The following is a 69822-nucleotide window of genomic DNA, read 5'->3' on the forward strand; positions in this document are numbered from 1 at the left end:
TGGAGACAATGTGGAAAATATAATGCCAATCACAGTCATATTTTCTGGTCATGTGCCAAACTACAATCTTTCTGGAATGACAGACATCTTAAAATATAAGGTACCCAGGGACCCACAGGTTCTGTATCTGGGATTGATCCCAGAAGGAGTTATTATGAAAGAAGACAGGTACCTCTTCAAAATAATGATTGTTGCCGATAAGAAGGCCACTACTAGGAGCTGTGAAATGTTTAGTTTGCTCATGTTGTTCACTGATGATGCTCTTAAAGGGTTTCATGTGTTTTCAGGCAGCGCTTCATTTTTTTATCCAAATGTTTGAATTAAACGTGAGAAAAATCAAACTGTGTTCTGACTGTTTGGACGTTTTCTGTTGATTTCCCTCCTGTTGTACAGAATGAATGTTGTGTTTTAATAAACTGATTGTAGGACAGTTTTTACCTCCAAACAAAGAGACGCGTGAAATGAAACCTGGTCAGTTCATTTAGAGGAAATCTTCACCAACACGTCGAAAGAACGAGAGTCTGAATGAGACATTTCCCTGCATTTTAAGTGTGTTTGGAAAATGAATCTGCTGAACGTGTTTTTTTTATGTAAATACTGTTTATTCGTGTTTTTTGGAAAGACTCGTAAAAAAGGTTTTTTAAGATACAAACTGTCGATTTTACCAAAAAACGACACAGCTGTAGTTCAAAAGTCCACTTTTTTTCTGACGTATTCAAACGAACTCGTCGATTCTTCGATTATTCCGTTTTTGTATTTCAGGAAAACAAAATTCACCGGAAACAATTCAACACTTTCGGTTTTGACACCTGCCTTCAAAATAAAAGCTTTTAAATAGTTTAAACCATTAAAACGGACTCAGTTTGGTCTTTAATCATCACAACAGATGACTGAAATCTCAGATTGGGACTGCAATTTAATATTTATTTTCATAATCGGTTAACCTGCTGATTATTTTCAAGGTTGATAATTTAATCACGCGTCATTTAGGAAAAGACATAATTTCCCAGCATACACGGCAACGTTTTTAGATGCTTTTCTTTGATCAACGGTCCAAAACCCAAACATATTACATTTATCATCCTAGTAATTGTAATTGTACATGGAAAGTCTGCATGTTGTGTCTTCGTGAACTGATGACTCTGCAGGTCTGTTTCTCCCTCTCAGAGCAGCAGGATGCTGGAGTCAGTCTCAACAGGCTTTATTTAAGAGGACGCATTCACGGACTGTTTGGACATCAGTGACAAATAACAACAATCAGCAGCTGGAGATAAAAGCCTGAAGCCATTTTCTGCGCAGTGAAGTCAGTCTGAAGTTGGACAGCCTGTCGGGACCATCCAGAGGTCTGATCTACTGAGCCGTCATTACATCACTGTTTAATCAATTAACACATTATTTCAGGATTATTTAATCATTTCAATTCCTCTGTGCTGACATGTCGGACCTACTGAGGATCAATGTTAAAAACGCGAAACACTTATTTTAATTATCCATTTTTCTCTTGGATATTTTTGATAAATATTGAAGAGAAATGTAAGAAGATTTCAGATGAAAGCGCACATCTTCACGCAGCACGTGCGTGTTTTAGGCTGAGGTGATCAACACCTCCTCTATGTCATGAAGATATTTTAAGATAAAATAAAGTGTGTGATTACATGAGCACACGCATTTATATTAGATATTAGTTCTTCCTCTGTTTCATACAAATGTGTTTTTAATAAAATTAAATATTTTTCCCAGTATCCTCCATGCTGTAATTACACGACCTACAGCGGGAACATCCCTTTGTATTATATATGAGTTATCCTACATGAACTTATAATATTTTAATTATGAAATTATGTTTTTAATTGTTTCAGCGTTGTGTGACCCAACGTCTCCAAACCAAGACTTCAGTGTGATTACATGGGCCAAAGAGGGCACAGCTCTTTCTCTTCTTCATTATTTTTTCCTTTATTAAATAAATACTTGTTCGTAGGACCGTGTTTTGTCTTTGAGCTTCCACGTTGTGTTCTTCTTTCAGGGCCCAGCTGTTCTGTGCGGGTCTGCTTCCTGTTCCCCGCAGAGGCCAACATAAACCTGACTTCACCGCCGTGTTTCATAGTTGTTGTTTTGGATAGTTTCGACTTCACAGGAAGCGTTTCTGGTCCAAACTTACGGTTATGAGCGTTAAATACTCACTTCTCTAAGTGTACGATTGTACGGTCGTGTACGGCTTTTTGACAGCTGTCCACTGTCAGTTTATTTGGGACGTTTTAACATCTCAGCCAACTTTAGCTGCCGTGAAGTTCGTGAGCTAACAGGAGTGTAGCACCGGGGGCTAACTGTGAGGCCGTCGTCGTTAATTTGGAACATGTCAAGAGAAAGAAACAGAGTTTTTGATCTTCTGTACCTGTCACATTATTTTTTCCTCGTGATTTTATCCGAAATAGTAACTGGACTTGAACACGGTGAGAAAGGTAAGTCTACTAACGTCAGGCTAAAGTTAGCTCATTAGTGACGCTAGCTAGCGTTAGCATCTGCCACAGTCACAACAGGAAGTTGAGTTAACGTTCAATGTTTAGCTTCGAAAGTTTGGATAAAGACGATCTGTTTTTATAAATCCAGATTAATCAGAGAGCACACCTGACCCTCCACCTGCAGCCCCCCTGACTCAGGTCGTGTTTACAGGGACCGTGATGCGGGCTGTTGTTGTCACAGCACCGTGGACAGGTAGCTCACCTGGTTTCGGGTTGTTTGTCACTGGTTTGGTGTTTTTATCTACAGATGGTCTGGAAAAATGTCCATCAAAGACGTTTTTATGAACAGAAAGTGAAATTATTTCTGATTGTTTTATTTGGTGACGTCACGGACGCTGCGTCAGCTGTCCGGTCACTGCTGGTGCGACACAGTCGGTGTTTCTTTGCTGTGTTTTTTATTGATCAGTGACTAAAAACTGAAGCAGAACTCACTGATCACTGAATGTCCTCACGTATCGATATGCAGACTCACTGCTGCAGAGACGAGTGGTTTCATTTTTGATGAATCTGCCTTTTATTATTTTTATTATTAATCTTTTCGTGAATTAAATGTCTTGAAATAGTAAGAAAAACACATTCACAGTGTGTCCGAGCCCAGTGTGATGACTTTAGTCTGTTTCTTTAACAACACAAACTTGAAATCCTCACATTGAAAAGCTAAAATGAAATAAATGTTCAGCATTTTGCATGAAAAATGAGTGAAAGGATTAATCAGTGATCAAAATAGCTGCAGATTAATTGTCTTTGTGTTGATTGATTGATTGATTGATTGATTGATTGCCTCAGATGCCTTTTCTTAACCTTTAATAGTTGCTGGTTCTTTCCACACAACCGTCACACAGAACCTGGTTTGTGCTGCTTGCAGGCTTGTAAATATATAGTTGGAATGTGTCCTTTTAACTTTTCACCAACAGTGACTGTCCGTCCACCTGTTTCCAGCAGGTGGCGCTCTGTTCAGTCCACACTGTCCAAAGAACACAGAGCTCAGCCGTCTCCTCTCTCAGCTTGTTGATCGTTTGCATTTTCCCGCCTGGGATTCGTCTGCGTCCAGCTTCATGATGTGAACTCAAAACTGGGCTTTTGTTTCCAACAATGCAGCAAAGCAGTGGAGCAAAAACCCCAATATGAATATTTCTTCATTTCTGCAGTGATTTTTTTTTATCATTTGTAAAATTCTGAAACAAACTGAGCCTTCAGTCTAAAATTTGAGTTGTCAAAAACTGAAAACAACTTTCCCAAAGTGTATTTTTCATATATGTAATCTTAAATTATGCCAGCATGAAAATATCCATAAATAACCCGACTGAGCTGTAGATGTGTTGCCTGTTTTCTGCTTTAACCTGGTTTTCGTCCATTGATTATGATTGAATTGTGCTTTGTCTTTCAGGGTCAAATGTCCAACAGGTGGTTGTGAAAGAGGACAGCGATGTCCTTCTGCCCTGTTCCCTCGGCACCGAGGAGAACATCGTTCAAGAGCTCTTTGACTGGATGAAGGACGGTCAGAAGGAGGTCTTCCTGTACGAGGCAGGCATTCATTACAACAACGGGCGAGCAGGTCAGGATGTGCAGTTCAAAGGTCGCGTCTCTCATTTTAAAGATGAGCTGAAACACGGCAACGCCTCCATCATCATCAGGGCTGCAAAGGTGCCCGACAGCGGAAACTACACCTGTGCTTTCCCACGTCTTCAGCCACCCAGACAGACAGCCATCACGCTTGTTGTTGGTGAGTGCTTTCACTGAACAGTTCATCCTAACATGATGTGTGTTCCAGCGTCTTCATGGGTCACGTTTAACTGCAGCCGTCCCTCCCTTTTGTCTTTTAGTCCATTTAGTCTCCCAAGTAAAACTTTGACAGCGGGACTGTAGTCACAATCAGCAATTTAATGTGCAAACTGAGAATCACATGTCTTCATCCTGCATACAGGGATGAATTATTTTATTTCACATTGAAAACCAGCAATAACCAGCAGCTGTAGCAACGATCTGACGTCCTCATGCACATTCACTGTCATTTTAATCCTCCGAACTTAAAGATTTAGATGTGAAGGATACGAGGCTGCTGATCAGTGAGTCTCATCAGTGTCCCTCCATCACCAGCAACACACACACACACACACACACACACACACACTGTAGTTCATTCTGACTCAGTCACACACACACCGTCCTGCTGCCACCAATGACTCACTACAGCACCAAATGAGGATTAATCCGCCGCTGAAAATAGTCCCAGCAGATGAAACTACAGCGAGCAGCTTTTCTTTTTTTAATGAGACCGTTTTGAAGATGCACATCAGAGGCTGAGAGCCACAGACAGTCAGTACTTTCTGACTTTCCACCTTAACACATTGTTGGTTCTGGTCTTTGTGTGAGATCTGTTGTCAGAAATGACACCAGCCTTATTTTGAAGGTCTCCTCGAAGCAGTCTCAGATTTTGAGCACCTCCTGCTCCAGTTTTTAAGAAATACCTTCAAACATGGAACCAAACAGATCACACAGTTGTTCACAGGAGTCAACATCTGCCTTAGTGATGAAGACAGACAGTCAGCAGGGAGCACCAGCAGTGCTGAGACAGTGATTGGTTAGAATTAGATGAAGACGTCGGTGGACTGAGACAAAACCCTTTCTGGGACTTTTGAATCAAATGAGAAGAGATTTTTTCTTCTTGACTCAAAGCACCACAAGCAACAGTTTGGAAAAGGGCGGGCATTAAAAAAAAACAGCTGGTGATTGGATGAACCATCTGTCTACTGCCGCCCATCAAAGGCCAACTTCCACCAATCAGATCAACCAATCATATGAGGTAACAGGAGGTCGGAGAAGTTACTGTTCAATGAAGCCGTCGGTACACGAGCGGCTCGGCGCCAAACAGCCGACTGACGGTTCCCAACAGCTGGTGACCACAGAGCAGCGTCAAGCAGCGAAGAGATGATCACGGTTTTTGTTGGTGGAGACCAAAGCAGAGCTAAAAGAGAGGGAATATCGCATGTTTGTGTGTTACCCAGAATCACTGATGAATGAGGAGCTGTGCTACAAACTGCGGCCTCACCGACGACCATCACGACAACACGGCGGTGACCAACATGTGAAGATCAAAGTCAGCATTTATTACACGTTAAAGACAGTTAACACAAACCTGATGTGTTGATTTCAAACTCGTCCAGTCGACATTGCAACAAATGATGATAATCCAGATTATTTTATTCAGCCTAAAGGAAAGTTGTCTGATAATCTGAGTCCACAGCGACGTGCTGCAGCTGCTGCGATGCCCGCTGAGCTCAGGCAGACAGATCAGTCACAGGATGAACTCAGCTTATCGATGACGGCCTAAACGTTTATGTCAGAGCGTATTTCCCAAAGTGTCACATTATTCCTGTGATGATGATGATGATGATGATGATGATGATGTTTGTTTTCAGGTGGAGGAAATGCTCATTACCAGACGAAGGTCATGTGACCTGTGCTGTGTGCAAACATTAATGTTCTCTTTTGTCTTTCAGAACCCATCTTAAAAGACCGATCACATGAAATCACAGGTGAGTGATGATGCTGCTGAACAAAGAGCTGCAGAACTGAAGATGAACCAAAACACAAACATGTTCCCTGTTTGAGAGAGAAAGGCAGAAAAGCCTCACAGTGAACCTGAACGTCTGGAAGCAGCCGATGTTTGTGACCAACGAATGACCATCAAACAGTTTTCAGTTCTTTTCAAATCCATCAGTCATTCAGTCTGTCTTCTGCGTGCTTTGGTGCAGAGGAGAACGCTGCGTTTCATCCATTTAAAACAAAAACATGTCGAGATTTGATTTATTGCATCATGAGTCTGAGTGTCATGATAATGGACAGAATATCAGAGCAACAGTTTCCAGTGACGAACAGGCACAGAAGGTCTGAAAGAAGGTGAAAGTGTTCCAGGTGTCACTTCTCTCACGTCCTCTCACGTCCGTCCTCTCATGTCCTCTCTTGTCCTCTCTTGTCCTCTCTTGTCCTCTCATGTCCTCTCTTGTCCTTTCATGTCCTCTCATGTCCTCTCATGTCCTCTCACGTCCTCTCTTGTCCTCTCTTGTCCTCTCACGTCCTTTCACGTCCTCTCTTGTCCTCTCACGTACTCTCTTGTCCTCTCACGTCCTCTCTTGTCCTCTCACGTACTCTCTTCTCCTCTCATGTCCTCTCACGTCCTCTCTCGTCCTCTCTTGTCCTCTCTCGTCCTCTCTCGTCCTCTCACGTCCTCTCTCGTCCTCTCACGTCCTCTCTCGTCCTCTCTCGTCCTCTCTTGTCCTCTCTTGTCCTCTCTCATCCTCTCACGTCCTCTCTCGTCCTCTCTTGTCCTCTCACGTACTCTCTCGTCCTCTCTTGTCCTCTCTCGTCCTCTCACGTCCTCTCTCGTCCTCTCTCGTCCTCTCACACCACCTGAAGCGTCCTCCCTCTTACGCTTGTTGCGCTGCACATTCACTCAGAGGGACGGGCTGAAGATGACGTTCCTCCTGCTCAGACTGTTGTTCTGACCTCACAGATGCGGCTCCAAAACCGTTCATCACCGTCGCTGATGTCACAGAGCTCAGCGTGCAGCTGCGGTGTGACATTCGAGGCGGCTTTCCTCAGCCGGAGCTGATCTGGATGGACGGCGACCAACGCGTCCTTCCTGCCGACGAACCACAGGTCTCAGAAAGAGAAGGCCGCTATGACGTCACCCTCCAGACAACCGTGACCGCGAGCACGACCAACCGCTTCCGCTGTGTCGCCACTCAGTTAATGATCGGTCACATGACAGACGCTGAGATCGCTGTGTCGGGTGAGATTCTCTCTCGTGGTGTTTTAATGCAAATGATTTCAGTTTTCATGGTTTTGGTCTTGTGTGGTCATGACCGGAGTTCTGCGTCACAGCAGTGTTTGTGATGTGTTTCAGAGAAGCTGTTTGGACACAGGGACACGTGCAGCAGACAGCTCGTCGTGGGATGGATCTGTGGTGTCTCTATTGGAGTTTTAATGTCCTTAGCAGCTCTCCTGTTGCTTCGAGCGCTAAAACGCGCCAGATGTCTGCATTATCAAAGTAAGTTTGTGCATCAACAGAACAGGCACTTTGTCACCATCTCATGTCGAGAATTCCTCCTTTTCTCTCGAGGTCAGATGTCCACTGAGACCTAATTCATTAACAAGGCCTCTGGTTCTCCTTCTGAAACATCATAACACACCATTAAATCAATCTTTCAACACTTTGATTTCCCAGAATGTCAGATTACTGCCTTCAAACGGAGCTTTGACTGTCGTTCACTTGTCTTTTCTCAGTGGACACGTTCTACCTGTCTGCTGATACGCTTCATTAAAATACAACAAAACCCAAAATGTAACCTGTCAAGCCAGTTTATCGTCCCTCTAATGTTTTCTTACCTCTAACGGTGAGTAACTAAAACCCTTCAGACCAACTTCTCACTCAGTCTCCACTTGTTTTGTCTTCTGCAGCGTCTGTTCAGCGTGAACACTGTCCATTCGAGAAGAAGCGTCCACACGAGAATATGGATTTGACAGAAAAGTGGCCTCGTCCAGAGACAAAAAACAAGGCAGAAGTTCCAACTCTTCTTCTTTAATTATAGTAAAAGTGGTTTCTATGCGCCTGTTGGATTTAAGCTGCTGATACGAGGCCTGGCTGAACCATCTTAAGGTAAAGAGGTCTTTCAGTTTCTTCAGAGGGGACCAGAGTGGAATGAGCAGAATTGAGACGCCATTCTTCTGTCCTCGACTTGTCCTCAGTTTTCTGTCCACAGAATCTTCTCACCTTTTCGTCTTTGCATTCCTGCACTGAGTTCACAACCTGTTTGATAGCTTTACACCTGGTATGTCTCTGTGTGTATATACATGTATATAGATATATATATACTCTGTACAGTGTAAATCTGCAGTCTGTGGCCTTCTGCGAGACCTTTGTGGAACTGAATGTGATCAGATGTTGGTTAGACTTCAACCTGCAGCCTCCTAGATGACCGACAAGTCAAGGCTGGTTTATTTTAACTTGCTCTCTGATCCTGTTTCCTCGTCTCTTTATGTGTCTCATTTGTAATTTTCACTCTCTCTGTTGTCCAAGAAGACTCAGGCCTGAGTTGTCCTCTGGTTTGTTCTTATGGTCTTTTTAGCACCATAATGAATAAGATGAAGCCACACACGACCAAACAGGTAAACTGATAAATAACGAGATAACAAAGCTTAAAAAAGGATGTGATGAAACTAAAGTGGCTGACAAGAAGTTTATTAAAAGATCGTGTTGATCAAATCCAAGTGTTTAGTTCCAAAAGCTCAGGGGCTCAAAAAGCACAGATCCTCTGAATGATCATGTGACCTGTCGGGCTGCAGACTCCTGGTTCTCAGGCTTCCATCAAAACCTATTGTGTATATACGTAGAGCTCCCATTCCAACAGAGTTGGGATGCAAATGTAAATAAAAACCTTGCAATAATATGAAAATCCGTCTGCACCCACACTGACTGACTGAGTGAAGAGCAGCCAATGGAGCTCAGAGGTGGACAGGCAGTGGAAAAGGATTTACAAATCAGCGTCCTGAGGTTGTTCAATGTGGTGCCTCAAACCTCCAGACGAGGACAAACATGACATCTGGATCAGAAGAGAAGGAAACAAACTGCTGCTTCACGTCTCTGAAGGCTCTAAACTGAAGGAGAAATGACACTGAGACGTGAGATGTGCCTGTGCTTCATCTTCACTTTGATTCTGATGTTTGTGTGAACGCTAACTCTGTCACTTTTGATTTGAAGTGATGCTAAACGATGCAGATGATTCATTCATGCTGGGACTGTAAAGCTGCACAGTGAAGATGATCAGGATGTAATTAAAAAGCCTAAGCAGAGTCACAGGTGACGGATTTCACGAGTGTGTCAATGTGTGTGAATATTAAACGAGCTCAGGCTTCTGTGGATGTCCTCGTGTTTCATGCGTGTCTGCTGTTTTTCTGTGCTGTCGGGGCGAACGTGTGTGAAGTGTCCACGGTGAAGAAGCTCTGGATCATCGTCAGCTGTCGGTTCACGGTGGTTAGACCTGTAAGTAGGTGGCTGTCAGATCAGGAAGGGGAAGACTGCCTCCATTGTTTTCGTCTAAAATAGAGTTAGTAAAGTCTCCACCAAGTCTTAAGGTTTTAACCCGGTTTTCTTCAGGTGAAAATGTGGCTTTAAACACTCTCACCAAGTCAAAGAAAAGCCTCAGACAGCACAGCTCCTCACACACCAGCCGGAGCTCCAGGGAAAGTCATTTTGATTGCGCTGCCGTCTCCTGGTACAGCAGATTATTACAACACCTTCACAGCAAATGGCTCAAAATAAAGGGATAAGAGGTCATTAAAAGTTCCTCCGTGAACACACCTTGATTCTGCACATTTTAGAAGATTAACTGGTTGAAGGTGGAATCAAAGAAACATTTACATAAAGAAACAAACCTGTTAAAAGTATGATACCAGAGTACTTCTTATTTATTTCTCACAGCACATGTTATAAGCACATTAAATCAGTTCAGTGAATTAATTTGAAAACGCGTCTGAAACTGGGTTACACTGAAAAAGAAAGTTGAGTGTATTTTGTCATTGAAAAGGCAGATGATTCTCTGTGGAAATGACTGTCACTCATTAAGTAAAATGAGTGATGGGAGGAGGTGTGATTGGATAACGGACTTTTCAACACGCAGCACATTTAAAATGAGGGTCGGAGCAGATTTAAGGATCATGAAATAGAAAATGGTGTTCTTCAAGGAAGTCATGTATTGACATGAGGCAGTCATGAGGTCAATAATCGATTGTGGTTGTTCGTACGTGGAGCAGCAGCAAAGACTTTGATGGATTGCAGTAAAGAGCACGTTAATTATAGAAGCTAATAAATGAACCGCCATTGAATCAGCATCAGAAGAAGCAGGCGAGCTGCGGAGTTAAAGAAAACGAACATACCCTTTAGTATTACACGATGTGCGGAGCGGAAAGAGACGCGCAGAACTTCAGAAACACGGCGAAATGACGTGCAGTTGCACTGTTGTACTGTAGGTGGCGGCACTGAAGAGAGCGAAGAAGAAAATCGTAGAAGAAGAAGTAGGAAGCGTCGCAGCGGGAATCGAGGCACGAATTTGAAAATGAAGACGCGAGAGGATTTGAAAATAAAACGCGAAGGACGAGGAAGAGGAGCTGAGACGATTCCAGTCCATCAACGAGCAGAAGGGTTTGTCTGGTGAGGAAGATGGCAGCGACACGAACGGACGGAAGGTCGAAGGTGTTCGCGACGTTTAAGACGGACGAGACTCCGAGAAGAAGAGACGGAGCACGGTACGTTACAGCGGGTTTGACTTTTGAAGTAGAATTACCACACAGTGTGTATTTGTACTGTATTTGTACTGCGTGTGCTACAGAGTGAGGCCGTGTGAGAGAACTCAGATGTTTCTGGACATGTTGCTGCAGTTTGTAGAGCAGTCAGATGTGGGAAGGACGGTTTGCTGCAGAGAGGATGAAGAGCACAGTCTGTACTGTGGGACATCATCGTACGGGTCAGCAGAGAGCCCAAAAAGGAGGAAGGAAGTAAAAGTGAAGAAGATCAGAGCAGAAAAGCGTTTTTTCATTCACTGAAAGCTGCTAAGAGAGCGGAGAGAAATGGGGGGGAATGGTGGCAGTTCAAAAGGAACCGAAGAAGAAGAATCAGAATAGAGCTGAGCAGAATATCCGCATGAACAGCGTTGGTATTTATTTCCATGGTTATTAAGTTAAGATAACACTTTATCACACTTTAGTGAGTGTTACAGGCAGCAGCATCAGTATCAGTATCAAAAAGTATAAAAAGACATAGAAAGGAATAAAATACAAAATAGAAATTTAAAAAACTATACATTCTGTACAAGGAGTACAGCGTTTTTCAGCATTACACATTAGATGAAAAAGTATATAGCAGTGTATCGGCCATCGAACCACAGAAAAGGCCACTGGTGGGAAGTAGAAATCATTTCCAACGCGTCGTGTAGCCAAAAACGAGGTCTGCCATGACGTACCGTTCAATACTTTATTTGGTTTTACAATTATTAAAAACACCTACAAAAGACCAGGTGTACTCGTTTAAAAGACAAGCTCGTGTTAAACATACAAATTAATTATATTGCACATACAGACGAACACGCACGGTTGAAAAACTGTATGGCTTCCCCTGACCCAATTTCCATCCGTAGATCACCTGTGACTCCCATATATAGGTCAAGTGACTGTTTACCTGCCAATCACCAGTTGAGATGACGACATTCACACAACCTATCCCACTGCCACACACACACACACACACACACACACACACACCATGCACAACATGTAACACAATTAGCCACAACAAGCAGTATATAAAATATTATTGCTGATGGAAAAAAATGTAAAGTAATTGTACAGGGAATGGAGACTTGCACGTGGTTAAAGTCCAGTGTTTTTCACTTTTGCATTGGTTAAAAAATATGACCCCCCCCGTACTCCTGCTCATTCTCCTCCGACACACAGCAAACAATTTCTGCAGATGACAGAGGGTGGAGTTGTACATGAAGTCCGAGGTGTAGAGGGCGAAAAGGTAGTCCAGAGCTGTAGGTGGTGGTGGTGGGGAGACCTTGATGACAACGGGGGTTGGAGCAGAGTGGTCTGAGGGGAGCTGAGGTGTTCAGGACTGCAGCTGAGGGGAGACGACTGACCTGGAGAGGTGTGAAGAAGTGGGGCCCCAGTGAGAGGGGGCTGGAGTGGGGGCAGAGTCAAATCTGTTAAAAAAACAAGTTTAACTCATTTGCCCAGGCCTGATCTCCAGTGGTGGCTTGTCCATCCACACTTTTGCCATGGCCCGAGATGTGTTTAAGACCTCTCCACACATCTTGGACATTGTTCTTCTCCAGGCGCTGCTCCAGTTTCTCTGTAGTTTTTCTTACACCTCCTGATGTTATACTTCAGCTCCCGCTGTACTCTCAGCAGCTCCTCCTTGTCCCCTGAGATGAAGGCCCTCTTCTTCTCATTTAGCAGAGCCTTCAGTTCAGGGGTCACCCAGGACTTGTTGTTGGGAAAACGCCGTACTCTCTTGGATGGCACAGTGTTTTCCACACAGAAGTTGATATAGTCCATGATGCAGTGAGTCAGACTGTCAATGTCCTCCCCATGAGAGCTGCACAGTATGTCCCAGTCAGCGGTGTTAAAACAGTCCCTCAGTTGCTCACATGCCTCCTCAGTCCAGGTCTTCACAGCCTTCTTCTGTGGATGTTATACTGTCTTTTCAGCGCCGATGCATATTCTTTCTGCAGATGGACAAGGTTGTGATCAGAGCGACCGAGAGGGGGGGGGAGGGGGTGGAGGTGTATGCGTCCCTGACATTAGCATACAGAGGGTCCAGAGTTTTATTGTCCCTTGTGTGGCAGTTTACACACTGTGAAGTTGGGGAGAGGGACAGAGAGAGAGGAAATACACAGACAGTCTGGATTCAGGTGGTGCTGGACGCTGTCAGGTGATTCTGTGGTGGTGTTGTGATTCTTGTTCTGCTAAATTGTCTTGTGGACAAACCTCAAAGAGCTGGATCTGTGTTAAAGGATGAAACATATCGTGTGGGATCTCTTTCTATGGCACCTGTAGTGTAATGTAATGTAGTGTTATATATTGTGCTCTTATTTTTAATATATGTGTCATACACCAATTGCACCACAACAAATTCTTCGTATGTGTACAATCATACTTGGCAATAAAGCTTTTTCTGATTCTGATAACTGAGGCTGCCGCCTTCCGGTAGGTGGCGGTAAGGAAGCTCAGGTGTATGGTTGGGGAAAAGGAGAACAAGTAACAAGGAGAAAGTTGTGGGTTTAACAGTAAGGTTGAATACACAATTCAGGTCGCAGTTATCCGTAAAACGTTCTGTAGCTTCTCAAGGCCAAAGTGAAGTTCCTGTGTTGTTGTCTCAACAGTGACGGTTGTTCGTCCTGAAGCCAAAATTAACTTCATCCCGAGAGGAAAACGAATATCGAGAGTGCAGCCGTTCTAGCTTTTTCGTCTGGAAGCTAACCGGAAAAGGCTAGCTTTAGCTTTCAGCTACCTGACGCTAAGTTTGCAAACATTAGCTAAGTTAGAATTAGCGAGCTGTTAGCTTAGCTGCACACACGATGTTTAGTCGTAGAGTTTCGCTTCTGGTGCTTCTTTCAATGTATGTCTTTCTACTGGCGGAAAGAGTCACCGGACAAGAACACGGTAAGTGAGCTACTGGCGTTAGCTAACAGCTAACAGGGTTAGCTGCCTAGCTTGTTAGCACTCGTCAAACTGTTGGTAGTAGCTAAGTCTCCTCAGAAATATCAGCACAGAACCTTCAGGACCTAATAATGAGTACTGATGCACGGTTTCACCTGATCCCTCAGGACACAGGTGATTATTGATAAACTCTGTTATCCGTCTGTTGATGTCTGTCGTCGTATTTTGGGAACTGCCGTACAGTAACGTTTAAAAAGGTCGCCCAGGTGTTCATTTAGATTTGTTTTCATGCCTGCTGGAGAGTTCTGGAGTCATTAAGAAATGCTTTTTGTTTATTTTGTTTTGTTTTGCGGGTGTCTGTCCGTCATTTTAAGCAGCTGCGTGTGAATGTTGTTGGAGGAAGGGGGTCAGCCCTGCGACCTCACAGCCATATTTTCCCAAATCTCTAGGACATTTTTTAAATTAGGTCTTGTGTTCCTACATTTCCCTTCAATTTAAGTCCTATCCTCCCACAATGTTTTTTGGAAGCGCTTTATAGTAAATTGTTTAATGAATGAGTCATTTTATTTTGATCATCATCAGCAGAAATCATCACAGTCACAGTCATTACAAGAGAAAATTAATAGGCTGATTGAAAAGGGTTTCGGCTGAAGCAGAGCTTATAGATGCCGAACCTTTGTTTTCGTTTCCTTAAGTCAGACAAACAAAATCAGATAAGTACAAATACACATATGGCATATACATGCTACATACATATACATATACATATACATATACATACATACATACACACACATGCACATGTACCTGCATACACATATAAGTACATACGCACATGTACCCACGAACATAAATATGTACATGCATAATGTAGCTACGTAACTTATGTGTCTACGCACAAACAAATATCAACCAAAACAGAAAAAATAGAAATCTTATAATATTCTATAATATATCTACATATTCAATAATATTCTACAATTCACCGTTATGGACAAACAGAGAAAATGTGTAAACGTTTGGTGTGAAGGTTTGGATGGTGGCCTGTATGCAGCATCAGTGACGAGACAGTCGCACACCTGCAGAAGTGATGAACTGCACTGCTTGTGGTGATTTGTAGAGATGGTAACAGACGTTTTATACTCACTCTGCGGGTTTATGACCTGTGCTGCAAAACGCTGAGCCTCTGTAGCACCAGCGCTGTGTGCTTAAAGAGTTAGCGTGCAGCCCTGCACTGATGCAGTGCTCACAGCTTTAAACGCCTTCAGTGAAGGCTCAGTGATTTCTGTTTGTTTCACACAACCAAAACAAAGACAACTTGGCTTTGGTTGTGTGAAACAACCCCCCAAAAAATAAAATAAATAAAAACTAAAAGAAAAGTTTGTAAATGAAAAGCCGGTTTCCTGCCACTTGCACTGAACCTTCAGTCTAAAGATCTGTCAAACGGCAAAACCAATCAGCTCTCCTAAAGTGGGCTGTGTCATGTGACTCATCAGGTAATTTAGCAGAAATACACTTAAATTATGGCGGTGTGAAAATGTCTGTGAATAATCTGCCTATGAACCAGTGCACTTGTGCTCTGCTGTTTCAGAGTAACTGAGGTGTAATCTGACTTTCTGTCGTAACCTGACTGTTCTCTTATTTAAAGTGTTCTTCATCTTTCAGGGCCACGTGTCAAAGTGTTCGCAGCAGAGGGAGGTGATGCCGTTCTGCCATGTTCCCTCAGCACCAAGCAGAACATCCAACCAGAGCTCTTTGACTGGAAGGACTACGCTCAGAAGGAGGTCTTCATGTATGATGCAGGAGTCCATTATAACAACGGCCGACCAGGTCAGGATGAGCACTTCCGAGGTCGCGTCTTTCATTTTGAGGAAGACCTGAAGTACGGCAACGCCTCCATCATCATCAGACCTGCAAAGATCACCGACAGCGGAAACTACACCTGTATTTTTCCACACCTTCAGCCGTCTGCACAAAAGTTCCACGTCGAGCTTGTTGTTGGTGAGTGCCTTCTTCAAACGGTCAGTCTTAATGTGGGTGAAGGTCTCCAGCCGTCACTGTGGGTCAGGTGCATTTAGTGGCCTGCTTTTAGGGAAGGGCTTTCAATGACACATCACAAAATCAGTATCTGAACTCATCCAAGGTGTTGATGAAAGACTTGAACAGCTGCTTCATCAGTAGAGCTGCACAGTATTTTGTGTGTGTACCTGACACGTATCTCCGACAGGTGTGGACAAAGTAACAGACACCTGAGAAGATCACAGCGCAGAGACTCTCTGAACTCACGTTAAACTCATACTGAGACTCAGAATTGGTTTTGTTCTCTTGTTGGACACGAGTCGCTGTGAGTGTGGAGACTTCTCTCTTGGCCCTTCATACTTTCACAGTGTTCGACTGTTTATTCAGGAGCAGCAGTGTGAGCTCTATGCAGGCCTGGGTTTCATTATCTTTAGGGAAATCCCACTTTGGCTTTCGATGAATACAAATTCACTGGGGCCAAAGCCAGTGGTTCAGCACCAGGCTAACGACGTACGACAGGTTCGTGTTGTCTCTCGTGTGCTGTGCAGAAAATAATGTTCCTGTTTGTCTTTCAGATCGTACCTTAAAGGACCGATCAGGAGAAATCTCAGGTGAGTGATGGTGTGTTCGATGTCTACGTCTGCAACGTGTGCTACAAGCCAGGCCTTCACAGTAACTCTACCGTTTGAGGTGTTGTGGTCACACAGTGTTCAGGCAGGCAGGGAGGAGGGTGACGGGAAGAGAGCTGCCATCTACAGGTCAGTTTAGCAAACGACACGTTAGTTTATCACTGACCTCCGTCTGAACGCTTCAGTCAAGCTTTGAGTTGGTTTTCAGGAGCCATGAGGTGTTCGCTATTTAATTTAATTTTGTATTGAATCAGGCAGTCTGAGTGAGATTAAGATGTGTTTTCCAAGAGAGACCAGAGGACAAGAAACATTCACAAGAACACAATCAGCAAACAGAAACGACACAACGGACGAGGATTCGTTAACGCCTGAGACGCGCGTTAATGTCGGGTGTGAATCATCACAGCAGGAGTTAAACTCAGTGAATATTAAGACATCTGATCTCTGACTTTTAGATTCAGTATGTGTGTTTGCAGACATGCGGTCGATCTGCAGCGCTCTCCATGTAAAGACCGATCAGGAGAAACAGGTGCTGAATCCTGATTCTGACGATCTCTGAACTCCACATCTGCAGCGTTCGTTAGCAAAGTTCACTCTGATCTCCTTCATGTTGTTGTGAGTCCACCGGCCCAGCTTCAATCTGTGTTCCACACATGGCTCCAGATTCTCTTCACTGACCCCTCTGCTGTTTCACGGAGGCTGTCGTTACGAAACCGCCACCGGTGGCATCATTTGACCGATCGCTCGACGCCGACGCAGCGTCAGAGCTTCAGGTGTCGCCATGTTTCCTCTCTGAGATGCAGGTTTTGTGTCTGAAGTGAGAAGGGATGACAGAGCTGTAGCACACACTGCAGATGTAGAAATCAGTGACATCATCAGTCAGACTGGCCTCTGATCTCTCCTGATTGGTCTTCAGGTACGACTCTGTGGGTCACAGCGTAAACACCACATCAGCCAACGACCGCCATTTAAAATGACCTTCAACCAAAAGATGCTTTTCATGTGATTCCAGAAACTTTTCTGTGATTCAGATTTGAATTCAGTTTGTGAGAAAAGAACAGACATTATTATTATTATTATTATTATTATTATTATTATTATTATTATTATTATTATTATCATTAGTATTAGTATTATTAATGTTCCAGAAACTGGAAACATTTTGGAAATTTTGATTGATAAGTGACAGAAAAGAGGAGGAGGATAGTTGATGGACAGGAAGTTGTTTATTATTTTAGAATTTGTTTAGATTGAAATCAAAGACATATTTTCAGAAACTCTCTGTGTTCAGACTGTTTTCACTGGTCATTAATTACCAAATGACGTTTCACTATAGAAAGAAAGAAACAGCCAAACGTTCTGTCTGAAGTCTCATCGATCTTTTGTTTGCATCGTGCTCACAGGTGCGTCTCCGAAGCCGTACATCTCAATACTGAATGAAACAAAGGACTGGTCGCGGCTGCAGTGTGAAGTTCCAGGTGCGTCTCCTAAACCTAACGTCGAGTGGAAGGACAGCGCTGGAAACCTCCTTCCTGCTGAGGAGCTGCAGGTCTCCTCCAGAGGAGACCATCACTACGTCACCGTCCTCACCACCGTCACCAAGACCGACCGTGTCCGCTGCGTCGTCACGCAGGAGGAAATTCTCCATCAGACTGAAGCTGAGACCTTCGTGTTCATCAGTGGTGAGATTCTGTGAATCGTCTGATTTGTTCACTTGTTGATCCTTTTGTTTAGTGTCGTCTGTGACACGCAGAGACGTTCTGACTGTTATATTCAGCTTTTTGTCTTATTTTCAGGGAGTCTGTGTGAGGACCCGTCCAACAAAGTGGACATAGTTGGATGGTTGTTGATTGGAGGCGTTTTGGGAGCTGCAATTCTTGTTGTAGTTCTGTTTGTTCTTGTGGCCACAAAGTTCATCACAATACGTCGTAATAAAGGTAAGTTTGTACGATGGATTCTGTCATCTCTTCCATAAAGTACACACATCAACGTCCACCGTCACCATCTCATGTCCAGACGTGACAGTTGTTTGTGTTTTGTTGGTGTTTACATGAAGCTTCTGCTTCTAAAACTGATCCATTAAATCAAAAGTAAACACAGTCATCCGTCTGTGATCAGAACTGATGATCATGGTTCATTTTCTCACTGATTTACTTCATTGAAAGAAACAAAAAGGCTCTTCTCGATGTAAATTTGTGCCTTTTAAACCAGTTTCTGGTTCTGCAGTGTGTGAGTGGACCACCACAGAAATCACAAGTTTCTTCATCACCTGAAAGTTGCTTTATTTAAAAAATGCTTTTCCTTTGTTTTCTGCAGGTTCTGGTCAGCAGAGAGAAGATTCTGCTTCTTCAAAGGATCCTGTGAAGTTACAGATACTGTGATGGAAGTGTGTGTGTGTGTGTGTGTGTGTGTTGCGGGGGAGTCGGCTGGAATGTACTTGTACTTGCTGCATAGTGAGGACACGTTGGCTGATTGTCATGTCAGAGGCTGTTTGAAGGTCTAGACTTGGTTTTAAGAGTTAGGTTCGAATGAGATTTCGGGTGAGGGGGAGGGACTGCATTATGTCTGAGTGTCCTCACAAAGATGGAGGTACAAGCACACACCCCAGTCCACGTGTTGAAGTGTTGTTGGGGGCTGAACACCAAGGTGTTCCTGTGCCTTCAGGTGTGTCTGTGGATGGTTGTTTCTGTAAAGCAGCAGAGGTCAGTACGATGAGAGAAGCCATGTTCAATCATGGTCCATTTCCAGCCTTCCAGGACATCTCTGTGAAACTTGATCCATTGTTAGTTAAACTTACAGAAAAATTCCTCCTAAACGACAAACAGCTGAGACAGTCAACAAGCATTAAGTTTCACAAAGATGGTTTTTATTATTATTATTTTACAGGTTTTTAAATGGATGAACTGTGTACAGTTTTTAATGTCATTGTTTTTGTAATTTAACTTGTATTATTCTGTTTCATTGTCTCATTATGTGCCATTTCTATTTTTCACTCTGTCGACCTTCAGGGTTCAGAACTGAACTGTGTTGTTGTTGTTGTTGTTGTTCAGGATTTTATAACAGCGTAACGATTGAGATGCAGCTTCATAGACAAAGCAACAAAACCGGTAAACAGTATGATAAATAATGAGAAAACAGAACGTCCACGGTGAACAGATAACACTGAAGTCATTTACAAGAAGTTGTTTCAATGATCATGTTGATCGTATCAAATCTGAATGTTGAGCTCCAAAAGCTCCTGGAGCCAAAAAGGACAGATGTCCTGAATCATCAGGTCCCCCGTCAGAGCAGCAGACACCTGGTCCTCCCATCAGCATCTACAGTGCAGTTACAGCAGATCAGAAAGCTTGAAGCTGAACCACACTGTGCCTTAAAACAGCGCCAAAAAGCTAAATGCTGCAGCTCAAAGGACACCTGTGAACAGAAGCAATAAAGGAAGAAAATACTTCTTCAGATCAGACGATGAGAAACATTCAGGCAGCTAAGATTCCCAAGTGAAGACAGAAGACGTCTGTCCTTTGTCACGTCGACTCCAAAGAAAAGCCGAAGATAATCACACTGCCTTTAGTCGTTAAAGAACGTCATTACTCACAGATTCCTCGCTGAACTTTTATCTAAGACTTAACTTTATTGATCCCAATTTGGGGAATTCTTTTGTTGCAGCAGCAGGTTAAACATACATATAAACATAGAATATATACACTAAAGAGGAATAAGGATGAGAATAAACATAAGAGATAATAATGTTTAGAACGAGCAGTTCTATCTGAAAATATGTAAATATGTTCAACGGTTTGTGTTACTTTTTTTTTTTTTTTTTTTTTACTGAAATGCTGAATAATATATTTGTGAAATAAAACATGAAAAGCAGTGTGACTGGATGCTTTTATTTTGAAGGAGATGATTATTGGCCTGATGCATCACTTGTTTTTCTAGACTTCAAATCTGACTGAAAGCTTGAAGACAAACAGATTTCAGTTGAATAAAATGCACCAACTCAATAGAAACAAGTTCTTAAAGTCACTTCATGTGTATTTTATGAGTAATAGGACAAAAAAAATACAAATAAATCGCCTGAAACTGAAAGAATCCTCCAATCACTGGACTCAAAAAGACACCGATATTTGAGAAGTAATAAATAATTAAGTGTGTCACTGAATATGAAGCCTGTGTCACGTCTTCTCTGAGTGTCTTTATGTCAAACTGAAGACGTTTTGACTGCAACGTTCACTTCTCCCACTGAAATCAACAGAATCAGGAACCGCTGCAGCATCAGCAGCGACACCCACCTGACATACAGGAAATGACTCTCTGGAGGTGTTTCATCATCAGTTGCCTTAACTTATCACTTCTACGTAATAATGTTATTTTTATTTGTACTCCTTCATATTAACACACATACTGACACTCATACTGATATTGACTCTATCTCCAGTCCTCGTCTTACTGTCCACAGCTGTCATGAGATCATCAGGACTGATCAGCACATGGCGATCAATGTAGTGTTGTAGTGACTCAGTGTGACCACTGGAGGGCAGTACATGCTCTGATCATTCCAGAGTCCACATCAGTTAGTTCACAAAGAACAAAATCACTTGTGAAATCAGTTTTTATGACAGTGAAATGAATACTCTGTTCACACATAGCGTCACTATCAGACTGATGAGCAGTACTGTTAAAATAATGTTTGAGTGTCAGGATGAATGTCAGTGTTGTAGTTACTGACAGTGACCACTGGGGGGCACATTAACAGCTCAGTTCCATGCAGATGAACATGAAGCCTGAATGTGTTGAAGACGTCACTGCTGGTATCAGTGTGAATAACTGCAGTCATTCATGCAGTTCTGTCATTTAAAAGAACCAACAACAACATGTCATCTGTTAACAAGATGACGTCACACAGTTTATCATTTCACCATCAGATGGCGCCAAACATGTTATTGAAGGAGCAGTTCAACAAGTACTAATACACACTGCAAAAATACTCAACAACTACAGTAAAATTTATCAGCGGTTATTATTTTATCCTACATGTTATATTACACACTACAGCATGAAGTATCAGAGGAAACCTTTCCTAAAGCCTGAGGTGGAGGTTTGTTTTCTTCAGCTGTCAAACTGATTTAAATAACTTTTCACATGTTGTTTAGTGTTTTCTGTACTTTAATGAAATGTTACAGCAGCCTCTGTGCAGCTGAACATGGAGTAAACAAAAAAAAACAAGGTAATTATTTTATTCTATGGGTCTGAAATTGTTAATTTTCTCAAGTTTCCTGGAAAGAACAATATAACTTGATCCAAATTAAATAGAGAATGTATTTGAGTGAAAAGCTCCGTTTAATCTCAAGTTAATATTCATTCACCACTGGAAACATTTTATACAGATGTTGAACTGTGTTTGCATGGAGAGTTTTTTTTGTCCACGTCTGTTGAGCACCATTTAAACGACTCTCCAGGTTACTCCAGCACCTAATTTGAATTAATTCATTAGAAATGTGCCAATCAAACTCTCTGAATTCCCTTCATCAGTCCCAAACTGCAGAGTTCATTTGCAGAAATGTCACTGAAATGATTTAATTTGATTTATGTGGGAAAACTATTGACCCATCAAAGCAAATGTTAGATATAAAACACTGGACTGGATTTGGTTGGCAGACACTCAGTATTACAACAGTCTGATCAAGAGGACAAGAAGAAGAGGAGCCAGCTCCTGACCCCGTGGGCCCCGGGGCCCCTGGGCCTGTGACTGGGAGGCCCGCTCAGTAATCCATCCATGACCACAAAGCACAGTCAGAGAACACTGAGTTCACAGTGTTTTATTTGCTCAGAAAAACCTTAAAATAAACACTTTGGTGCCTTTTTACTGCTCACTTGAGGGTCTTCAAACCAGCGGTTGTCTATAAAATGTGAGGGATATTTGGACTGTGAAGTATTACCAGGAAAATCTCATCTTTTATTCCATCAATACTCCTGAACGAAGTCCACAGAATCTACAGTACAGGAGGACGAAACACACTGTTGGCTGCTTGTGTCTCTAACACGGTGTGCCTATGAGAGAAGGGCTGAAGCTTCTCTGCTTTTGGAGAAAAGTTAGTGTGTGATGAACCGTGTTGAACTGAAAACATTTTGACTTTGTCAGGCTGATGATCATCACTGAACGCTGGCGATGCCTCCTGATGACCCTGATGTTCTCTGTGGGTCAACAGTACGTGTGGTTGTTGAAAGGGAAAGCAGACGTGCAGGTGAGCGAAGCCTGAACGGAACAAAGCTAATTCCCGCTGGACTGCCATCAGCTGTGTTTAAAGAGCAGCTCCACGGGGATCAGTTCCCGCTTCCCAACAAAGACGTCATTACTCACATTGACCTTCTGAGCATTTTCTCAGTAGACTGACGCAAGTTGTGTTTGTTCCAGATGTTTCTTTCATTCTTTCTTTATAAGAATATTTTCACTGCAAGTGAAAGGATTTTTGGTGTTCCACACCAAATGCAGTTTCTTTATCGATGTCACTGTAAAAATTCAGCATTCAGTTAGATCCATTGAGCAGCCCACAGAAACCTCTGACTTTGTTATCTCACATAAGAATGACTGCAATGAGTCCCACACAGTGAAGAATACATACTTAAAACTTGGGGAAAAGAGTACTGCTACAGTACTGGATCAGTACTCTGTTATTGACGACAGGCTGGGACTGTCAACCTGGCAACTCTGGCAAATTCCACATGGCACGTCCACTGACTGGGCAATAAAACTGACCTGCCGGCTGCTGCCCACTTGATGTTGGAACAGTCCATCTGATTAGGGATTAAAATGATCATACGCTGCCCACACTGTGAGGGAGGTGCTGTGTTCACCTCCCCCTGCAGCTGCTCTATCGGCACCAGAAACCCACTTTGTTCTACACATGCGGCCTCAGAACATAAGTGGTTGGTGAACAGTTACAGTGGCTTGCAAAGGTTTTCATACCCTTTGAACTTTTCCACATTTTGTCACGTTACGACCACAAACATAAATAGATTTTATTGGAATTTTACGTGAAAGACCAACACAAAGTGGCACACAACCGTGAAGTACAAAGGAAATTATACATGATTTACTTTTTTTTTTTTTTACAAATAAAAACTGAAAAGTGTTGTGTGTGAAAGTATTCAGCCCCCCTGAGTCAATACGTTGTGGAACCACCTTTTGCTGCAAGTCTTTTGGGGTGTGTCTCTACCAGCTTTGCACATCTAGAGACTGAAATTTTTGTCCATTCTTCTTTGCAAAGCAGCCCAAGCTCAGTCAGATTAGGTGGAGAGCGTTTGTGAACAGCAGTTTTCAGATCTTGCCACAGATTCTCGATTGGATTTTGGTCTGGACTTTGACTGGGCCTGTCTAACACATGAATATGTTTTGTACCTTCCATTGTAGCCCTGGCTTTAAGTTCAGGGTCGTTGTCCTGCTGGAAGGTGAACCTCCGTCCCAGTCTCAAGTCTTTTGCAAACTCCAACAGGTTTTCTTCCAAGATTGTCCTGTATTTGGCTCCATCCATCTTCCCATCAACTCTGACCATCTTCCCTGTCCATGCTGAAGAGAAGCTCCCCCAGAGTATGATGCTGCCACCACCATGTTTGACAGGGATGGCGTGTTCAGACTGATGTGCAGTGTTAGTTTTCCACCACACATAGCGTTTTGCATTTAGGCCAAAAAGTTCAATGTTGGTCGCATCCGACCAGAGCACTTCTTCCACGTTTGCTGTCCCCCCCACATGGCTTCTGGCAAACTGCAAACGGGACTTCTTGTGGTTTTAACAATGGCTTTCTTCTTGCCACTCTTCCATAAAGGCCAAATTTGTGCAGCTGTTGATCTCTGCAGTTCGTCCAGAGTCACCGCGGGCCTCTTGGCTGCATCTCTGATCAGTGCTCTCCTTGATCAGCCTGTAAGTTTAGGCGGGCGGCTGTGTGTTGGTAGGTTTGCAGTTGTCCCATACTCTTTCCACTTCTGGATGATGGATTGAACAGTGCTCAGTGAGATGTTCAAATCTTGGGAAATCTTTTTATAGTCTAACACTGCTTTAAACATCTCCACAACTTTATCCCTGACCTGTCTGGTGTGTTCCTTGGACTTCATGATGCTGTTTGCTCCCCAGTATTCTCTTAATAAACATCTGAGGCCGTCACAGAACAGCTGTATTTGTACTGAAATCAGATTACACACAGGTGGATTCAATCATTCAGCAACCATCAGGCAACCTCTGAAGGCAACTGGTTGCACTCAGAGAAAAGGGGGCTGAATACTTTTGCACACAACACTTTACATTTGTAAAAAAAAAAAAAAAAAAAAAATGTAAATCATGTATAATTTCCTTTGTACTTCACAATTGTGTGCCACTTTGTGTTGGTCTTTCACATAAAATTCCAATAAAATATATTTATGTTTGTGGCTGTAATGTGACAAAATGTGGAAAAGTTCAAGGGGTATGAATGCTTTTGCAAGGCACTGTGTAGTTAGAATAACCACTGGTTCAGCATTAGGACCTGAACTATGACATCCCAGTGACACCCCCACTCCTTGAAATGGATCCATCCATCCATCCATGTAATGTCAGAGGTCAAACAGAAAATAATCAAATGAAATCAAGACAGAAAGAGCAGAGGAGGAAAGAGTCTGGCCAGAGGAGCAACTGGCTGATTCCAGGAGAGCAAAGGCAAGAAGAGGAGGCCGAGTCACATGACGACCTCCCAGCAGGTGAGACTGCTAATGCTAGCTCATGTGGTGTTAACAGAGCTAATACAACTGAGGGGGCTAAGCCTCCTTAAGACCCCTCATGGAGCTGAGAGATCCCCTCCACTGCCAACTTGATGTCTATTGTTTGGCTTACATGTTGGAAACAGCCTGAGTTGAGGTATTGGGATTTTTTTCTAAGCTGAACACAGAGACCTGAAGTTGCTATAAATGTTTCAGAGACACACATTTTTCCCCGTGGCTTTAATAATATGAACTGATGCAACAACGTCATGGCAAAGTTGAGATCATCACAAACAAACTCTGAAGCCTTCTAAACAGTTTTCATAGTAAAGTTCATAAAAGAGCAAACAAGTCAAAGTTCTTCTCTTTGAGGATTCCCAGCTGATACCTTCACAGAGGACATTTTTTTTAACACTTGTTAATGTCAGCGAACGTCTCCACAGAATATGCTGCAACTTGTTTGTCATTGACTAAAAAGGCTATTTGAAGTGAATTATCTTAACTATCACAGCTAATGAACTCCTAATTGCAGATTCCTTGGATGACAATGATGAGAAACTCTCAGAAGACATCTCTAATAAATCCCTTTGATACTGTATGTGTGCACTGCATGCTGGATGCTACATAACAAGACACCCCAGTGTGTGTGACCTTTACTGATGGAGCCTAATGAGGGTTGAGGAGATGGTTGCTCGTTGTGTGTCCTGCAGCATGACTCCCTTCCTGAATACACCGAGGATTTCTGAAAATGTCAGGAGGTCCCAAAAGTCCTTCCTGTGGAAAGTGCAACAAAGTCCTGCTTACAGCACGTTTCCTCAGTCTTGTAGGAAGTTTGGGGTTAAGCTGCTAAACAGAAGTTTTTCTTCTCAACAGAAAAAGTTGGAGGAATCAAAGCACTGAGTGATGTCATGACAAAATATCTGAACAGAGTCAAGTCCAGAGGGATCACCTTCTCGATATTAGTAGGTTGAGAACCTGAGTAGTAAATGACACAATTTCAGCTGTTAAATCAAATCAGATTTTGTTTGGATGTGACCTGTTACAGTGTAACAGAGCCAATGTTGGATTTTTAACATACACTACTCACAAAAAGTTAGGGATATTCGGCTTTCGGGTGAAATTTCAGGATGAACCTAAAATGAACTATAACCTTTCCAGGTGAAGTTAATTTGACCTTCTCTAAACTTTTGAATGCACGTGTCCAGCTGTTCAATGTTTCAGTGCTTTTAGCACAACTTGCTGTTCTCTAACAAGGAGCTGAACGGCAAAATTCACAGCAGGTGTTTGATCCATGAATTCACCAATAAATTTCCCGACAATTGATCAACAGTACCTCGCCATTGCGAGGCTTCAAACAGGATGGGCCTCAGGATGCCTCAGAGGGAAGTGGCCACTGAGCTTAGAGTGTCACAGAGTGTCATCAGCAGGTTGCAACAGAGATTCAGCGAGACTGGAAGAGTCACAGAAAGGCATAGAAGTGGACGCCCTTTGGCCACATCCCACACCGCTTCATTGTGAACAGTGCCCTGCCGAACCGGATGATGAATGCCACTCAACTCCAGGCACATTTAAGGGAGGTGAGAGGTACCCAAGTGTCACGTCAGACCATTGGAAACCGTTTACATCAGCGTGGTCTGCGTGCTAGACGACCTGCAAGGGTACCTGACCACACCGCCAGGCATAGGCATCATCGTCTTGCATGGGCCAGGGAGCATTTATGCTGGACGAGGGACCAGTGGGCCTCAGTGCTGTTCTGTGATGAAAGTCGATCCACGTTGAGCAGAAATGATGGCTGCCAACGATGTCGGAGACGTCAAGGAGAGCGCTATGTATCAGTCACTGTTGTTACCAGATGAGCCTTTGGTGGTGGTGTTGCAGTGTGGGCAGGTGTGTCTAGTCAATCAACTGCCCTACACTTGGTGAATGGTACAGTGACAAGCCCATACTACCTGAATAACATCATTAATCCAGTCATTGTGCCCCTGCATGAACAACACAGGCCTGAGATTCAAAGTTGTAAGTTTGTTTTTGCAATTTTCTACAATTACATTCATACTTGTAAAAGCGCGCACGCGCGCGCACACGCACACACAGTACAAAAGTTAAATAAGAGCAGAAACAAAATGATGGAAAGAAACAGAAACAGGAACATGTCTGACTGCGAAACAAAACAACAACAACAACAATACTTCAACTGCATAATGACACCAGCACGCACGCGCACACACACACACACACACACACACACACACACACACACACACACACACACACACACACACACACACACACACACACACACACACACACACAGTTGTTAGTCAAACCATATATAAAGTCATCGCTCTGTGGTCTCAGTGCATTAATAAGGTAAGTACTGTGCAGTCGTGGTTTGAAACATGTCAGGAAAGTTAATGAAGCATTGAATTAACAGTGATGTCGTCTGTTTATCACTTCATTCATGCTGCATCGATGGCTTTGAGCTGTACTGCACTGTAAACTGTCTGTAACCGTGTTGGAACCAGGCTGCTCAGTTGTGTATCTTCGGTGTCTACAGAATGCAATGACAATGTTTTACTGGTCTATCTTATTGGTAAAAGTTTAATGTGTTTTTCTGTTGCAGGACATTTTACACCAGAACACAATCTTCAGTCTGCGAGACGAAGCAATAAGAAAATACAAGTTTGGTTCAAAACTCAAACATGAACAACTGGACAAAACACGACATTAAGGCCAAATCTGAAAAAATGATTTGAATGAAAAACGTGATAATGTTCAAGTGTGTCAAGGACCCTGAATTTCACAACTACATCCAACTAGATTTAAATCACAGCCATGAAAGGATGCAGACAACATGGAGTGAAAGTGATTAAATGAGCACACATCATGTTCTTTTCCTACAGGCTTGATTTAACATGCATTCACTTCCACTTCAAATGACCAAACGCCGATTTTGATCTTTTACGTTGAGGCCCTGATCCTGAACCCGAGGTGAATGTTTCTTTCTCTTACTGCTGGAAAGAAATTAATGTTCACAGCTTTGAACTCACACCACTGTCCAACAGCTGCTTCAGATGTTTCAGCAGGATATCTTAGACTCACTGCCACGTCAGACGGTGCAGGAATGAGAAGTGATGCTCTCATGGAATATAATACTTAGACAAGTGTGCTGTGAAGTTTGTACTTTTAAACATATTTTAACAAATAACGTTTAAAAAAAAAAAAAAAAGTATAACGCTTCCCTATTTAGAAGACATTCAAATAAAAGTTGTCCTCAGTTGAACAAACAGTGCTTTTTATGACAAAATTGTTTCTAATAATAAAACGTTCAAAATGTATAATAATGGTTTAAATAACATCAAATAGGCGTTTCAGTTCAGGGAATTTCTGGTCTTGAATTTGAGAACCGTCTGTGGTCTTCCACAGTTTGTGGGTCAATAATGCAGTTCCTTCTAATCTTTAATTACTATCAATATTCCCGATCATGTTTTCTCCTTTGTTTGATCTTCAGCCTTCAAGAGATGAACGTGTCATCGGCCAATGTGACCGTGGTTAAAGAGTATCGAGACTCTTTCACCAAAGCTGTGACCAAGAATGTGGTTGTTGTGGTTCTCAGCATCTCCATCAACTACATCAATGCAGGCCTCATTCAAACCTTTCGCAAACACCAGGTGAGACATTCCTTTAATTACGCGCAAAGACTAATAAAATATGCTAGATATTCAACAAGATGTCAGTGTTGATTAAATGTATATCTGATGTATTAAAAATGCTAAATGTATTTTTTTTTTTATTCTGTCCAAATACTGGTGGTCCTGGTTTACAAGCATTAAAACGATAAACGTTCAATCATATCAGTCATTTAAGGTTCACAGGGAGAATAGCACTTGTGAAACTGACGCGATGTGATCAGTGATGGTGTTTAAACTCCAGAAGCTGTTTCACGCATCATTTTTTAAGGATACAAGCATTCAGCCCATTTACAAACATGCGTTGGTGTTACAGAGGGCAGGTTCTTCTCTTACAAACAACCCCACGAGTACAGACACCGGCTGGCAGAGAGCGTCTGAACCAGACAACAAACAAGTTTCATTTCAGCCAATTATTAAGTTAGAATTAATGCTAGATAATGCTAATGATAAAATGCTACCCAAACATGAATTATTGCTGATAACAGCAAGTACAAATTCTACAGCAAAGCATCCGTTCTTTTCTTCCCACCCTCCAGATCTTCTACACGAATCCTCGGTACATCCTGTTTTTTCACTTGGTGGTCAACGACATGATCCAAGTGACCCTGACCGTCGTCCTGTTCATCATCAGCTACATCCTCTACAAAATAAACGTCTCCATCTGTGGCGCCTTCATCCTCCTCGCTCTTTTCACCACTGAAAACACTCCTCTGAACCTGGCTTGCATGGCGGTGGAGTGCTACATCGCCATCTGCTTCCCCCTTCGCCATGTGCACATCTGTACCATCAAGAGAACTTTAATGCTGATTGGTTTAATCTGGGCGACTAGCATGGTGTCTGTTCTCCCTGATCTCTTCATCACTTTGGCCACACAGCCTCTGGACTTCTTTCAGTCCAGAGTGTTCTGCCTCAGGGAAACCGTCTTCCCAAATCCCCTCATCATCAAGAAGAGAGATATCACCTATATTGTGTATCTGGTTATAGTTTGGTTTGTTATCTTTTATACTTACTTCAGAATTCTGTTCACTGCAAAAACTGCAAGCACAGATGCTAAAAAAGCCAGAAACACAATCCTCCTCCACGGTTTTCAGGTGCTGTTGTGCATGACCATATATGCAGAACCACTGCTAAAATCTGCTCTCCAGCAATGGTTTCCTAAGAATTTCTCAGACTCCCTGTTCGCTTGTTACATTATTGTACAGATCCTGCCACGATCCATCAGTCCCATCATTTATGGCATACGAGACAAGACGTTCAGGAGATACCTGAAAAGGTATCTGTTCTGTAAAGTGAGCCTGCAGTCAACAGCAGGTCATGGATTATAATACGGAGTTTTCCAAAACTTTCCAAAGCTTTCCATGTAGTCAGATCTTAAGACTGAGCCACAGATTCCTTTACTCTGTTCAGATGTTCACAACTTCACAAACTGACTTTGTTCATCCTTCTTTTGTTTTAGGGCTGTGATCAAAGCTCCATACTTCTTTGGTACAGACCCAAATGTGTTTTACCGATGACACTGGATGCTTGTTCATGTTCTTAATCTCTCTTACTCATTCTTATTGAAACAGATTCTTGTTTCAGTCATTTTATTTCACTGACAGTGTCCACATGTTTTTTATGGTAGTTCAATGTTTGTCCTGCTGAACATTTATATTTCTTTCTGCACTCAAAACTATGTTTAATGAGTTCAGTAAAATAAGTTAACTCAGACTTTGTGCTGTCGTTCAGCATCAGATCAGAACTTTTCAAACAACACAGAATTAAAACATCAACCCACCTCAACAGAGATGTGAAAGTTCTTTAGTCGCTCCGTGTTCTTGTCATATGTTCAAATAATGCTTTCAGTTGACTGTGCACTGAACCTTTTGTATTTCTAAATCAAGTCATTAAACTTTCTAATTTGATCATTAAAACTCAATCACAAAAGGTGTCCATGTGTGGATTTTTAAACAAGTCAAATGTTTCTGGACACTGAAGAATATGATTTTTAGTTTACTTTTTAAAAATGTACATTTGTGCTTGTAAAAAGAAAAAAAAGACAAAAATTCATACATTACAATCTATTCGCATGTGCGCGCATGCGCGCGCATGCGCACACACACACACGCACGCACGAACACACACACACACACCATCAAAACATGCTTATGCAAATTAGTGAATTGTGGGCCGTTGGTCACCACACGACACATAAAGTCTGAGATTCTCTGGAGCCAAACTGTTGGTGACTTGGACTAAATGCGTGAACTCAGGTAAGTACCACCTGCTGGGAAGTAAGTGATACCTTCTTCCTCCGCTTTGACTTTGACTCAGCGATGGTAGAAACTCAATTCAAATCTTTTTTTACCTGCTAACCTTTTAGATTTTCCTTTTCCTGATACGCAGAGCATCGTTCAACATCTGTTCAATGTAAGAAACTTGTTCTAAAGTGAAACTTGGGCAGAAAGACACGACTTTTAGGCTGATCATACAACAATATTGATAACAAAAGAGATATTGTATTGAGGATGTTTAAAAAACATCTTACTTTTGAATTTGTGCTCAGTTTTAACACGAAGATTCTCTGAGAATCTGGAAAGTGAACAGACTTGAAAGTTACTGACTATGTTTACATGCAGTCAAAAACCCTTTCATAACCGGAATATCAGCAATAACCCGGTTGCGCACGGCCATGTAAACACCTTGAATAACCGGAATATGTTCATATTCCGGCTTTTAAAAACCCGAATATGACCCCTGGGTTACTCCTTCTCTAACCCGAATATCCCCATCAAACGGAACATTAATTTGTGTTCTGCGCATGTTCTATTCACAAGGAATCTTGGTCTATTGAGTGCAGCAACTACTTGTTGAAAACATGGCGAAACGGAGGACATCACACTTTTGGAGCGAGGAGGAGACAAGTCACCTCGTAAGTGTGGTGAAAGACATGAATATCATGTCTTTTGTAGACAGTAGAAAGTACCGCGATAGCAAGATATACAAGAAGGTGAGCAAAAAGTTACGCAAAGTAGGGTTTGTACAAACGCCAGACCAGATCAAGCACGTCATGACGCAATGCGTGTCATGACGTGCTTGACACGTTGTCCATGCGTCGCCGTTTTGATCGGGATATCCCAATTGATTACAATTACCATGTATACAGGAATAACCCTGTTTGCTCACGCATGTAAACAGGTTATTCCGAATGTTTCAGAAACCCGAATATTGACCATAACCCGAATATTGACTGCATATAAAACAGTCAGTGAATGAGAAAACCTGTTGTTGCCTCTTTAATTTATGATTTTAACACAGTCAAATTAATTACAAGACTGGTGTACTGATTTTGCTGTTTTCTAAGCTGATGCTCTGATCTTCTGGCTGAGGTCAGGATTCTTTCTTCACTTGCTGTAACTGAGAGGCCTTTTGCAGGATTATCGATAAAAGCTTTTCGCTCACAGCACCGGTTCAGTTATCGAGTTCCTTCAAACAATCTGGAAAAACTATTCTAAATATTATCCACCATAACAGTTATATACCAGATGTACAAGTCTATTCTCTCTTTTCTCCTCGAGCTGCTCCACTGGAGGAGGGTTAAAGGCCTTGCTTGAGGGCACCTCAGTGGTGGGAATGAGGAAGGGGCTCGCATCGCTTTTTTCATTTTCCCATCCAGATTCATTCTGCTCATGTCTCTGACCTTTCAGCCACCACTGCCCAGCTGCCCCTGTTGACGTTAAATTATGAAGCACAAATGAATGATGAGCAGAAAAACAAGTTTTCAGGGGCTCTGAGAACTAGATGGAAATCCAATCATGGATTCATTACCCATCCTGTCTTTGTCTGTCTCCCTGTCCTTACTGTAGGTAAAAGTATGATATGTAGATGAATAAATTGATCACTGCTGGTTAAAACACTAACTCACCTGTTAGTGCTGATAGAATTTAATAATGTAAAGCTGATTGAGAAATATGAGGATGCTACAGGTTCTCATGTTGTGAACGAGCCTTTCATGATGCCATCACCTGATACAATGAACCTGTTTACCTGTGGAACGTGAAAAAACAGGTGTTGTTGGAGCGTTCCACAACTTCCCCAGTCTTTTGTTGCTCCTGTTCCAACGTGTTTGAAACATGTTGCTGAATCGGATTCAGAATAAGCAGCAAAAATCACTGAAGTGATGAGGTCAAACATTAAATATATTGTCTTTGTGCTGTTTTCAGTTGAGTTCATGTCAGAAAGGATTTGCAAATGATCACATTCTGTTTTATTTGTTTTACACAGCGTCCAAACTTTTCAGGAATCGGGTTTCACTTTTAATAGTATTCTACACTGTGATTTTACTTAAGTACAAGATCTGAGTACTTCTTCCACCACTGATTATCAAATGGTACCAATACACATGGTTTAACTGTAGAAGAACATTTTGTCTTAAGTATTCAAAGCTCTGAGTGTTCTACTACTATAGTTATAATTCTAATCTGAAAAAGTAGCTCAACCAGCAGAGGGCCGAGATTTTGCAACTCATAAGAATTGGAATGATAATTAATTACAATGTATTTTGATGATGTTCTGCTGTCATTTCCTCTGACACAAATCCACCGTTGTGAATTAATTTTGCTGGTCTTTAAATCTGACGGTCCATCTAAAAACATTAGATGTGTTACTCGACTTTCGTTTGCTCAAAATGTTTCTGATCTTCAGAAAGTTTCCCACAAAAGGTGTTGTAAGAAGGGGTCGTCTTAAAAGTCAGTGATGTCTTTAAGGTCATTTGTTGGAGTCTATAATCTTTGTAAACATCCACTTAGAAATGAAGAACATTCATTGTTTCTTGTTCTTTTCAGCTTTCAAGAGATGAACACATCATCTGCCAACGTGACGGTGGTTTTACAGTATCGAGACTCCTTCACTAAAGCTGTGAGCAAGAATGTGATTGTTGTGGTTCTCGGGATCTCAATCAACTACATCAATGCAGGCCTCATTCACACCTTCTGCAAACACCAGGTCTAGTATACCTTTGACATGTAAGCACTAATGAATTTAGTGAAGAAATGATCAGCAGCTCTGCAGGAAGCTGCAGACAAATGTGAGAGTACTTTAAATCACACATTGGTTTCAAAAGAGACATTTGTAGGTCTTAAGTTTGGGTTACTTTGGAATTTCTTAGCTGATCTCTTGTTGTGTGGGGGCTGTGGGAATATTATGTTTTTTGTTGTCTTGATGAGGAGAAAGTGATATACAAGGTGCTAACACTTGCAAGGAGAAGTTCCCGTAATGCTTTTCATGACTATAGAAGACATGTTGAAGCTTTAAGAGTTCTTTCTGTAAGTTGCCTAACCTCTACAGCTTGTTTCAACATTTGTGGCCATTTACTGTCTATTTTTCATTGCTCTGATTGGTCAATTATTTGTCCAACTGGCCACTGATGGGCAAAAGCCCAATTTTTCTGGACCACTGCAAAAAACTGAGATGTGGTTGGATATTCAGAGGTCTGTAACCAGGCAAGGAGCTGAGCTGGGGGAGAGAAGCAGCAAACGAGCTGAACCATTAATAAACCTTTACATCAAAATCATGATCCAAATAAATTAAAGGTACAACTCTGATTTAAAAAAAAGTTAGGAATTAAAAATAGAATTAAATCATTTGTAAACAAACTGTGACAGTTTTATGAAGTGTTTCTTTGTAATAAGTAGTAATACCCTTTCCACAATCATCTGTTCACAAAGTGGTGAACCTCACTCACGACGGAGCCGGATGCCCTCTTCACACCCAATCATGATACTATCACCTGTCACCAGTGAACCATGGTTTGGTTTGATTTACAATTTACACAGACTTTTTTGAATTGGGGTTGTATTTGGCAGCAAGCTCAGTTTGACTGATCAGCAACTGGCAAATGCCGGGTGGTTGAAACCCCCCATTTATAGTTAATTTTGAGCATATGATATCCCTGTTTCATGTGTAAAGCTCTGATCTGAAACCTTTTCTCATATCCTTTGTGCTTTTCTTCCCACCTTTCAGATCTTCTACATGAATCCTCGGTATATACTTTTCAGTCACTTGGTGGTCAATGATATGATCCAAGTTACCTTGACCCTCATCCTGTTCATCATCAGCTACATCCTCTACAAAATAAATGTCTCCATCTGTTGCGCCTTCATCCTGCTTGTTGTTTCCACCACTGAAAACACTCCTCTGAACCTGGCTTGCATGGCGGTGGAGTGCTACATCGCCATCTGCTTCCCCCTTCGCCATGTGCACATCTGTACCATCAAGAGAACTTTAATGCTGATTGGTTTAATCTGGACAACAAGCATGTTTTCTGTTCTGTCTGATCTCTTCATCACTTTGGCCACACAGCCTCTGGACTTCTTTCATTCTCGTGTGTTCTGCCTCAGGGAAACTGTCTTCCCAAATCCCCTCATCATCAAGAAGAGGGATATCACGTATTCAGTGTTTCTGGTTATAGTTTGGTTTGTTATCTTTTACATTTACTTTAAGATCCTTCTCACTGCAAAAACAGCTAGCAAAGATGCTAAGAAAGCGAGAAACACAATCCTCCTCCATGGGTTTCAGCTGCTGCTTTGTATGGCTTCATATGCAGCCCCCCAGTTGAAAGATGCTCTGCAGCAATTGTCCCCTAAAAATTATACAGACTTCCTATTTGCTTCCTATATTATTGTACAGATCCTGCCACGATCCATTAGTCCAATCATCTATGGCTTACGAGACAATACTTTCAGGAAGTACTTGAAAAGGTATCTGTTGTGTACACCATACTGTAAGCAACAATTCAAAAACTTGACTTAAAAGCCATTCCACTAAAAGGAAACAAAAAGGAAAGCTTTGCACAACACCTGGCTTCACTCAGCTTCATGCAGACAGTGTAAAGGTCAAACACACAGCTGTGACACCTTTGTGGAATTCCAAACTCATATCTGCATATCCGAAACAGCACATCACACTCAGATTCAAGTCGTTAGGCTTAGTGTTCATTCAGGGTTGGTTATTCAACGAACAAAACACAAAGATATCAACAAGTTTGGAATAATACAATAGAATAGACTAGAATATATCCTGTTTGTTTTTATTCATGAAATTGTAGCAAATAAGTCCAGTTCGTACTGATGAGTTCGGAGGCTTTGCTGCTTTGTTATACATTACTAAAAATGTACATGATGGTAAAAAAAATAATTGTTAGTTTGAGACCCAATCACATTAAAAAGTGTTTCTTAATTAACATATTGTCTGCTGTTGTTTGACACATATTTGATTGGAGAGATTAATCATCCAGATCTCTTATTATCACTTGTGGAAAGTAAAACAATATGTAATAATCAATATGTAAAACACACCTACAACACACATGAGTAAAAGATAGCTGACTGTCACAGTGTTACTACATCGGTTGCAGTGCAAACAGTTCTGTTCAGAGTTTGGACTGACAGGCCACCGTCCAGTTACCTAAAGACAACTGATGAAACCCGGATAGACATCATCTGACATTCTGCAAGACTCATGCATCATCCTGCTTAATATAAAATCCATGAAACTCATTTCAGACTCATTGTGTGAATGTGAAGTGGTGATGGAAGTGTACTACCTGAGGTAGGAGACTCTTTAACTCTTTGATGCTATCACACTGTGTTACTGCAGTATTTTATTAAGATGGTGTTCACAGTATTGCAGTCCTTTTAAACTCTAGTTGATCTCTAATCCAATTCAACAACAAGATGGAAAACCATGTGTTTTATGAAGTGGAAGACTGAAAAGAAAAAAACCCAAACATGCTGCCATTTCTATAGATTTAAAAAAAAAAAAAACATGATTCAAAATAACACACTAAACCTTAACCTTAATGTGACTCCTGGTATTAAAGTATGAAAATATAACAGTTGTGTTTTTGGATGGATACATTGAGGGTTGAATGCACTTCCTGCAAAACAGTTTCAATTTGCAGTACAAATCTAAACTGAGGGTCGTAGATATGAAGGTATATTTCATTTTGTGTGGCATTGCCTCATGTACAAAGACTTCAGGAATAATTGTTTATAAAAATTCAGCTGATTTGCTTTGGTGATTGACAGAGATGGGAGTGAAGTTTTTTGTAGGGATAATTTGTCGAAGGTGCACAACAATGAAGACCAAATAAGACATTTCTGTCAAGGAAATGTAATGTTTTCAAATGTCCTTCTTAAATTTGTGGAACTGTTTAATGATTCGTCATGTTGCCATCCTGTTGGTCACTGCTGTGACCATATGGGCTGGATGCCTTGTGGTGCAGGACACTCAAAGAAATCAATCAATCATGTCTCTCTTTTCTTTTCCTCTCCTTCAGATATTTCATGTGAATCCTCGGTACATCCTATTCATCCACCTGGTGGTGAACGATATGATACAGCTGACTACAACAATAAGTCTGCTCCTCTTCAGTTATATCTTCTACAAAATTAATGTTGCTCTTTGCTGCCTCATTCTTACCTTTTCTGTCTTCACCACCCTCAACACTCCATTAAATTTAGCTGTCATGGCAGTGGAGTGCTACATTGCTGTTTGTTTACCACTGCGACATGCTGAGTTGTGTACAATCAAAAGAACATATATTCTGATTGGCTCGATTTGGGCCATGAGTGCTGTCTCAACCCTGCCAGATGTGTTTATTATTCTAGCAACAGAGCCTGTACAGTTCTTTCATTTGGCTTTGATTTTGTTTTTACATGAGATTACATGAATGTGTTGCTGTGCTACAACCCAGCACATAGATTCATAGATGATGAATAAAACATGAAATACAAAAGTAATAAACCACAGAGTCCACTGATGTTTTTCTTTGAGGTGATGTATTTTCATTTAGTTGTCTATCAAACTGAGGCTTCAGTCTAAATGACTACTCGTATTTAATCTTTAAACTTTTGTGTTGTAATGATGTCTTTTTACGCAATTAAGTCTTCAGTTACTTCCAAAATTATAACCAAATGAGATCATGGCAGCCAGTTTATATGCTGTGAGATAAAATAATGTACATAGAAATTAACAATGTATTATACAATTATTACTGTTACCATCTACATAAGATACATTTTTTCAGCATGAAAACATGCATTTCATATTTAAGCAAGTGCTCAGTGTCATAAATACATGTCTGGCTTCATAACAAAACAAACTGCTTGAAAATTGGTTAAAAATTCAGGGAGTTACGATGATTTTAACTGCATACAGACCTCCCTTCCCTGTACCAATATGGCGGACGTTCCATAGGTACTGTGGGAATTAGTATTGGACATATGGGCTCCAGTCCAGTACAGTCAGGGACATGATTTTAAACACACAACAGACTACAACTACAAGTAGAACAGCAAGTCCACACAAAAATTCCTCTCCAACATATTTTTTTCATATTCCTTGACATTTCCTTAATTTTCAATTTCAAAAATGCTTTAGAAGCTCCAGAAAGGTCCGTGCATACTGCAGATCTGACTGAGAAGCAGTATGAGGTGAAAGATGCATCCTGTGTGTCCCAGCAGCGTTTGCCCACTGATCTGCCCTCTTGATCCATAGCCACCTTGTGGCTTTCTCTGCGGCTTCATTTGCAGACCTGATGGCCTTCCTCTACGCCTCCCTGGTGAGGTCCAGCACTGTGAATACTTTGCAATGGGACCACCCTGCAAATCCTCGACAGCCCACCTCCAGAGGTTCTCAGCAAGTTTTTTTACAGCCTTGCCTCCTGCTCTCGTACACCAGCTCCTGGTACTTGGCACGTTTCCTCTCATTGGCCTCATCCATACACTCTTCCCAGGGCACTGTGAGCTCCCGAGTGATCAACTGCTTGATAGATTCTGACACGATGATCATGCCTGGTCGGAACCACAAAGATGTTATCCTGGCTGGGAACTCCAGCTGTTTACCAAGATCTACTTCCAGTTGCCAGTCAGTGGCAAAGGTGAGGAGGCCAGATTTCACCCGTGGTTGAGTGTTGGGCTTCTCTCCGGCTCCGTGGAACCTGATGGTCTTTGGCTTGTGGTGACCCATGATGGTGTTGATGGTCATGACTATGCTGTCAGCAACTGCCCTAAGCACCTGGCCGTGGCGCCAGCGATTGCCCCCGTCTCCAAGGGTTTTTGGGCAGCTGCTGAGGAGGGGTTCCAGGGAACCTGTCCTGGACACTGGATGGACGGGACAGGATGGTGTTTCTGTTTTGCCCCAGATGTGAAGGTTGGCTGGACTTGGTAGGACGTCATAAACAGCCTGGACTAAAAACCTGATGCGCTGGAAGTCTGCTTTCCAGATATTGGACCAGGTGATCCTTCGTTGCAGAACATTCTCTCATTTAGTCCATGCTCCTTGTTGCCCCATTCCCACCATCCTACTAGCTCATTCTTCCTCCACGCCTGCCCGCACTTCCTCCTGAACGAGTTGTTGTCGTTCCTTGCCCTTGGCCTTGTTCACCCTGGTTGCCGGGAAGTAGCCAATTCCTGCAGACCTGTGGCTATAGACCCCACCAGTGCCTTCTGCATCAGCTGTGACTCCAGAGCTTTGTCTGCCCTCCATTTCCTGCCTGTTTGCACCTGGATGCCAGCCAATGCCACCTTTGGATCCCAAGATTCCCTGTACTGCAAGACTTCCCATGTTCTGGACACCATGAACTCTTCGGCGAGGCCCCTGAATGGGAGCTGAAGGATGTTAGCGGTACCAGACAGGCCGGAGCTGCTGAGACTGCGCAGTAGACCAAGCCATCTATGCAGGTAGCTGCTGATGTTTCTCTCCATGGTCTCAACTGTTGTTATGGGTACTGTGTACACCAGCAGGCCAAAGGATCCGGGGCAAGATGGAATGTTGCCAAATGCAGGCCTTGAACCTTGTTGGCAGACCTGATTTGTCAACCCGAATCAGCCAGTCTTCACATTCTTTGCTAGTTTTCTGGATGGACGCAGAATCTTTGAGGCTGCAGTCAAAGTACTTCCCGAGGCTCTTAAATGGCTGCTCTGTGATGGATGGGATGGCGGCTCCAGACAGTGAGAAGCGGAACTTGTCCACTACTTTTCCCCTCTTGAGCACTAGAGACCTTGATTTTGCTGGCTTGAAGCTCATCCTTGCCCAGGTGATGAGCTTCTCTAGGCCTTGGAGATCCATCTACTGCCCGAGACAGATGTGGTGGTGACAATCAGGTTGTCCACAAAGGCTCTTATTGGGGGCTGGCATACTCCTGATTTTGTCAAGGGTCCCCTGCACTCCACCTCTGCTGACTTGACTATCATGTTCATGGCAAGGGCAAACAGTATGACTGAGATGGTACAGCCTTTTATTATGCCTTTCTCAAGTCGGTGCCAGTCTGATGTACCTGACCCAGCAGTGACTCTCAGCCTGAAATTATTGTAGTAATCCAAAATAAGGTTTGCGACTTTGCTGGGAACATGATGTTGTTGAAGAGCGAGCTCAACAAGCTTCTGCGGTATGAAGCCGTACATATTGGCAAGGTCCAGCCAGAGTACGGTGAGATCTTCTTTCCCTTCACGGGCCTCCCTGATGAGTTGTGTCACCACGCCAGTGTGCTCCAAACAGCCGGCCACAACAGGGATCCCACCCTTCTGAACAGAGGTATTGATGTAGCTGTTCTTCAGAAAGAACTCCATTAGTCGTCGTGACAAGATGCTGAAGATAATCTTGCTTTCGATGCTTAGCAGCGAGATGGTTCTAAACTAAAAGAACAATTTTTTCTCGTCTGCTGTCAGCCTTATCAACAAGGCCCGGAACCCCCCCGACACTCTCCACACTCCGCCTCTGCCTCATCTTGCCACATTGACACACACAACTCTATGCATTACATTAATGCTCAGTTTGGACTTTTTTCTGAAAAAAAAACAAAAAAAAAAACAAAAACAGACTGTGTTTCCGAAAAAGAGAAACAAAAAACAGACTTGTGTATATATATTTATATTGTTATATTTTGTACTTTCATTTTTAGTAGATGTGTCTGCACCAACTTCACCACAACAAATTCCTTGTGTGTGTAAAAATCATACCTAGCAATAAAGCAATTTCTGATTCTGATTCTGAACTGACTGATGTTTTTGGAAACACGAGGAAGAATGACAGACATTACACCAACAAACAACTCTGTCTTGTTGTCTCGAGTGTGAGATGGCAAGAAAGAGTCCGGAGCAGGAGAAGTTGTTAATTACATACAATATATTATCTTTGTAGACAAGATGACTTTGTTCTATCATCAGAACAATGTCAACACAATAGGCACATCATAATGCGTTGTACAATCAGGACAAAAGGTTCACTTAATCAGTGCATAATAACATACAGTACATGGTGTCATCAGCAGGTTATGGCACACGCACACACCTAATCATATGATATGGTTATACATTTGGTTTTAAGATCATGAATGCTTATGATTGAGTAAAAGAGAAGATGAATAATAACAATTCCCATTACAGTACACACACACACACACACACACACACACACACACACACACACACGCACACGCACACACACACACACAGTGACTTCTCTTGATCCCATGACATTTAAAGTTAACTAGTATATATCAAGTAGTTTCACAGACGTCTGGCTTATTGTATGTATCACTGCAATACACTGACTGTTGCCGAGGTGAGTACATATTCTTTCTGTATTATTCTCTGTGTATAAAGACACAATACATTGACTTGTGGTCATTTTTATTTTGTTTTCTTATTATGTAAAATAGATTTTTAGACTGATGTTTTGGACTCCAGAATTACATATTAAAACAACAAAAGCTTTATGTTTCTCAGTAACATGGTTTGGGCCTTAGTCCTCTGATTGTATCAAAATGTGAATTCCAGTTGCGCTCAGAATATATAGTAATAAATAATACCTTTTTTAATAACTTTGACATGGTCAAGAACAGCAAAATCTCCAGAGAACTGTGCTTTTTCACAGCTTGGATTTTTGTAAAAACAGGAAAAGGGCAGGTGTAATTGATAACTGGTTCACTGAGATGACTTACTGTGACACTCAACGCAACAGATGTTGTTATTAGCCACATGTGTGCTTTCCTGCTAAAACAAGCCAAAACCCATAACTTGATAAACCCATTTGTTCATCTGTCAAAGGTCTGATGGCATGTGCCTTCTTCACAGCAGACCTTTTCACTTTTCCTTGAGCTCGTAGGTAATGTACAGGTGTTATGAATAACATTCATGATGGTTTGTTCTATTCAAGTGTCCCACTAAGTCATGACAGTGAGCCGGCATGGACAATATCAGGACCCTGAAACTGAAGCAGCTAAACGGAATTCAGCCATCATTCATTTTATTATTTACACCTGTGATTTTCATACTTTTCTTTTTATCTCTATGAGACATGCTTCTGTCAAGTTGATTTTTTTCCTTACCTGCTGATCAGTCATATTCTATTGCATTCTCTAATCTAGTAATGTAAGCAGCAGTTGTCTCCGGTCAAACAGGTGTGAAGGACGCCGTCAGTGGACTCATGAGTTCTTCAAACACTGGCAGCAATGTCACAACAGATGTCGTCCGGGACAACTTAAACAGAGCTATAATCAAGAATGTGATAACTGTGGTTCTCTGCATCGCCATCAACTATGTCAACAGTATTCTGGTATACACATTCAGCAGACATCAGGTCTGAATCTCATATGAGAATCCATTTTGCATGTATACATAAGTGTAAAATCATTTCAACATATGTGGTATATTCTCATATAATCTATTCTTTTTCTCTCATTTCCTAATCAGTTCTGTCCTTCCCTGCAGGTTTTCAATATGAACCCTCGATACATCCTGTACATCCACCTGGTTATCAATGATATTATCCTGTTGACCATGTTCACGCTTCTTCAGGTCCTGAGTTACATCATGTTGACTCTTTATGTCTCTTTATGTATAGTTGTGCTAATGATTGCGATATTTGCAAGTCAAAACAATCCTCTAACACTAGCTGTGATGGCAGTGGAGTGTTACATCGCCATATGCTTCCCTCTGCGCCACGCCCAGATCTGTTCAATCAAGAAAACGTACATTGTGATCGGCTTGATATGGGCGATAAATACACTTTCAGTCCTTCCTGAATTATTTGTCGCAATGGCAACAGAATCCCTGGAATTCTTTCATTCCAGAGTTTTTTGTCTGAGGGAAAATGTTTTCAGACAGCCCTACTTCAAAACAAAGAGAGATGCATCCAACATAGTGTTTCTGGTTATTGTTTGGCTCACTCTTTTCTACACATACTTGCAAATCCTTTTCACTGCAAAGGCGGCTGCTGCAGACGCCAGGAAAGCAAGGAACACTATCCTCCTCCATGGCTTCCAGCTACTGTTGTGTATGCTCACCTACGTTTTTTATGCCATGATAGAAGGTCTGACATACTTGTTCCCAAAAGGGGTACTGGACATTCGTTATACTGTCGCAATACTTGTTCATGTTCTGCCTCGACTCATCAGTCCAGTTATTTATGGGCTACGAGACAAGATGTTCAGGCAGTACCTGAAAAGATACAGGATCTGTTCTGTACAAGTTAAAACTCATCCACATAAAACTCTGAAGAGGCCATTATAAGGCCTGGTTTTGAGCTGCTCATGTTGTGCTCACACAGTTTCATAGCTAAGGAGAAAAAATGTTAAACACTAGCAAAGAGGTGGAGACAGTGACTGTTGCAGTGATTTTGTCTGTATGTGTAGTTCGCTTGTATAACCTCCATGTTTATTTTCTTTAATCAAATAAAGCATGAATCAGCTCTTACTGGTTATTCAAACTGCAACAGAAGAATCTGAAAACAGTGCCATGGAAAACCCACCCAAAACTGACCTCCATAAAACAAAATAAGACTCCATTCAAACTGTGCTCAACTTGAACAGAACACCAACAATGGGAGAGGTACCAATCTAAAGGCAGCAGCAACTGTAAAAAAGCAGAAATACACATAATTTTTCCTGCAGTTCATTCTCCATCTGGTTTAAAAACATATCGTCTCCTGATACGTTTGTTTATTGGCCACACTGACACACAGACTTCTTCCACACAGCATTCAGCCTTCTTTGACTTCAATTCAGTCATCATTAATCACTGTGATCTCTTATGATATATACACAGAATATACACAAACACATTTTGAAATGTGATGTGAAATAAGATGTAATTTGCAAGACTTAAAAAAAAAAAAAAAAAAAAAAAAAGTTACAACAAAAGAGGTTTTGTGGAACTGGGAGAACTAACATTCATGTTCACTCATGTGCAAATGATCCATCCTTCAATCTGTCCTGACCTAACTGGTGTGAAACATTAACCCTTGCATGCTTTGTGTTGAGGAACTGAGGCAGATGGAGGTCCAGCTGATTCATATGTACACCAGATAAGAGTCAGTTTGTTTGGTGGCTCGAAGCATGTGTTGTATTTTATGCTACTCATTCATGCTTAACTAGCAGACAGAGAGACACTCAGCCAATGGCCCTTTATGGTAGGCAAGTCGAAAATGCCGAACAATAGTGTTACAACAAATCAGAGTGAATCAAAACCAAACAGCAGCGCTCTAGACACTGGTTCCTTTCACCGTGACCAAAATACATCACTCATATCAGTCCTGCTCAAGAAAGATAAACCACCCCTGAAATGCGGCAGTTACAGGCGGATATCACTTATTACAACAGAACTGAAGCTTTTTGCCAAGGTACTAGTCAAAAGACTGGAGTCATGTGTAGGCAAATTAATTCATTGCAACCAAACAGGCTTTTTAAAGGGGATACTTGCATCAGACAACGTCCAACGCCTTTTTCATATATTACATGCATCAGAATCGGACACACATCCTGCAGCTGTATTCAGCTTGGATGCGTTAAAAGCCTTCAATCGAGTGAGCTGGATATATCCTTGGCAGGTCCTGGAGACCTTCGGATTTGGCAAAAAATTCATAACAATAATCAAAACACTATACACCAATCCTTCTGCAGTTGTGCAAACAAATAATATTCTGTCTAAAACATTCCCACTGTGGCGTGGAACTCGACAAGGCTGCCCACTGTCCCTGCTTCTTTTCGCCCTGTCACTTGAACCGCTAGCCCTAACAATCAGGTTAGACGCGCACATCTCACCCATCAGTATACAAGGTACACAACATAAAATTTCGCTTTATGCAGATGATGTATTACTTTTTTTTTTACTAATATCTCCAAATCTCTGCCTCAAATACTCAAAGTTTTTACACAGTTCAGTCTATTTTCTGGCTACAAAATTAATTGGGATAAATCCCTTCTCATTCCTTTAAATGCCTCTGCAAAACTCCTCACCTTACCACCCATCCAGCATATTCGATGGCACAGCTCTGCATTTACATATCTTGGCATAATTGTAACTAACTTCTCAGATATATCACATGCAAATTACAATAAACTCAAAACGGAGATTGCATCGGACATTCAGAGATGGTCTGACCTTAAGATGTCACTGCAAGGCAGAAGTGCGATACTGAAAATGAATGTACTTGGCCGATTGAATTTCCTGTTCTCTATGATCCCTACACCCCGCCACCTAAGTACTTTGATGAACTGCAGACCCTGACTACCAAATTCATATGGAATAATAAAAGAGCCCGTATTCGCCTACTTACATTACAGCGATCAAAACACTCTCGAGGCTTGGCAGTACCTGACATTAAACTATACTATTGGTCATTTCAAATAAAGCAATTGACAATTTGGTGCAATCAGAATGCAGTTACCCCCTGGCGACCCCTCTCCTGTTTGGTATAATTACGATTTACTTCAGCAGTCTGGTCTCTATTTTGACAACAGCTGGGCCTCTGGTGGAATTCATACTCTCCAAGACCTGTATGACAGAGATGGGTTGATTTCACTCCAGGAGCTCAAAGAACGTTATTCTCTCCCTGGGTTCGCTTGGTTTTTGTACCTCCAGTTGAGGTCTGCAATCCGTGCTCATGGAGTTCCATGGGACGCACCTTTACCTTCTCATCCGTTGGACACTTGGATCTCCCCTCGAAGATCCTCTACTGGACTGGTGTCAGTCATATATAATGACCTGCTTTCTAAAGTTGCTAAACCTTTGGGAGTGATCGGATCTTGGAACCATGAACTTGAGACTCGGGGCTATGATTTGGACTGGAACAAGATTTGAACCAACATACCCACTTCATCAAAGAATCCAGCACATCAACTTATTCACTACAAATTTGTGCTCAAATTTTATGCCACACCATACAAATGCTTTACAATGAAACTGATAGATGATCCCAACTGTACGAAATGTGGTCAAAACGCAGTTGGCACATATTTTCATGTCTTTTGGGAATGTCCTTCAGTGTATGGCCTTTGGTCCAAGGAGCATAGTTATCTTGAAAATGTTTTGGGATTTCCTATTCCTATGCATCCCCCCTTATTTTTATTCAATGATGACTCCAGCCTTGGTGGCAACATTAGATTGGCACAGAGGAAAATTATATTTGCAGGACTGACTGCCACTAAGAAAACTATAATACACTCATGGTTTTCCCCGGACACCCCATCGGCAAAGGAATGACTCAATTACTTTAGAGATATTACCCTTTTAGAAAGATCTTTGGCGATTATACATAAAGCACGAGCATCTACTGTGCAAACCTGGGACGCTCTTATAACTTCTCTTTCTGACATAACACTGCTTGCTGGTACATAAGGTACTACTCTGGCCTGAATTGTCTGACTGTGAGACTCTCTGTCAACTAATACAATGCATTTAACTGTATGTATAACACGTGGGTGCATGTGTGTTGTCCCCCCCCTTCTTTTTCCCCAAAATCAATAATGGCAAGGCAATGGCACTATGTTTGCAATATAATGCTCAAATTGTTCAATAAAAAGTATGTCACAAAAAAAAACAAAAAAAACAGCAGCATCAACTGCACAGAAGCTTACTGGTAGTTTGTTTCTGACCAGTCAAGAATGACTTCCCACGAAAAACAAGAGAACCAGTTGTCCCGTTCAGGGCTGCACGCTTACTTTTTTTTAGGTGGTAGCACTGCTGCTAGCAAGTTAAAAATTTTAGTAGCACAAAGAAAAGTTTAGTAGCACACACAGTTGGACAGTTCTCCCTGATCTGAACCTGAGTGGTGTTCTGTTATTGGATTTCTGTGCTAGACACAGTTTGTCCATAACAAACACCATGTTCAAGCATAAGGGTGTCCATCAGTGCACATGGCACCAGGACACCCTAGGCCGGAGGTCAATGATTGACATTGTAGTCATATCATCTGACCTTCAGCAGTATGTCTTGGACACTCGGGTAAAGAGAGAGGCTGAACTGTCAACTGATCACCACCTGCTGGTGAGTTGGATCCGCTGGCAGGGGAGGAAGTGAGACAAACTTGGCAGACCTAAACGTACCATGAGGGTCTGTTGGGAACGTCTGGCGGAACGCGCTATCAAAGGTCTTCAAATCCCACCTCCGGGAGAGCTTCGACCATATTCTGAGGGAGGTTGGAGACATTGAGTCCAAATGGACCATGTTCTCCTCTTCCATTGTTGATGTAGCTGTCCGTAGCTGTGGCCGTAAAGTCACCAGTGCCTGTCGTGGCGGCAACCCCCGAACCCGGTGGTGGACACCAGAAGTAAGGGATGCCGTCAGGCTGAAGAAGGAGTCCTATTGGGTGCCCGGTTGGCTCATGGGACTCCTGAGGCAGCTGATGGGTGCCAGCAGGCCAAGCATGTGGCAGCTCGGGCGATTGCAGAAGCAAAAACTCGGGTCTGGGAGGGTTTCGGGGAGGCCATGGAGGAAGACTACCGGTCGGCCTCGAAGAAATTCTGGCAACCGTTCGGCACCTCAGGAAGGGGAAGCAGCTCTCTGTCAACACTGTTTACAGTGAAGGTGGGGAGATGTTGACCTTGACTGGGGATATTGTCGGGCGGTGGAAGGAATACTTCGAGGATCTCCTCAATCTCACTGTCATGCCTTCTGTAGAGGAAGCAGAGACTGGGGACTCAGAGGGCGATTCATCCATCACCTGGGCTGAAGTCACTGAGGTAGTGCGCAAGCTCCTCTGTGGCAAGGCACCGGGGGTGGATGAGATCCGCCCTGAGTACCTCAAGTCTCTGGATGTTGCAGGGCTGTCCTGGTTAACACACCTCTGCAACATCGCGTGGCAGTCGGGGACGGTGCCTCTGGACTGGCAGACTGGGGTAGTGGTCCCTCTGTTTAAAAAGGGGGACCAGAGGGTGTGTTCCAACTATCGGGGGATCACTCTCCTCAGCCTCTCTGGGAAATCTATTCCAGGGTACTGGAATCCAACTGATAGTCGAACCTCGGATTCAGGATGAACAATGCGGTTTTCGTCCTGGCCGTGGAACACTGGACCAGCTCTATACCCTCCAGAGGGTGCTTGAGGGTTCATGGGAGTTTGCCCAACCAGTCCACATGTGTATTGTGGACTTGGAGAAGGCATTCAACCGTGTCCCTCGTGTCATTCTGTGGGAGGTGCTCCGGGAGTATGGGGTTGGAGGCCTTCTGCTGAGGGCTGTGCAGTCCCTGTACAACCGCAGCAGGAGCTTGGTCCGCATTGCCGGCAGTAAGTCAGACCTGTTCCCGGTGCATGTTGGACTCCGGCAGGGCTGCCCTTTGTCACCGGTTCTGTTCATTACTTTTATGGACAGAATTTCTAGGCGCAGCCAGGAGCCGGAGGGGGTTCAGTTCAGGAGCCGGCAGATTTTGTCTCTGCTTTTTGCGGATGATGTTGTCTTGTTGGCTCCCTCGAGCCAGGACCTTCAGCATGCACTGGGGCAGGTCGCAGCCGAGTGTGAAACAGCTGGGATGAGAGTCAGCACCTCCAAGTCCGAGGCCATGGTTCTGGACCAGAAAAAGGTGGTTTGCTTCCTCCAGGTTGGGGGAGAGTTCCTGCCTCAAGTGGAGGAGTTTAAGTATCTTGGGATCTTGTTCACGAGTGAGGGAAGGATGGAGCGTGAGATTGACAGGTGGATCGGTGCAGCGGCAACAGTAATGCGGTCGCTGTAACAGTCTGTCGTGGTGAAGAAGGAGCTGAGCCGAAAGGTGAAGCTCTCGATTTACCGGTCAATCTACGTTCCTACCCTCACCTATGGAACCTCGTTCTTTCGGTCATGACCCAAAGTTCATGACCGAAAGAACGAGGTTCCGGATACAAGCGGCTGAAATCCTCCTCCACAGGGTGGCGGGGCGCTCCCTTAGAGATAGGGTGAGGAGCTCTGTCACCCGGGAGGAGCTCAGAGTAGAGTCGCTGCTCCTCCACATCGAGAGGAGTCAGCTGAGGTGGCTCGGGCATCTCTATCGGATGCCCCCTGGACGCCTCCCTAGGGAGGTGTTCCAGACCTGCCTGACTGGGAGGAGGCCCCGAGGAAGACCCAGGACATACTGGAGTGACTATGTCGCTCGGCTGGCCTGGGAACGCCTCGGGATCCCCCCGGAAGAGTTAGAGGAAGTGTCGGGGAGAGGGAAGTTTGGGGCGCCCCTGCTCAGACTGCTGCCCCCGCGACCCGGCCCCGGATGAAGCGGGAGAAGATGGATGGACACAGTTGGACAGTTAGTTAGCGTGTTTATTGGCTAAATTAATTTGATACTGATAAGAAATTCAAACAATGTTGAACAACAATTTAACTAATTCTTTAACCTTCATTTTTCCTCCACCTGAACACAACAGGATGAATTTAAACATTTTTAGACATGAAAAATCAACAGTGTTATATTTTCAATGCGCATCAGTGAACTGTCTGTGCTGGTCTGAATTAGATATGGCTCTTTTACTTGAGATACAAATTTGTAGTACCCTGTTTAGAAACGCTGTCATGTTTAAATACGGTACTCCCTAGCACAGAATGATTTTTAGTAGCAAATGCGATGGAAATTGTCGCACTGTACAGCCCTGCCATTGAAGTGACCACGACCTCACAGACTCTGTAACTATTACCCAAAGGAGCAAAGGAGGAAGTTAGGTGACGTTCTGATGGAGCCACAGACTCCACAATGGGGGGGGGGGGGGGGGGGGGCGGCCAGATGAACACATACCTAAACAAAGTGTTGGACTTTAACACGGGAGACCACCGTTTCCTGTTTCCTAAAGACTGTCAACAGCAGTGTCCATCAACCACAACTACAATCATTCCTTAACCGTAACCAGGTGACTATGGTTGTAACCATAAAGGTCACCTCACCTTAACAAAGCAGCACTTCACCAAAAAGGTTTTCTGCTGTTTAATCTGCAGAATCAATCACAAACAAGCAACAATGAAAAGCTGCAGTCATCAAACTTTCTGTGGACAATCTGTCTGATGACTGTGTGTATCCCTGATAAACCCACCTGCTCAGCACCAAACAGCACACACAGATAACAGAAGAAGAAGAGTGAAGAATGGACTTACATTTGCCAGGTTACATGACTTCAAATGGACGCTGCTGCCAACACGTGCCTGCAAAAGAAAGATTCATGGAGATTTAAGACTGGCTCTCAGTGTCCATCCCCAGTTAGAGCACAGATTTCAATGAACAGCTCAACATTTTGGAAAATCTGTTCACTTTGTAGTCTGGTTGAAGGTCACCCAGCTTAGCATAAAGACTATAGAGGGAATAGAGGGAAACAGCTAGCGTAGCTTTGTGCAAAGTGAAAACAACTACTGGTGCAGGTTTGAGCACAAGTCTCTGTGACTCTGTGTCCACTGTGATGCCACAAGTCCAGGCAGCTGCACACAGCCGCCGTGCCTACAGGAACATTAACACTTCCTGTTTGTGCACAGATAAAACAACAGCCAAGAGCCAACACCTTCATTATTCAAGTTCAGAGGTGCTGATTGGCATATTTTCCCCTTTAAGACAGTCAGGGAAGATGTTTTGTATTGTTTCTGGTCTTTATCCTGAAACCAGGCCAGACACATCCACACAACAATCTGACTGATATTAATGTTCATCTCATTCTTGGAAAGAAAGCAAATGAGTGTACGACCTAAAATGTGAAATTACTCCTTTAAAAAACACACACACACACACACACACACACACGCGCCAACATGAGCTCTCTCTCTCTCTCTCTCTCTCACACACACACACACACACACACACACACACACACACACGCCAACATGAACTCACACACATGCACACACATACACGCACACACGCACAACTCAACATAATCCCAACTGTCGTCAATCAGAAAATACATAAACTCCCTGCATCAGCACCCACAGCAGATTGCTGTAATGTGACGTTCTGCTGGGCAGGTACCGTCTATTCATGCTTACTGCTGCTTCTACTGCATTGCACTGTTGATACTATATGGGCTGCAAAGTACTGTGTTCTTGTGCATATCATGATCTGGTACATCCTCTTCAGGGTTCTAAATTAACTTTTTTGATCACCAGCCAATGTGGCTGGTGACCTTCTAAAGTTACCAGCCAATCAGAATTTCCACTAGCCAAATTTTTTTCCGGTGAAAATAAGAGATTATGAGTGCCACTGAATACATTTGATCATTTTATTTACATTGTTGGCATGAAAAATGCACAGAAAGTACAACACATGAAACAAAATATACTCAGAAAGTGCAAACATTTAATTTATACAAACAAAAAATGCTGTCAGATTAATTATTTTATAGAAGACATTTTTCCAGTAAGTATTTAGTATCATTACATTCCTAATAAAATGTATTTTTCCTTTCAACTTAAAGTATTTCTGCTTTCCTTCTTTAATAAGAAATATATATAAGTAACAGCCATGACTTAAACACTTGCAAAAATTGCATTGGTAATAAATTGAATTATGTATGTACAACTGGAAAACACAAATAGTGCAGCAGTCAGTATTGCAGACTCCTTAGGCTTTCCTGATGACTTCGGGCACTCATGGTCCTTTACTGCCTCCACTTTAAAATTATTAGTCCCCACCACAAAATTATTCGTCTTGTTTTTTTCTTTCGTGTACATGCGGCAATCCTTACAAAACATGACGGCATTTTCGTGATCAAACACAAGCCATTCACGACCTGTCAGCCATTTAGCGTTAAACTTTCTTTTCTTCGTTTCGCACGCTTTGTCAACATTCTCATCCCCTGCCTCCTTCCTCTTCTCCCCCCAGACGTCTGTCCCAACCACCGCAGCATTTAATTTAACTTGACTTTTTACTTTTAGCTAGCTCAGTCTCATTTTTTACAGTTTATACGCCGCCGTTCATTCTTCTTCTTCTTCTTTGTGTTTGCGTTTCCGTGGTTTCTCGCGCCGGTTGCACTACAGACTGTAGTGTGCCTGCGCACAGCCAATGGGCGTCTTGGACGTCATCACGTAGCATTACGACAGTGTTCATGGGAAATGTAGGACGGACTGTCAGGGGGACAAATGACCGAGAACTGTAGAGCGGCTCTGACATGATTGCCTAATGCATTACCGGCCAAATTGGCTAGTAAGTTTTTATTTACACCCGCCAATATGAATTTTAACCCGCATTTGGCGGGTTGGCGGGTGTTAATTTAGAACCCTGATCCTCTTAATATATGTAATTTGTATTATGTATCACGTATTGTTTCTGTGATTCAGATGCATTATTAACAGGTTCCTTAACTGCTGCTTCTATCACTGTAGAAACAAATGGAGTGAGTGTAATGAAGCGTATTTTCTATAGTATTCTGGAAAAGCAAGCTTGGTTGTGGATGATAGGAGTTGGCAATTGATCAGTAAGTGTTTTCTGTCCTTATTTCTGGCTCACACTAGGAGCTAGGCTGTTAGCAGACTTTGTTGTTATTGCTATGCATTTTTTCGTAGCACTGTCTCGTAGCACCTATGTTCAGTTGGACCACAAAGTTGTGTTAGGGCACGTACTCTTGTTCTCTCCCATCTAGAACCTTGCTTGTGATGTATGAAAATCTCAAATGTATGTCACTTTGGATAAAAGCGTCTGCCAAATGACAAATTGTAGTTGTAGTTGTAATATGCAGGACAGTTGGCCCGGTGGCTTCCTAAAGTGGTCGTGGTTATGCTCCATTGTTACCTCAGACAAAGCCAACAGTGGGCCCAGCTGCATTGTCTGCTCTGAACAAGCTTATAAAGTCTCAGAAAAAGTTGAACAGTTTGGGATGGAGCCAGAACAGTCGACAAAGACGCAGGAAATTGTTGTTTAAATCAGTAACTATTTCTGTCCTCTTCTTATTTTTGAATCTTTTACAGTCAAATTCTTTTCAACCTTGAGACTTTGGAGGGCACACCATAATCTAGTAACAATCTATGCTTATTTCAAGCAGGATTTCACCATTTCAGCATGAATTTGTCATCTGTGAATGGAACTTCAACTGCAGCTGGGAGTCAGCGGGACACCTTCACAACAGCTGTGACCAAGAACATCATCGTCACAGCCCTCTGCATCTCCATTAACTACATCAATGGCACTCTGGTCCACACATTCAGAAAGCACCAGGTGTGTTTTTACAGTTTATATCGCTGTTTTCACAGCTTTAACAAATCAGTTAAAATATTAGAAATTAGACAGACAGGAGTCAAAGATGCATTGTGTCCCGTTACTTAAATATCGTACTTGTGCAAATGTACTGAGTTTCATTCCACCCCTGTACCACTGATAGTAATCTGATTTGGGTCCATGTTCCTGATGTTTTTTTAGATTAGATTAGATTCAACTTTATTGTCATCGTCAGAGTGCAACACAGAGACAACAAAATGCAGTTTAGCATCTAACCAGAAGTGCAAATAGTCACAATAGTGTAGGAGGGCCATGAGGTGGTAGAGGGGGTGTCAGTGTCAATGGGAGGGTAGTGGGAGGTGGAGGGGGGGCTGCTGGTGGACAGAGTTCAGCAGGGTGACAGCTCTGGGGAAGAAGCTGTTGAGGGTCCAGGAGAGGTCCTCAGAAATGTGGACGCTCAGGAACTTGAAGCTGGAGACACGTTCAACCTCAGCTACGTCGATGTGAATGGGGGTGTGACTGTAGCCTTGGTTTTCCTGTAGTCCACAATGAGCTTCTTGGTCTTCTTGGTGTTGAGGGTCAAGTTGTTGTCGGCGCACCACGTCACCAGCTGCTGAATCTCATCCCTGTAGGCTGACTCTTCATTGTTGGTGATCAGGCCCATCACCGTGGTGCCGTCTGCAAACCTGATGATGAAGTTGGAGCCTTACACAGGCACGCAGTCGTAGGTGAAGAGGGAGTAGAGGAAAGGGCTCAGCACACAGCCCTGTGGGACGCCAGTGTTCAGGGTCAGGGTGGTGGAGGTGTGGTCTGTGTGTTGGAACTGGTGCTAGAGTGTGGCGTCCGCACCCTCTGGCCATACTTTAGCAGTCCTCAATGACAGCTTCACACATTTGATGAGTGGTGTGTACTTGGGGAGTAAGAACAATGAGAGGTGATCAGACTGTCCCAGGTGGGGGTGGGGGGTGGCTTTGTAAGCCTCAGGAATGTTTGTATAGACATAGTCCAGGGCTTTGTCTCCTCTGGTGGAGCAGGAGACATTCTGGTGAACTTTGGGGAGAACAGTCCTCAGGTCTGAGTGGTTGAAGTCTCCAGCAACAATAAAGGCTCCATCAGGGTGTGCAGTTTGTTGTTTGTGGATAGCAGCATACGGCTCTTTCAATGCTAGCTTAGCATTAGCATCCGGGGGGTATATAAGCTGCAGTTATCACAGTGGATGTGAACTCTCTAGGCAGATAAAAGGCCTGTACTTGATCATCAGATATTCCAGATTATCTTCACAGTGGCTCCAAGTGATTACTGGTGTAGGAAGTGTTCGCAAGCTGTAATGAGTGAAAAGACTTGATACCAGTAAGAAAATAACTATATTACAAATCCTAGTGAGACGCTGAGCCTCGCATGTGCATGCGCCGCCATCTTGAATCAAATCAAATTTGTATGTTCTCTATTTTTATGAGAGAGACAGTACCAGATTTCACAGGTGCTTTTATTCACAGGAAACTTCTGAAAGACAAGGTATATTTGATTTACTGGTCACTGATTTGAGGTAATTTTGCTATAATCATGAGCAAGTCATTCAACTATTTTCAAGTTATGAGGTTGTGAGTCGGTTATAGTCGACTGCTTGCTCTGCTTTGATTGTAACATTTTTTTGCTCTTTTACTGGAACAAATGAACAGCTTGAAAACAGAGTTAAAGAAATGGAGAAAGCAACTATAAAGTTCTAATTAACTAAATCATCTCCAATACGACTTTTCTCCTCCTTTAGATCTTCAGTTCAAGCCCTCGTTACATTCTGTTCATCCACCTGGTGATAAACGACATGATGCAGCTGCTCCTGTCAACTTTTCTCCACATCATCAGCTACACCCTTTACAGAATCAACGTATCCTTCTGCCTCATCCTGCTCATCATCACCATCCTCACCACCCTCAACACCCCACTAAATCTGGCCGGCATGGCAGTCGAGTGCTACATCGCCATCTGCATCCCCCTCCGTCATGGACAGATCTGCACCGTCAGGAAAACCTACATCCTGATTGGCTTGATCTGGGTTGCCAGCGCGTTCTCCATCCTCCCAGATCTCTTCATCCTCTTGGCCACAGAGCCGCTGCAGTTTTTTCACTCCAAGTTGTTTTGTGCAAGAGATTATGTCTTCAGAAGCACTTACAGCCTGAAGAAGAGGGACGTCTCACACTTCGTTTGTCTCGCCCTGGTCTGGCTCACACTCTTCTACACTTACTTCAGGATTCTGTTCACTGCCAAGGAAGCAACTGTGGACATTAAGAAAGCCAGAAACACTATTCTCCTCCATGGTTTCCAGTTACTCTTATGTATGCTGACTTACGTTAGATACACATTTGAACAAGCTCTCCTCCACTTGTTCCCCAAGCAGTTCCTGGCAGTACGCTTTGCATCCTACGTCATTGTCCAGATCCTGCCACGGTTCATTAGTCCAATTGTGTATGGCCTGCGAGACCAGGCCTTCAGGAGATATGTGAGAAGGTACCTGCTTTGTAAAGCGAGCCTGAGAAACCACCCAGAAACGTCACCATGCCAAACATGAAACCTGCTATGAAACTACACAGAGTTTCTCAGCTTCCAACCACATTCTAGCAAACACTGCATGTACGTAATGTAACATCTGCAGACCAGAAAGATCATTCATCTCTACAACAGTACAGAAAGTATTGTTGTCCTTAAAATAACTGTGCTTTTGTTCATGTTGCAGTCTTGATAGTATTTAAAATGTGAGGGTGGAACTACAAATGAATCCCAATCAACACTACAGCTCAAATTATAAAGGAATATTTTCTCTTTTGTCGCCTCATACAGTCACAAAGAATTCAAAGATATGAGATTTTGTGTAAAATACATCACGACAATAACTCCTGTGAACAGAGGCTGGTTCATTGCAATTGTATGACAAGGTATACAAATACTTCAAATCTTCACATCAGTTATTAAAAGGAAACACTACACAAGACTTACTAAACAAGCATAGCTCATAATGTTTGTGTGTGCGTGTGTGGACACACACAACGATGTCGCAAAAACAATGCTTTGACCTCACTGTCATCCACATGATCTCCATTAACTGCCATCAAAACCTTCACGTCCTTCGTCTCTCTGATAAACACAGAGGAGGAGGACGACAAGAAAATCAATTAAGTCCTGTTTCAAAGTGTTTATAAGGCTCCTCTGTGGAGCCGCCTGCCTCCTGTGTGTCTCACCTGGACTCAGGTAGGTGGAAAAGGATGGAGGTGGTGGTGAGGCAGCTCCTGACTGAAAGCTTTGATATTTAATTCTTTGTCAGAAATTATTACAAACTGATTCTGTTTTCTTATTGGCAATTCCAACCAAATAATGACTTTTAAAGTGAAGGTTTCAATCATTACAATTCAAATCTAAAACGAAATATATTTGTGAAATGTGACTGAAGCTCTCTTACATTTATGTTTGTATGAGTAGATGCTCCTACATTTCGCTGGTGAGACAGCTGTATTTGTGTTTACACACTCTGCGGTAAATCTCAGTGTCTAAAACCACTTTTCTGCTGCCAGTTTGACACATTGTGTAACACTGTGATCATCTGTGATTCATTTTGTTTGTTTTGTACTGAAAAATACAGCAGAACAGTAACAAAGTTCGATGGGTTTTATACACTGCCAGAGATAAAGAATGTTATGATGTCCAAATGTGTTAATATAAAAGAAATAACCGACATTAATACATGTTTAAACTTTATGTATGGGTCAATTCGGCTGAAGGTAAAAGGGATTAATGGCAGAATGCTGCATTTCATGAATGTAACGTGAAATAAACTCTTACCCGAGCAAAGGATTTAAGGCATGTTTTCATCCGTTTTTAACTCACAAGATGAACTTCAGACTCAGATTTCCAAACTGCCTTTGAGTGCAGATTCAGGTCTGATGTGCAAAGAGCGAAATAAAATCAGCAGCATGTCGGCGTAAAATCTGATTCATTTACTCTGATTTTAACAGGAGTTATTTATTCTATGTTTCTAAGTCTTCACCTATGAGGTCAAAGAGGTGTGAATTCATGATAAAGTGCTGTGTTCATACAACATTTTGACTGACTGAACCGATTTTAAACTGATGACAGTCAGAAGTTTGAGGGTGATTCCTTTATACTGTGTCACTTCATATTGTCTGGACTGTGTACTTTCTCTCTCTCAGGTCTTTGTGAAGCATGAGCTCATCAGTGGGTCCTGCAGCCAACATGACTTTTCCTCATCAGGTCTGGTGAAGAAGTTGTCTTTTTGCTGCCACGTGTTTGGAAATGAATGTTTCCATCAAAGAAAAAGTGGAACTCTTTTTGATTGGCTTGTGTTCTTCATGTTATTCTGTTATATTTGGTGTGAACGATCTGCTGCTGCCAGCTTTCTGCCGAGTGAACACAGCACACGCACAAACCTTCAATTCTTATTCAAACTGGAACAAAAACATCTCACATCTAAAATGAAATAAGAATTTTTTTATCAGAAACTATGAAAATAATAATCAATCCTTGCTGTTCCCAAACTTTACAGATACAACACTGAATCCATGTCTAATCAAAGCTTCTTCACGCGAGTCACTGAGCTCACAGCATGACTCAATTAAAGCTGCTCTGCCACCTTTTAGCAAATATTAAGCCTTGAAGAGGACTCACTTTGTGTCCTGTTCCAGATTATTGTCACCTGTTTGTTTTATCTCCTGACTCACAAACGTGATATTAAATAAAAGGTCGTTTGCTTTCTACCTCTTCAAGTGTGCATTTCAAACAAGGTCACGGCTGACAGACACATGATGGACATCAGATGGATGATGGTGATTGGCTGTATTTGAGAGTCTTTTCTGTTTCTTTCTCTTTGGCTCCCTCTGTTGCTGGATCAGCTCGTCAGAGATACCTTCACCACAGCATTTGTGAAGAACCTGATTGTGGTTCTGGTCTGGCTCATCCTCAGTTACATCAATGGCACCTTGGTTGCCACCTTTTTTAGACACCAGGTACACACACACACACACACACACACACACACACACACACACACACACACACAGAATGTGTGTGACATCTTCGTGCTGAAACGATCACTCACTCAGTAAATCAGATGATTTCTTTCATTTATAAATCTCACACATTCGCTTGTTCCAGCTTCTCAAATGTGAGGATTTCCCACTTTTCTCTTTTTACATCCAAGTAAAATCTAACATATTTTCATTTTGTATATTGGATTGTTGGTTTATTTCAAGGAGTCGTTACACACTCTGGGAAAATGGGGCAGAGATGTTTCATGATTTGACACTTCAGAAGCTAAACAATAACCAATATATAACTTCAATTAGCTGCAGGCCTTCGACACGTGCAGCCAGGTGTCCCAGCAGATACACCTGCAGCCACTCATCTTACTCACACTGTGCTGAACCAGAAGACTTTATGAAAACACAGTGATAACAGCAGTATCGCTTTTAAGAAAAGGCAGCAGCACCAACACATTCAGCCCACAGTACTTTAATACTTAACACATTTCTGAACTCTAATATGGATCATTGTAAAGTTACGTATCCGGCTTCATGTGGGCTTGATTCTCTGCACCTTTGCTGTCAGTCAGGTCTTCTTCTGCTTATACGCATGTTTTCAGTTGGAAAATGCTGATTGTGCTGCTAATGAAGAAATAATGAGCTGAGGAGATGCCTTAAACACAGCCAGTGAGCTCCTCTCTCACCTGCTCTGTCCACATGACCTCTGACTGAAAGATGAAATGAACCGGCCTATAATTTGACCATCATTGATCATGTGGCATTTTTCAAGCTGAAACTCCTCTCAGATGTGACGCGCTCGCCTCTGCTCATCTTACATTATAGTAAAGCGAATATCTTTGGCGTTTGGACGTTACTCAGACAAAACAAATACTTTGAAGATATCACCTGGACTCGTTGGACTGGAAATAGAAATGAGCATTTTTCAGCATTTTCTACATGCTTCTTCTTTCTTAAACCACCTTAAACCACAAACTGCTGTCGTCACCAACTGCTCACCACATTTTTCACTCCTCCTCTCTCTTCCAGACTTTTTACGAAGACCCTCGTTACATCCTCTTCATCCACATGGTGATCAATGATGCCATCCAGCTGACCGTCACGATCACACTTTTTGTCCTCAGCTACATCGTCTATAAGATTAACGTCTCCTTCTGCTGCTTCTTCATCCTGGTGGCGGTCTTCACCACCAGAAACACCCCGGTCAATTTAGCTAGCATGGCCATAGAGCGCTACATTGCCATTTGTAAGCCTTTACGTCACCCCCAAATCTGCACAGTGAGAAGGACTTACGTTGTCATCGGGTTGATTTGGTTTATTTGTGTGGCTCCAGATATCACAGATCTATTTGTGACTCTGGCAACGGAGTCCCTGAGCTTCTTTCACGACTCGGTGTTCTGCTTGCGCCAGAATGTGTTTAAAGACCCGATCCTGGCGTACAAAAGACAAATCTTCGATATCATCTACTTCTCCTGTGTGTTTCTGACTCTGGTCTTCACCTATCTGAGGATCCTGTTTGCAGCGAGGGCCCTCTCCACAGAGAAGATGTCAGCCCAGAGGGCCAGAAACACCATCCTGCTCCACGGGGCCCAGCTGGCCATGTGCATGCTCTCCTACATCTCCCCGAGCGTGGAGATCGTTCTGCGTCTGATCTTCCCGGGACGAATTCTAGAAATCAGATTCGCAAACTACCTGATCGTCTACATCCTGCCTCGGTTCCTGAGCCCGATAATCTACGGCGTCAGAGACAAAAAGTTCAGGAAGTACCTCAAGATGCACCTTCTGAGCAACAGGTGCAGGGCCAAACAGCCGACGGTGGCCCCCCTGGACAACAATGACATGTAAGAGATTATATGCAAGAGGCAGCAGTGAGCTAAAGGTTCGAGAAGAGTTTCAGTCCTCGACCGACAAGATAAATGTGATCACGATGTTTAGAAAAGAGAAGCTTCCTCTGGATAAATTAAGGTCAAAAACGAGGGTTTGAGTGAAGCTCTTCACTCTCTGGTGAAGAAACCTTTTGCAAGATTTGAGCTGCAGTTTGGTCAAAGTGACCAAGACACTACGAGCAGGACTTCTTTCAGTTTTTGCTCCTCATCGGCCGACATGATTAATATCCATATGTGATATTAGGGAAGCACTGATCCAACACTGATCATGGAGATCAGTCCAGGACCGTCTCAAACAGCTGCATCATGTTTGGTTTCTAGCAGGTTACTTGTTTTCACATCTTGTGTGAATTCTGATTTAATTCATTAAGTTTGTGACTGTGATTTTAGATTTTTGTATTTTGTTCTCCTTTGATGCTGCTGTATTGTTTTAAACTGGAAATGTAATTCCTGACCAACTGGTTGCTGCTTTTTAAAGGTTTACCCTTGAATTGAATCCCTGTTAATGTTGAAGATTTTTTTACCAGGTTACTGGTGCACCATTATAATTTTAATAATAAATAACAATTCACTTCATTTCTATCTATGTTTCAGTCAAGCCTGAAGTCTCTTCCACACACTGAGGCACACAGCTTGTTGATTAAACACTACCTGATTGGTTCTCTGTATCAGCTGACTTCCAAACTCACACATCAGATCAGATCTGAAAAAACGTGCATTGGTGCTTGTTCATAGTTCGTATCGGCCGACATGTCGACTCAACTGCTTTATCATTCAGCTCCAGTTGTCATACTTTGTCCTCATCGTCAATGCTGAGAGTCTCAGTCCACGCTCAGTGTGTAGAGGACAGACATCACAGTGTGGCTCTGGAGGCAGCACACACTGATCTCCATCAGAAAGACACAATAACGCCACCTGGTGGCACAAACCATTTTCTAACAGCTTCACAGTCTCAGTGTCTCACTTGTTCAACAAAATGATTAAATGAAAACTATCATCAGTTGATCCAGAACATCCCGATCTGTGTCATTTACTGGTGAAGGGAGCAAATCAGAAGGAAAGGTGATGTAAAATATGTCATGAAACATATATGTCATTTTGTTGTCGTATTTGTGATGGTGGATTAGTTCCATTAAATTTCAAGTCTACTTTCATGTGCTGGATTTCGTCCACGTGTCTGTTGGACAGTTGAACGACCTTCAGATGTTGAAACGTTCATGACTGAAACTCGATTTCTCAACAAATCAGAGCTGTCAAATTAATATCATGACGACATTTTTAATCAAAATCAAAATCAAATGTTGAGTGAATCTGACGATGGTGGCACGTTGGCCGTCTGTCAACCTCAAATTCAAAATAAATCCTTTAGCTAACGAGTCATATTACTGCCTGACTGCATGACCCTCACCCTGATCAACACACACACACACACACACACACACACACACACACACACACACACACACACACCCTTTTATATGAGACAACAGGCAGCTGGAGGAGGTCGCTGACAGTCAGTGAGTGAGCAGGTGAGCAGGTTTCTGTCTGAACATCCTGTCAGTGTTATTTCTGCCGTCTGTTTCGTGGCTTTAGGAAACAGCTGAGATTGATGTTACGATTAAAAGTCAGCGTGTTTCCTCTTTGTGTTTAGAAAATGTGTTTTGAAATGTTTCCATGTTGGACACTTTTAGAATGTTTTCTGACTGTGTTGATGTTATTCGGATTTCATTATTTCAATATAATGTCATAAAATAAGAGTTTTTTTCTGGTCTAACACTTTTTTCATTTTTTTTACAGACTGCAGAGTCAATATTTATGAGCCACTGAATGAAGTAAGTCTGAAAGCTTGTACAAGATTAAGTATTAAAATACATTTATACTGTAAAACGGTTATGTAAAAGGAATTGTATTACAGTATTTCTAACAGTATGCTTAATGATTAGATTTTGTCAGATATTTTTAGAATAATGAATTAAACACATTATTTTACTCAGACTGTGTAATTTGTCCAAATAAAAGCTGTAAATGTGGGAAATCAGCATCCAGATTCTGTGTTTGGTGCGAGTGTTCGTCAGAGAAAAACCTAAAATCTAAAAAGGTTCTTGGTACCACGAGATCTTTATACTTCACACCAAAAGTGTTTTCTTCTTCTGCAGATTTCAACTGTTCATTTTAAAACACAGCGAGCCATGAACTCCTGACAAAGTGTGAGCGGGATATCTGAGGCTGCAGGTGTGTACAGGTGAGCACGTCTTGGTTCTTACTCTAAAATGTGTCTGTATAGCTCCACTGTGTGTGTTTAACTAAAGTCAGTTTCAGGCTTAATGCATTCTGTGGACTCATGTATGCTCCTCATACTGCATGTCTGTATTTGTACGAGTTGTCATACATGTGCAGTGTTCATGTGTGTTTTTGTAAGAAAATGACAGGAAAATCAACTCATGCACTCTGATGTGTGGAAACGTTCGCAGAGCATCTTCCACTGTTATTTCTATTTAACATTACATTGAAACCAAAGCAGGTGGAGAATGCATCCCTACAGTAACATGTGAATAAAAGACTTTGTGTGTGTTCCTTCAGATTGTGGTGAGAAAATGTTGGAGATGCTCAACTCCACGTCCTCCAGCCCTCTGGACCTGCTGACAAGTAACACCAGCTCCACACTGACAGGGGGCGCTGTGGCCGTGCATAAAGACAGCTTCTCTAATGCTCTCACCAAGAACATTGTGGCCATGCTGGTGTGGCTAGCCCTCAGCATCATCAACGGCAGCATGGTGCACACCTTCCTTCAGCACAGGTAGACACAGCCACTGTCAAACACCTGTAGAAACGTGTTTCTACTGCTCTCACCGTGCTGTCAAAGTGTGTGATGTCATGTGATGTTTAACATAATTCCAACCATGGACACACAGTTAATAGCACCACCTCAGCCAAATGCCTAGAAATGTATTTACAGATTATTTGTTTTCATATCTGTGACACACAGACCCTCGAGCTCCACCTTCTGAGGGTTTGTGGCGTGATGAGCTCTTTATCTTACGTGGTAACAAACTGACAACGTTTGGTTTACACACCAAACAACAGATCGATTCATCCAGAAAGTAACATGATCAATTGATAATTAGAACAATCGTTCGCTGCAGCCCCACTTTAATCATAGAGCGCTCACTCGCTCACAGTCCCTCTCAGCTGTTTGTCCTTGACCACAGTCTCTTCTATGAGAACCCCCGATACATCATGTTCATCTCCATGGTGGTCAACGATGCTCTGCAGCTCAGCCTCGTCACTGCTCTCTACGTGGTCAGCTACATCTTCAGGAAGATCCACGCCTCTGTCTGCTGCTTTCTGGTTAGTCGTCACTACATCGACTTTACGCTCTCATGTCAGGTACGAGCAGGAGCCACATTTCTAGATTTGGGAAAAGCTGATTCTCTTAAATTTATGAACATTATGAAGCGATGAAACTTCGTGGACCAGAGTCCTGAGACTAAAAGGTTTAAATTATAGGACATCAAGACAAGAGAGGAAGAAGTGGAATAATCACTTCCTGTTTCCAACTATCCTGGACAGTCATGTGACTTCACAGCATCTGACAGAACGAACAGAGAAAATAACTGGTGCTGCTCTTTCACAGGTCGTGTAAAGATCCGAATGTGAGGGGAAAGACTCGTTCAGGGCTGCTTTGAATCCAGCTCAGACACCAAAACAATGAGGGAGTCACAAATTTGACCCCCAGTAATAAAAAGTGGAACTGTACGACCCCGATTCCAAAGAAGTCGGGACGTTGTGGAAAACGTAACTAAGAACAGAATTCGATCACTTTCAGATGAACTGTGTCTCACGGTGTTCCTGGGTCCATGCAGGACCATCCTTCATCCAATTGTGTTCACAAAGGAGAATCTGTAATGAATCAACAGCTCTCACTAACAAAGCCAGTGTCATTCCATGAGAGGCAGCCAGGATCTTCATCATTCCTCCTCCTCTTCCCTTATCATCTGACTTCCACACCACCACCACTGTGTTTCCCTCAGATCATGACGGCGGTCCTCACCACCCGCTCCACCCCTCTCATCCTGGCCGGCATGGCAGTGGAGCGCTACATCGCCATCTGCTTCCCGTTGCACTACAGCCAGATGTGCACCGTCCCTCGCACCCTCCTCCTCATCTGCGTCATCCTCATCCTCACCGCCACCCCGCCCGTCTCCGACCTCCTCATCACCGTCATCAACGAGCCTCTGAGTTTCTTCCACTCCACCATTTTTTGCGACCACCCGCTTCTCTTTCGCCACCGGTCCATCTACTACAAGAACTGCGTGTTTGATGGGGTGTACCTGTCCTTCGTGGCTCTGACGCTGCTCTACACCTACTGTAAGATCATGCTGACGGCACGAGCCGCCTCAGCAGGCCTGGTCTCCGTCAAGAGAGCGAGGAACACTGTGCTGCTTCACGGGGTGCAGGTGGGTATTTTCAACAAGTCTGTCTGTGCAAACTAATGACACGAATGATGACTCCTCTCTGTGAGCTACGAAGCAGCGACACTGAAGCAGCATCTACGATACAAACACCACACCTGAAGGGAATGAGCCTTTATTTATGTAATTAGGTCTGTTTGTGGACAGAAAGTCAAAATGTCCACCATGTCTTGACAAAGTCCAAGGTGGCGTCTTCAAATAGCAAATCCTCACATTTGAGTCGAGAATGTTTCACATTCAGCTTCATTTTGACCAGTGAGGGAGGTGATGTTCTGGATCTTTCTGTCCTTGTGTTTCAGCTGCTGCTGTGCATGCTTGCCTTTGTGGTTCCTTCCCTTCAGGCCGCTCTCATCTCCCTCTTCCCCCGCTTCAGTCTGGAGATTCGTTACATCTTCTTCCTGGTCGTCTACATCATCCCTCGTTTCATGAGCCCTGTGATCTACGGTTTCCGGGACGAGCTTTTCAGGAAGTACTGGACCCGGTACCTCGCTTGTCGAAGCCAAAGTATCGTCAGGATCAGACCGGCGTTCCTCAAAGTGAACCTGTAGGTGATCCAAACGTCCAACGGAGTGACTGTCAGTGTGCTTCGCAGTCTTTGCCTTCTGACTGATGAATCCAAGGTGCTCACAGTCCTTTCAGAATAAAACTTCTATCACTGTTTACACAAAGTCAACTTTGACCAACTTCTGATGAAAAAATCTCAGCAAGATCAGAAGAGCAAGAAACAGATGGACGAATGGATGTGGGTCAAATATTGTCAAATTTGTTTATAAAGCACCTTAAACAAAGCATGATGGGAACTGTGGTGTTGTAATCTCGCAGCTAAGCCTTCACATCAGGGTCATCACACACTCCACACGTGGTTTAGGTCCAGTCTGAAGCTTTGGACCACTAATCCACAGAGAAGCCAGTTTAATCAAGGATGCAAAGTATTCAAAGGCAGCAGCTCTGTTTGAGATACGATCCCCTCCTGAACATGAGATCGAATGTGCAGATCGTACAGCAGCAGCTACTACATGTAAAGAAGGAGTATTTGCCAGAATACCAGACAGTGGTTGTTCTGTTTTAACAACAAGACCAGTCGTTCTTTTAGAGATTCAGTTCCACAAACCTTGAAACTAACAGCGCTCATGTTAGCAGCAGAGTCAGAGAAAAGAAGCACTTAGACAACTGGTCAAAGTTTGTACCAAGCAGAAATAATCCACACCTCAAACAGATCCACCACACGTCTCTGACTGACCTCCATGACCTCATTAGATGCAAAGTGAGAATCACTCATGAAGCTTTTTTTTTTTAGAAGAAGAATCTGTCCCTTATTTTCTCAATGAACTGATCACCGTCAGAAACAAAATGAAAAATGCCATCGCAGCACAGAGCTCACTTTGTCCTCAGACGTCTTGTTCTGTTTGACCAACAGTCCAAAGCCCAAGAACGTCATATTTAGAATGGCATAAAACAGATAAAAAACAGCAAATCCTCACACTGGAGAAACATTTTTGATTGAAAAATGACTTTTTTCTGTGAACTAATCAGCCAATCGTTCCAGCTGTACGATATTCACAGTTCCTCGTGGAACAGTCGACCTGAGAAGCAAAGGAAGGATGAAAAGCTTCACACTGGACGCAGAAGGTGTCCAAACCACAGACTCTGTCAGCGTCAGCGAGCGTCCTGTCCGTCTCTGTCCATGGTGCTGAATGTGTCTGTGTGGAGACACACTGAGACAGATTCAGCAGGCCGGACTGGATCAAAGACATCTCAGTCCAGCTAAACCAGGAACACTGAGCAGGACGACACAGTTAGAGAAACCTCTGGATCATTTTCAAAGCTCACTTGATTTGTTTGGTTTAACTTCAATTTTTTCTTCTTCTCTCCTTTTCTGGAAGTCTGTGTCAACATTACTTTGACTTTCAGCCATGTTGCTGTGTGTGACAGTATGACGTCATTACGGCAAGAAGTCTGAATACTGCCGTTATTCGGACATGATTTTAAATCATATTACAAATTAAACATGACGGATGTGTTACAGCACACCTCTAACAATGAACACGTTACCTTTCATGTTCATGATTCACGACAATGAGCGCAGCTGCTTGTGTTTTATCGTGACGGTTTAGAAGTTTATTTTACAAACACTAAATCAAAACGCACCAACATTAATACATTTAAGTTTCAAACACTGAAACGATCATCTGCCCCACCCCTCCAAGACAATCTCCCTCACTGTGTTATTCGCATGGAAATCTATAAACCTGCATGTCTTCCTGCTCCTCTGACCACTAACAGAATGATCTGAGGACGGAGGAGCAGAGCAGCATCTCAGCACAGGCCAGACCAGCGAGGAAGGATTGAAGTAAGACTGCATTAAAGTACCAGAATAATGTTTTATCATCCTCGTTAAAATCTCACATTTTCAACTGAAATATTCACTGTGAAGATTTACTGTTTGCTGTCTTTTAAAGGATGTTTTTCAGAGTGAAGCTGCTCTTCCTGACAGACACTAACGTCGTTTGCAAACATGCATTTAAAGATTAGTCAGTTCATCGAAATCTATCTCAGAGCTGCTTCTTCAAAAATAGTCCTTTTTTCTTTATTTCACCTTAATGGAGTCAGTAACTGCAAAACATAACTCAAAAAAACTCTGAATTATATGTGTAACTTTCACACTTGAAGACATTTTATTTTGGTTTTTGACAAATCAGAGACAATCAGGGGAATATATCACAGTGTTTCTCAGTCGCTTTGGTACATTTCTGGAATCATCCTCAACATTTGCAAAACAGTAAGTGCATTTCTCACAACAATTCGTACAAATAGCAAAACACCATGGATTACCTGCAAAAGGCAGTTACTTTCTTAAAAGCCTTAGTTCATCTCTCAAAAGTAAATATCTGTGTCAATGAACATGTCATGTGAGACTATTCAACAGAGACCTATTATAATACATTTTGATCAACATGACAGAAGCAATTGATAATGTAGCAAACAGCAGAGAATTGTCCAGAACCATTTGCATGGATGAACCAAAGTATTTAGAACTTGTTCAGAGAAATGAGAAACTGCTTTTTTGATGTGTACAAGTGACACAATGAGTGTGAAGACTGAACAAGTAGTTTTGAGAATTTCAATTCTGATCTGAGAAATGGACCAAAGCCACTGAGAAAAACTGTAATGAATCTCACCGATCACAGATAGGGTTGAGGTTTTTCTTTTTTTTTTAAACAACTTTAGCTTTAATTAAATGGTGGGCTCTTTTCTAATTGAGATCTGACTTCATTCACTCTTTGATGATGTCTTTGATGTGTTCTGAATATTCTCTTAGTTCTTATATTTCCTCTTAATTGGAAATGTTTGATTGTTAAATGAGAAATCTGGTGTTTGTAAAACATTTTAAATGACGAAATCTAATTTTTTTAATCTTAACTCTACTTCTTGATTCAGTTGTCCTTGACTCAGTGTGGACTGAGACTGGGTTTGACCAAACAGTAAGACACCTGGAGGACTGTGTCTCCGACTGACCGACTGAAGCGAGCTTTGGTTTGGCAGCATCAAGCAGGACGAGGTGTGACATGAACTCAACCAGACATCTGGACAGCTTGACTGATGCCCTCTCAAAGAACTTCATCAGCTTTGCTGTTGGCTTCATCATCAACTGCATCAACGGAGCGTTTGTCTACACCTACTTCAAGAACCAGGTCTTCCAGCAGGACCCCAGGTGAGACACGGTACATGTGTGTTTTCATTCAGACAATGTGAGAAGATGTCAAACTGATGGGATTTCTGCTCTGACAACTTGATGCTGTCTATTCTGAAACAAGCTGTGACTGAGACTGATTTGGTGATTTTAAACCTAACTGAGCTGAGGACAAGTTCAACATGATTTCATCTCTTCACTTTCTCTCGACACTAAAAAAGTTCAGAGGCTGTGTTAAACATAAATTAAAAAGTGATCATTTGTTCATCCTTTTTGACATAAACTCATCTGAAAAGGGCACAAATATATTTAATGTTTTACCTCGTTGACTTGGTAGATTTTTGTAAATCTTGTTTTTGGAATCAGGGTTGTATAAACGTGTTCTCATCCTTCTTATTTTTCTCCTCCTCTCTCGTCTCCTCGACTCTCCTCCCTGATCACTGGACTCGTCTCTCCTGCAGGTATGTGCTGTACATCCATTTGGTGATCAACGACATGATTATGCTGACAGCTTCTGTGACACTGCAGATCGTCACCTACACCCTTCCTGTCAACTTGGCTTCCTGCTGCATCATACTGATCATCTTAGTTACCACCAACAGGTAGATAGGTGTGTGTATGTGTGTGTGTGTGTGTGTGTGTGTGTGTGTGTGTGTGTGTGTGTGTTCAACACAAAGTGCTGTAAAAATGTCATTTTTGGCTGCCATTGGCTACCTAGAGTGTCCCAACATGAGAAACAGGTTTAAAATGTTGTTGTCGTTTCATCCATTCTGAATATACCTTCAGACCAACAGTAAGTGCTGTTAGACAACCTTCTGGGTTATTTTTGTGTTTAGAAATATTGATGCTCTGTGATTCGAACATCATGGTACATGAGGCACAAACTCTGTCAAGACCATCAGTATATGAGAAAACAGAGCAAACCACAGAACATGAGATGTAAATTTGATATGAAGAATGAAAGATGAAGCTGTCGCATCAATCCACTTCTTTCAGGTTCAATAATTCTCTAAACTCTAACTCTGATCTAATTTAGTGTCTCACCACAACTTCAATCAGCAGCATGAAAACATCATTAATATGCCGACCAAACAACCAACAGAGAAATGTACTCAGTCTGTCCAATCATGTGACATTGATGCAAACAAACAGAGCACTTGAGGTAAAGACAGGACAGGAGCGTATGAGCAGAAACCAGCAGAGCGTAAAGAGTAAAACAGCCAGCAGACTCAGAGTCCTCACCCTGATCATCAGCCTCAGTACAGAACCAGAACAGTGACTGGAAATGTTGCCATCAACAAAATATTTAACTTTAATATGTTTTGATTTTCAGTGAGCGTTATTTTGTGCTGTCAAGTTTCTTTTCAGCATCACTGGTTTTCACCATCACCTTTCTGTCATCTTAACAAGGAAACACTAATGAGAAACAGTCACTGCTCTCTGGACTCCAGGTCCACTCTGAACATACACACCTAGCATGTAGCATTAGCTTCCATCAGTTCACCTGAAACTCCCAAACCACAAGC

The 69822-nt window shown here is 42.6% G+C and overlaps 9 protein-coding genes and 1 pseudogene across 12 annotated transcripts in view; 9 read left to right on the forward strand and 1 right to left on the reverse strand.

Moving 5' to 3' along the window:
- The window catches only part of LOC143329881 (butyrophilin-like protein 1), a 23884-nt gene extending 14360 nt beyond the window's left edge, over positions 1 to 9524 (forward strand). Inside the window, exons 4-7 of the mRNA XM_076746021.1 lie at positions 6020 to 6055; positions 7033 to 7311; positions 7426 to 7569; positions 7980 to 9524. Coding sequence (XP_076602136.1) covers positions 6020 to 6055; positions 7033 to 7311; positions 7426 to 7569; positions 7980 to 8104 — 584 coding nt within the window. The 3' untranslated portion in view covers positions 8105 to 9524. The remainder of the gene's footprint in view (positions 1 to 6019; positions 6056 to 7032; positions 7312 to 7425; positions 7570 to 7979) is intronic.
- Positions 9525 to 13318: 3794 nt separating this feature from the next.
- Positions 13319 to 19468, forward strand: LOC143329767 (butyrophilin subfamily 1 member A1-like). Of its 4 annotated transcripts, XM_076745822.1 has the most exons (7): positions 13338 to 13736; positions 15399 to 15734; positions 16328 to 16363; positions 17785 to 18063; positions 18178 to 18318; positions 18698 to 18802; positions 18904 to 19468. In XM_076745822.1, exons 1-6 carry the CDS (start codon positions 13652 to 13654, stop codon positions 18760 to 18762), a joined length of 942 nt encoding a protein of 313 aa, XP_076601937.1. In that variant the 5' UTR covers positions 13338 to 13651; the 3' UTR covers positions 18763 to 18802; positions 18904 to 19468. The 4 variants fall into 4 exon arrangements, with proteins under 4 accessions (XP_076601928.1, XP_076601945.1, XP_076601937.1 ...); XM_076745813.1 differs by having other exon boundaries at positions 13319 to 13736; positions 18698 to 19468; XM_076745839.1 differs by lacking the exon at positions 16328 to 16363.
- A 9159-nt stretch (positions 19469 to 28627) lies between these two features.
- On the forward strand, positions 28628 to 30123 carry LOC143330025 (odorant receptor 131-2-like). The gene is made up of 2 exons (XM_076746174.1): positions 28628 to 28777; positions 29335 to 30123. The coding sequence occupies exons 1-2, from the start codon at positions 28628 to 28630 to the stop codon at positions 30121 to 30123; spliced, it is 939 nt and encodes a 312-aa protein (XP_076602289.1).
- Positions 30124 to 33631: 3508 nt separating this feature from the next.
- Positions 33632 to 35587, forward strand: LOC143330055 (odorant receptor 131-2-like). Its single transcript, XM_076746224.1, has 2 exons — positions 33632 to 33781; positions 34799 to 35587. Exons 1-2 carry the CDS (start codon positions 33632 to 33634, stop codon positions 35585 to 35587), a joined length of 939 nt encoding a protein of 312 aa, XP_076602339.1.
- Positions 35588 to 38203: 2616 nt separating this feature from the next.
- LOC143330072 (uncharacterized) lies at positions 38204 to 40564 on the reverse strand (annotated as a pseudogene).
- A 1728-nt stretch (positions 40565 to 42292) lies between these two features.
- On the forward strand, positions 42293 to 43350 carry LOC143330088 (odorant receptor 131-2-like). Its single transcript, XM_076746285.1, has 2 exons — positions 42293 to 42418; positions 42550 to 43350. The coding sequence occupies exon 2, from the start codon at positions 42559 to 42561 to the stop codon at positions 43348 to 43350; it is 792 nt and encodes a 263-aa protein (XP_076602400.1). The 5' UTR covers positions 42293 to 42418; positions 42550 to 42558.
- Positions 43351 to 53046: 9696 nt separating this feature from the next.
- LOC143330126 (odorant receptor 131-2-like) lies at positions 53047 to 55768 on the forward strand. The gene is made up of 2 exons (XM_076746357.1): positions 53047 to 53202; positions 54971 to 55768. Exons 1-2 carry the CDS (start codon positions 53047 to 53049, stop codon positions 55766 to 55768), a joined length of 954 nt encoding a protein of 317 aa, XP_076602472.1.
- Positions 55769 to 58091: 2323 nt separating this feature from the next.
- Positions 58092 to 60092, forward strand: LOC143330581 (odorant receptor 131-2-like). Its single transcript, XM_076747265.1, has 2 exons — positions 58092 to 58214; positions 59277 to 60092. The coding sequence occupies exon 2, from the start codon at positions 59316 to 59318 to the stop codon at positions 60090 to 60092; it is 777 nt and encodes a 258-aa protein (XP_076603380.1). The 5' UTR covers positions 58092 to 58214; positions 59277 to 59315.
- Positions 60093 to 62829: 2737 nt separating this feature from the next.
- LOC143330589 (odorant receptor 131-2-like) lies at positions 62830 to 65153 on the forward strand. Its single transcript, XM_076747277.1, has 4 exons — positions 62830 to 62930; positions 63343 to 63481; positions 64165 to 64590; positions 64905 to 65153. The coding sequence occupies exons 1-4, from the start codon at positions 62866 to 62868 to the stop codon at positions 65151 to 65153; spliced, it is 879 nt and encodes a 292-aa protein (XP_076603392.1). The 5' UTR covers positions 62830 to 62865.
- A 3018-nt stretch (positions 65154 to 68171) lies between these two features.
- LOC143330598 (odorant receptor 131-2-like) overlaps positions 68172 to 69822 on the forward strand; it is a 3645-nt gene continuing 1994 nt past the window's right edge. Inside the window, exons 1-2 of the mRNA XM_076747289.1 lie at positions 68172 to 68317; positions 68758 to 68898. Of these exons, the coding sequence (XP_076603404.1) occupies positions 68172 to 68317; positions 68758 to 68898 (287 nt within the window). The remainder of the gene's footprint in view (positions 68318 to 68757; positions 68899 to 69822) is intronic.

The sequence above is a fragment of the Chaetodon auriga genome, chromosome 2, assembly GCF_051107435.1.
Source record: "Chaetodon auriga isolate fChaAug3 chromosome 2, fChaAug3.hap1, whole genome shotgun sequence".
NCBI classification, from domain to species: Eukaryota; Metazoa; Chordata; class Actinopteri; order Chaetodontiformes; family Chaetodontidae; genus Chaetodon; species Chaetodon auriga.

Coding starts and splice junctions, on each gene's coding strand:
- LOC143329767 (XM_076745813.1), top strand. CDS start 13,652: ATGTTTAGTCGTAGAGTTTCGCTTCTGGTGCTTCTTTCAATGTATGTC. Junction 13,737..15,398: donor AGTCACCGGACAAGAACACG/GTAAGTGAGCTA, acceptor TTCATCTTTCAG/GGCCACGTGTCAAAGTGTTC. Junction 16,364..17,784: donor CCGATCAGGAGAAATCTCAG/GTGAGTGATGGT, acceptor TCGTGCTCACAG/GTGCGTCTCCGAAGCCGTAC.
- LOC143330055 (XM_076746224.1), top strand. CDS start 33,632: ATGAACACATCATCTGCCAACGTGACGGTGGTTTTACAGTATCGAGAC. Junction 33,782..34,798: donor ACACCTTCTGCAAACACCAG/GTCTAGTATACC, acceptor CCCACCTTTCAG/ATCTTCTACATGAATCCTCG.
- LOC143330088 (XM_076746285.1), top strand. CDS start 42,559: ATGAACCCTCGATACATCCTGTACATCCACCTGGTTATCAATGATATT.
- LOC143330589 (XM_076747277.1), top strand. CDS start 62,866: ATGCTGGTGTGGCTAGCCCTCAGCATCATCAACGGCAGCATGGTGCAC. Junction 62,931..63,342: donor CACACCTTCCTTCAGCACAG/GTAGACACAGCC, acceptor CCTTGACCACAG/TCTCTTCTATGAGAACCCCC. Junction 64,591..64,904: donor TGCTGCTTCACGGGGTGCAG/GTGGGTATTTTC, acceptor CTTGTGTTTCAG/CTGCTGCTGTGCATGCTTGC.
- LOC143330581 (XM_076747265.1), top strand. CDS start 59,316: ATGGTGATCAATGATGCCATCCAGCTGACCGTCACGATCACACTTTTT.
- LOC143330126 (XM_076746357.1), top strand. CDS start 53,047: ATGAATTTGTCATCTGTGAATGGAACTTCAACTGCAGCTGGGAGTCAG. Junction 53,203..54,970: donor ACACATTCAGAAAGCACCAG/GTGTGTTTTTAC, acceptor CTCCTCCTTTAG/ATCTTCAGTTCAAGCCCTCG.
- LOC143330025 (XM_076746174.1), top strand. CDS start 28,628: ATGAACGTGTCATCGGCCAATGTGACCGTGGTTAAAGAGTATCGAGAC. Junction 28,778..29,334: donor AAACCTTTCGCAAACACCAG/GTGAGACATTCC, acceptor CCCACCCTCCAG/ATCTTCTACACGAATCCTCG.